The sequence below is a fragment of the Tyto alba genome, unplaced genomic scaffold (genome assembly GCF_018691265.1).
Source record: "Tyto alba isolate M040663 unplaced genomic scaffold, T.alba_DEE_v4.0 Super-Scaffold_8, whole genome shotgun sequence".
In the NCBI taxonomy this organism is placed as follows: Eukaryota; Metazoa; Chordata; class Aves; order Strigiformes; family Tytonidae; genus Tyto; species Tyto alba.
In genome coordinates this window covers 621616-693704 of record NW_024881329.1, presented here as the reverse complement: position 1 = coordinate 693704, position 72089 = coordinate 621616, and the positions used below count along the sequence as shown (strand labels likewise).

The 72089-nt window shown below is 43.0% G+C and overlaps 1 protein-coding gene across 1 annotated transcript; it reads right to left on the bottom strand.

The window, feature by feature from the left end:
• Positions 1 to 16048: 16048 nt before the first annotated feature.
• On the bottom strand, positions 16049 to 47255 carry KMT5B (lysine methyltransferase 5B). Its single transcript, XM_042784933.1, has 10 exons — positions 46594 to 47255; positions 38618 to 38860; positions 37645 to 37792; positions 27408 to 27573; positions 25957 to 26066; positions 23878 to 24044; positions 23197 to 23216; positions 22875 to 23011; positions 20243 to 20439; positions 16049 to 18938 (listed from the first exon to the last, which is right to left on the bottom strand). Exons 2-10 carry the CDS (start codon positions 38775 to 38777, stop codon positions 17470 to 17472), a joined length of 2574 nt encoding a protein of 857 aa, XP_042640867.1. The 5' UTR covers positions 38778 to 38860; positions 46594 to 47255; the 3' UTR covers positions 16049 to 17469.
• Positions 47256 to 72089: the final 24834 nt, after the last annotated feature.

Here is a 72089-nt window from a genome sequence, read left to right as displayed (position 1 = left end):
GCTCAGGCTAGTTGCCTTGCTTGCATGGATGGTGACATGAGCTTCAGGGGAGGGGTGACTTCGGCATGCCTTGACTTGAACAGAGAGAGGAATTTCCTTGACATCATTATTGCTCTACCAGCTGTAAAAAATCAGATTTCTATTTTTACAGAACACTTCTCCAAACAAAGGGATTATACTGACATGTGTAAATAAAATCCGCGTTCTGGGGAACTGCAAAGTTGACCATGCCTTCTGAAGAAGTAGCTTCTAGATGAAAAGTCAGCAGCTCTAGAGAAAGGGCAAACTTTTTAACAAAATTGGAGGAGGAAACAGAAAAATCCCTTACTCTTGGATTTCTGCTTTCTCCCACATGGTGCGTGTGTTTATCTCCTTCACTGCATGAGAAAATGATTGCACAGCTGCCTGGAAATCTCGCTGCAAGGCCCCTCCTTCTCAGTACAGTTTAGTCTGGTTAATCTTTCCAAGGTCGCCCCTTCCCACTGCCGATTGCACTTCCATCTGCCTGTTATTCTCTCCTGTCAAGGTCACTCTTACCGCTGTTCTTGTCCCATTCTTTCTACCTCCCCCCTTCTCCTCTTGCCATCTGTCATGCAAGTGCCATTCAGCCTCTCTGTTATCTCACTTGCTAACTCATCCAGTCTTGATCCATTTCCAGAGCATCTGAAAGAGAGGAAATGGGGTGGAAATTGGAGAAACCAAAGACCTCAAACCTGGCTACAGGACCAGTGTTTTTGCTGTCCCCCATAAGAGGAAAGAGATTCGTTCTGCTCTGGATGATGTTGTGTTCTCAGAGAGTCTCAGTTCATAACAAAAAGGCTTGTGCATGCTGAATCTCATGGCGGATGAGAAACAGCAGGCAGGCTTGAGAGGCTGTGTTCAGCTTGAACCGCAGCAAGGACTATTTCCAACCAAGAGTAAGGGTAGTCCATGGTGTCAGCTGCTGTGATTCTATCTCTGAATAACAGATGAAGAAACCTCCGTACACTACAGCCCCGTGTCCTGCAGCTGGAGCGGCAGCATGCGCTTCTGCAAATCCCAACACTGACAAGTGATGCTCCCCCACTGGCAGTGGTCTGGCCATTAATATTTCTCGGTTAAGTATTCAGCTCCTTCCCTGCACACTGAGTTTAGCAGCTTAAAGCACTATCACCACCCTTGCTGCATAGCTTGCTCTCAGAGCACGAGTGGCACAGGGTGTCCTCTTACTGCCCCAGAAGCAGGACAACAGCACAGGACTTACAGAGCCTGAGGGAATGATTTGATGGAACATACGCTGCCGGCCTAGTGCTGCTACTGTGGAGGTCAGGGCCAAATCTGCTGTTGGCTTATGTGGCAGCTGGTACTATCAAAAAATGCCACCCTTGGACTCTGTGAATTTAGGCTGCTTTCTCTATTCTGCAGGAGAATTGAAAACTTCTTCCATCCACAGCCCTGTGAAGAGGATGGGTGGCAGAGAAGAGCTACCCAGACAAAAGTCCTTTTCTTCCTAACAGCACCTTGAGATCTACCCTTTAACCAGACTCCTCCATAAAGGGACAAAATCACAACCCTTTAAATAGAAACTTTTTCTCTACATAGATTTGCATCCAAGTAAAAGTCAGAGAGCCCACTACTTGCCATCTAAGGGTCCCTCATCAGGAACTTCAGTTGAATTTAGCTTCTTGCAACAGCTTACCCTGTTTGGCAGTTTTTCTCCTTGTTTAAATAGGTGCCCAGATTGAAGCAAAAAGTCTTGAAATCAAAATCCTGGGAAACCTCCTATGCATGGCTATCACAGTTTAAAGCATTGCTGTTGTGCTTTCAGATGCAGTCATATCCAGGCAGTGTGGTGCCAGCACCTGAAAAGAATTTTTAAACTTAGGACACACAGTTGAAATAACGAAACATCCAAGAAAAGAGCTAAAAAGGCACTAAAATGAAGCCTAAAGAGGCTTGCCAGTGTCAACAGACAAAATCAGCTGCACACCCAGCCTTAAGAAGAAGCAGGAATTCCCTGCCTAGAGATGTCTTCTGAACAGAAAGTCCTGGAGATGACAAGCTCTGTAAGAGCATTGGCCTTTGGATGGTACCAGCCAGCAGCTCTACGGCGAGATGGCAAAACGGATTCCTCTGAAGTAACACGTGCTGTTATCTCAGAGCACATTACAAAGCCGAGGTGGACATGGCATTTATATCGAAGTTCAAGGCATCCTTGTTTCAGCGGACATGTAACTGCAGCCCTTTATGGGTCTTCAACTCTGGAGGTCCAGAGTCTAAGGTCAGGCCCTCGTAAATAGGAATTTACTCATGCTCAGCTGATTCTGATGTTGCCCTTTGAATGGACACATCAACAATATGAGTTAAACTGCCTCACCCACTTCCACTAACCCCCCTCCCTTTTGGATACCATTTAGTCAATGCAAACTGAAAGCAGAGATGGCAACTCAGAGCTGCTAGAGTGACCTTTGGCTGCAGCGTGAACTGTTTACCCTGGCCACTGGGCAGTATCATCCCCCGGGGCTCCAAAATCAACATGAACTACATGATCTGATGGGCTTAGATAACATTCACTAGCAGCAGACAGAGCAACACTAGAGAAGTAAACCGTCATACTCCAACTACTGCCTTGTGAATTGCAACACTGTTGAGGTGTAATATACTCTTCTGCCCAAAGAAAGGACACACAGAGCTTTAGAACTGAAATCTCACTTCACTCACGTATGGAAAAGGGGGCTTAAGCATGGGCGTAGATACTGTTAAGTTGGAATATTTGGGGCTGCTTGTAACAAGCTGTTTGCAAGCACTTAACCATGTCTGCTTGTACTAACTTAAAAGAAGCTACACACTTAAAAGTTCACCCCCATTCAGGCCATGTCCCTAGCACAGTAGTCTCCTAGCACTGCTGCTAGCACTGACACCTCACACTGTTCCCAGCCTGTCCTTCAGGAATCTGCCCGATGCTCCCTGGAAAATTTCCCAGAGTGGTTCGGCTGATAATAGCATTAAAAATCAGAGCGTGTGTGTGTGTGTGTGTGTGTGTGTAGACTTCTTTGTATCAAACACTCAGAGACAGCGCATGGCAGAGAGATAATCATCACAGCTGTGCTCTTGACTCTTTCTGTCTCAGGGCATGTCTTTACCGGAGATGACCATCTCCAAGCAGATCTCACTCCAGTGAAAATAGTTTTTTCCCCTAACAGCTGCATAACTTCAACTTTTTGCTGCAAAATCCACTACTGAAGTTTTGTCCTTAATTTGAGGGTCATCCACACACGAAACCTCTTAAATCTTCCCACTGGCACATCAAGATAAAGAGTAACAGTATTATTAATGCCAGTCACTGATACAACAGCCTCCCTGCCTCACTAGTTTCCCAGAACTGTTGTTGAGCAGATACCTTGTGCTGCCGCCCTCATCTTGCCCTTGAGAATTCTGCCCATTATTCCTTGGAAATTTTCCTAGAGTGGTTCAGCTTACAGCGGCACTAAGAATCACCTCACATGTCAGTAGATGTTTTTGTATCAGATGTACTGAGATACAATGCAGAAGAGGCTTGATTAAACACATGGTTAGCTCTGTTATATCCCCTCTTGGTCATTTAAAAAAATAAAAATAAAATAAAAAAGAAAGGAAGGAAGGACAGAATAAAGCAAGAAAGAAGTCATCAGCAAGAAACTGCAAACCCTTCCTTAAGCGGTAACCAGGCTACCGTTTTTTGGAACTTTTCCCAATATAACAAAAGACACCATGAAGACAGGAACTTTGGCAGCAGTGGTTTTGAACTCCACAGCCCCTAATTTTCCTCTGGTTTTCTATGCATGTGTGACTGGAAATCTAATGGACTGCTAGGGAAACAGTCAATCAATAGATATCTAAGCAGCAGCAAGCCTCTGGAAATTACTGTTGCTAGAATCAAAAGATTTTCACCAAAGCAGCCCCCAGTTCCCGAGTTGCCCGATGTCCTGTTTTGCCCGATCTCCATCACCACAGTGACGGCGGGAGCGGCGCTGAGCTGTTGCCCCCAGCTCGGGGCAGAGGTGAGCAGGACGCAGCACTGGGAAGGAGTAACCTGAACACGGGCCGTGGGCTGTGGGAGGGGGTGTTGGGAGCAGCCTTGAGGGGCACAGTGCTGGCAAAGGCAGTTTTAAAAAGGGAAGGGGTGCAGGCGTCTTCACTGAATGGCAGCCTCAAAGGGCTAAGCCCAGGGGAAGGTACCGCAGAGGTACTTCTGAAAGAGGAGCCAGAAGGTGAAGGAAGAGGAGTTGAAGATGAGGAGCGTGGAGGAAGAAGGTGTTCACAGCCACGCAGCAAGTGCAGTTTAGCTGGAGCTGGAACAAGCCAATTTATTCCTCTCGACTTCACTTGTGTGGACTGCTCCCTCTCCTGGGGAAAACTTCCACCACCTGCGTACCCTTAACTCCTTTAGGATTCCAAAGTCCCGTTAAAATGTCCACAATGAAGCTGGCTCAGAAGATCTTGCAATAAGATTAGAACCAATTGGTGACAAATGGCGGGTTACAGCAGCCAGTAAATACCCACATGAAGCATCCCTGGAGAGGTGAAAGGCTCTGCTGAATTTAACAGCTCATGAGCATATACCATACTGGCTGCTACGGGTGTACAGCTAATGCCCTTTTAGCCTCTTCCCTCTAATTCCTTGCCCAGTCGATGATCTCTGCTGTAGAAAAGTTCTGATTTAAAGACACACAATTAAAAATGAGAAAAGAATTCTTTTCATTTTACCAGGGGGGGGAAGGACGACAGGTTTGCCTGTAAGCAGGAAGCAGTGGCAGGGCTGTGAAAAACCTCAACACTTTCTAAATCCCTGGCGTTCGACCAAAGTCATCCACCTTGTCTAGTCGCACATGCGGTGCCAGCTTTGTGGGAGCTTTTACCCTCGTGAGGCGAGGATGAAAAAAAAAAGCCATGCTTGATTCTTACTAGTCTATGAGAGTCATCCTATGACAGCATGTCTGTCAGTCACAGGTCACAAGACATACAGCCGTTCCTCACGGCTCTACAGCGGCTTTCCAGAGCCAAGACTCCTCCGTCTTAAACCATTTGGCAGTCAAGTGCAGCAGCACTCATGCCTGCCAAGCACTGGGGAGCCCAACTGTAGCAGGCAGGTCCTGTAAGAGGCACACCATTTTTTTTTTGTCTACAGGCACTAACGAGAGAACCATAAGAGATTTGCAAAATCTAATTAGCCTAACTGCAGCAGCTTGGCAACATAAAAGGGGTGCAAGTCTCGCTTTTACAGATATGCTAGGTTTGTATGGGAGGGCAGGGGGGGAAAGACCTTTTCCAAAAGATGAAAAGGAATGGAGGGAAGTTACTGTTGCCCCATGTCTTCTATGAGCTAAGAGGAAGGTCTTCTAATTATTTTGCTGTTCTAACTATGGGAGTTAGGGCTGCCTAATTCAAGACTCCTAATACATACATAAAAGTTTGCATAACTAGGAAAAGTCCTTGTCCTGAGGAGCCTATAGCTTTATTAGACTTACAGGCACTATTAGGTGACAGGTAGAAGCCTCTCTGTCTTACGGACAGAACACAGATCAGGAGCCACACTTCAAATGCTTCGGTGATGTGTAAGGCAAGTCTAGCAAGGCAAATGTGAGAGGAGAAGAGGCAAAGTAATAAATACGAGGCAGAAGAGTTCCAGACTAAAAAAGAATATCCACTGCAGCCTTCCCTGAGCAAAACAACCAAGCAGTCTGATTCCCAGGCACTCAGGCAAACCGCTCCTCTCCCCGCCGAGGGTGCCAGCCCTGCGGCCGGGGCTGCGCCGTGGGACGGCAGCCGGTGCACACCTGAAAGAGGAGCCAGAAGGTGAAGGAAGAGGAGTTGAAGATGAGGAGCGTGGAGGAAGAAGGTGTTCACAGCCACGCAGCAAGTGCAGTTTAGCTGGAGCTGGAACAAGCCAATTTATTCCTCTCGACTTCACTTGTGTGGACTGCTCCCTCTCCTGGCACTGGCGCTGCCCCCTCTGCCAGACGCTCTGGGTGCAAACTGGGCAGCCGAGGTGGGAGGGTGGGTTCCCTTCTGCCCCCACCGGCCTGCTACTGCTGGCAGGGGCACTTCTCCCAGGAAGGGCTCAGCTCTCGGGGCCTCACCCCAGCGGTAGCTGCGACTACTTCTGCACTGATTAAAAGCATCTACGTATGCCTTAGGTGTGGCAGAGCTGCCTATCGCCTCCCCTCTGTTTCTGCGGGTCAGTTTGGCTTTCTGGAGCACCCAACCTTAGCCAGACTCTCAGAGCAGATCAGCGTTTGCATATTGCTCCGTTCTCTTTTCCTATAGAAGCAAAATACAGATTCTGGGGCCCAGTTTAAGGGCATGCAAACAGCTTTTAATAGCCGGTGGAGATTTTCTGCATCTCTGACCACTGTCAGCCCACCGGACTAGCCAGGCAGCGTCAGGGGATGCCTAAACCTGCACAGAAGGTGACACATCAGGTCTTTTCTCTGCACTTTAAGCAGTGTTTAGGAGACCAGTAACGTTTCAGAATATGTCACTTCTCTGCTTTGTTCCCTTAAGGAAGCCAGTTCATGTTTCTGTGCCTCAGTGCCTCCATCTCTTTGCCACCGTAACTCTGATCTCCTTCCTAGATCATTGTGATACGTGGTAGATTACTGCTGCGTTATTCTTGGTAATTCTTGATCCAAAAAAGGCATGGGCAAAAGAAAGAGTCCTGAGACTTAACCCCACGGTTTCTGTGAGAGCAGCAAGCCGGGGCTATAGAACAAAGAAAAAGTGCAATAGAGCCTGGGCTGAAGGGAGGCCAGGCAGAGTTTGGCTACATCTTTCACTACTTGTATTCCTACACAGTTTTCATTAAGACTTCATAAAAATGAATCTACTAGGTCAGTTTGATAATAAGTACCTTGCAGTGTGGCGGAGAATATCCAGTAAATCAAACATGTTCAGTATTCCAGAAAGAGACGTTGACTAGATGGCCAGGATTTCCCTACTGCACATAGCACGGAAGCTCAGCCTCTGAGCAAATACTGATTTAAAAGTGCTGCACAGCAACAGAACAAGCCGCATCCAACTTGCTCTGACTTGATTTTGGGAGCTGTAAGACCAGACAACAAGTTCTCCCTGCCCACCCCCCCCCCCCCCCCCCCCCCCCCAACACATACAGCATTCCTGAGGCAAGTGTTAATGCTGGATCTTGACCAAGGAAGAATTCCTATCGACTCAGCGGATGAGAGGAGGGTGTTACACTGCTTGCCTCTTTCTGCTCTTTTCCCCACTAACCCCGTTCCTCCCGCACTCGTACTCCCCCTTGTCTGAGGACCTCTAGCACGGTGACAAGTGGCTACCAGCAGGCTGTGAGGTGCAGCAGCACACAGAGCCTGCCTGCCCTTGGCAGCGGTTATTCTGACTAATGGAAACAGCAGAAACTCAAGAGACGGGCACGGATAAGGCTGGAAAGTGCTGGAGGGGAAACCTCCTCCTGAGGGGAATGCAAAAGGATTAAAACTAGCAAGAGCACAGCTGCATTCAGCATCAAGTTATTCCCCGGTTCCCCTTGCTGAGCATTGCTCTGAAACTCGGATCGTTCCCTCCCTCCAGATCACTGCCGGCTGGCTGTTTCCCTTCCCCAGGTATCGTTCAGATGCACTCCTGGGATATCACACAGTTAAAAGCCATAAATGACCAAACAGCTTGTAACTTAACGCGTTCTCCTTTCTCAAAGGGAGAGGGGCTGCAGGGCTGAGAAATCCCTCTCTTGGAATGCGAGTGCCACCTTGTGCTGTGAACAGCAACAGCCAGCGGATAAAAACCGACTTGTCCAGAAAGGCGAACGAGACAAGGGGGACAGGGAAACACCTTTGGAGCACTGCTGCATTAGGCGTTTTGGCTTTTGGAGAGATTTCCTCATGGTACCAACCAGCACCACTCTCAGTCTCCTGGCTGTAGGGCAGGCTCTGCTTTTTGAAGCGACCGATGAGCTCCACGGGGCAGGTAGTTGCAGACACGCTCTGACCCCAAACAGCAGCACGGAGTCTTACCCACCCACGTCCGACCTCGGGTGAGACCTCAGCACTGACAAGGCCGGTGAGAAACAAGGTGTCACCTCAGAGAGTAAAATTTTGCTGAGCGTTGAGGACACCCACGCTGGAGCCTGCTTTTGCAACAGATGAGCCTGTAAATAGTACAGGTGTGGAAGATGGAGCAGTAAAATGCAACAAGCGTTTTACAGAGCGGCTTCCACGTGCAAGATATCACTATCCTAAAACAAGGTGCAGGTAAGAGAAGCCAGCTGGCTTGCTAGGGGAAAAGAAAAGCAGGGTCGGTCTAAGTTTCTTATTTGTTTCTTTACATTCACTTTGAGGCTATTACCCTCAAGATTGGGTAAATTTCATCTGGTCAAATTATACTGAGGTGCCTCAAAGGAACTCCTTTACCTTCCTGCTTCTCTACAGTGATTTTTTAGGGGAGCTTTAACACCGTCAGACTCACCGAAATGGTTTTTGTTTGCTTGTTTGTTCAAAAATGGGAGGTTGTTACTGTGTGAAAATACATTTCAAAGCCAGCCTAAAAGATTTTGCACTGCTGTTGATCAATTTCAGTTTAATCTTTTTATAACTTGGAATATTTTTGCAAGCTTGCTATTGAGTTTTATTCCCTTCAGAGTTTCTTCACAAACAGAAGAATTAAAAAAAAAAAAAAAAAAAAAAGCAGCATCTGGAAAATATTTCTGTAGCAAGGTAGGAATTCCTCTGCAAACACCTTGGAAAGGAGCAGGGTGTGAGTATCCTGTTCATGAAAACTGCTCACAGTCAGAATCTAGCAACTTGAATTTTGAAGTTAAAACTACAGCTAGGCACTCTAATGATTTAAACACCGCAAGGACAATACTGTTCCCTCTCAGAGCGACAGTGATAAACCCTGGAAATTCAGAATTCCAGTTATGTTCAAAAGAAATCTGGCTGTGCCGCAGAACGGCAATTAGAGTGCACAGATCTCATCCCAAAGGGTCTTACACAAAGTGTCGTTCCAAAGCCGCACGTCTAAGCAGTGCCCCCGTCTCCAGCAAGACCAGGGACACGTCTAAGGGGAACCCTTTACGTGCAGCCTCTCAGGGCTGAGCCAAACGGACAGCTAGACGGATCGTTTTTCCCGTTGTGGGCAGGGGCAGCACGCCCCGGCTTTGCCAGAACGTGAGGGAAGGGGGGAGCCCCTCAACCGCAACTTGAGTGCTGAAGGCAGAGAGAACAACTTTAGAGCTCGATTTTATCTTCCCCCCTGCCTTTCCCAGCCCCCTGCCCCCTTTGGCACCTGCAGCGGACGAGCTCCGACGTACCAGGCCGGGGCGGACACCGTCAACGCTCAGCGGCCAAGGGGGGCCAAGAGCTGGGGGGTGGTGGTTCCCAGCAGCAGGGCCGCTGCTGCCCGGGCCAGCTCAGCAGGGAGGGGACGGGCTGGCATCGGCGGGGGCCACGGTCCCACGGGCTCTGCCCCACGCCAGCACCAGGACCACCGCTGGCGCTGGCCGGGGGGCACGGCTCGGGGCTCTCGCAGGCTGCTGGCGCTGCGGTCCCGCACGCCAGCTGGCTGCTGGGGTTTTGTTTTGTTTTTTTTTTTTTTTTTTCCAGCCTGCCGACACCTCTCCGCTCCCCCCGTCGATGTGCCAGCTCCAGGGCAGCGGCCGCACCTTGCGTGCAGGTCAGCTGCACGGGATGGAAACGCGATACTGGAAAAGCCCTTCAAGAAAATTGCTGAAGACGGGGTAAAACATTAAACTCCCAGACGGAAGCAGTAAGCAGGAGGACTGCCCGACCCAAATATTTCCCAGCAGGGAAGCATAGCATGCCCTTTAACTGGATGCTCGATCGACGTGGGAGCCACGTGCTCTGCCTCACAGAGCTGTGAGAAGGCCTACGTACATATGAACTAATTACCAATTAGCCTAACAACACTACCCATGATATTTGATTACAGTACTTTGACCAACAGCGTAACTACCGCCCAACCTAACAGAGAAGTGTTGCACACAAGCAGGCACCACACAGCGATGAGCTCGGCCCTTACCCCGCCGGCTGGCAGCACCCCCTGCCCCTCCCGGCCGAACACTCCTCGCGGCTCTTCCCGCGTGGGGTTCCCCCTCTTCGAGCCTCTCGGAGCCCCCCACGTCCCGTCCATCCCGACACACCCCGCATGAGCAAAGCTGCAATGGCTCAGCCCCACCAAGGTCCGTCTCTCCCAGCACGCGACCCCTGACTGGGAGCAGTAACGTCGCACTGGCACAGAGGGAACAGGCTCACACGCTGCTTTTTAAGAGTAACCCTGCCAGGGCTTCCCCTCCTGCTGAAGCTCAGCGGTGCCAACTCGCTCCACGTTGAGTGTCTGCACTCACAAGTCCTACCATCAGTGTTTCATAGGTACAGTTACAGCTTTAGGATTTGTGTATTACAAACCTAGGAAATATCAACATTTTGTGTATTTTTTTCTACAAAGAATGAGACTAAGGTTTTTTTGTTTGTTTGAGTTTTTTGCTTTTGTGTTTTTTTGTTGCTTGATTTTTTTTTTTTAAGATGCGATGCTGCATTCCTGAAACTTTTAAAAATGTTCAGAACAGTTTTAATGTCTCAATTTTTTAACCTTTGCTTAATTCTTCTCGTATTTCTTGCCTGCTATTTTTCCTCTACCTCGAGTTCACACTTAATCCTATTTGTGTCTACCGAAGTAACTGAAACACACACGTACAGTTAGTTTCACCAGGAATTACATTTGTCATCCTGTGCTGTAAATGAAAGTAGATATATCAACAGCTCTGGGCTTTTTGCTAGAAATCTAATAAACCTGAAAAGATTTTCATTTTATTACACAACATATTCCCCAAGCTGGACTCCTACCCCACTAGTCACTTACTCCAGGCAACTGGTTAATCTCAGTTACTCAATACCAGCCTCAGAATTCAGAGTTACCTTCTACAGAAGAGGACTTACTCTGGGCTTAAACCTTATGCGATGCACCAGGGAGCAGCATGGATTTTCTGGAGGGTTGAAACAATTTTTCCACTTGATTTTACAACGCTCAATTTCAATTTAAAAGTTAACAAGGCAGCTGAAGGAGGACAGGAAAAGATAAAAACCTATTCTGCCTCAAAACATATCCCTTCTCCACACCACACCAAAGAATACCAAAGTATTTTTAAATTTTGAAGTGGTTTGGAAAGAAAGACAGCACACCGAAAATGCTTGGGACAACTACAGATTTTTGACAACTCAGTATTTTTTAAAAACTCGCGTGCTCTATCAACAGGTACACAACCCTGAAAAATAAAGAAAACCCACTGAATTTCCAGGAGCGATTACCGTGACCTCAGAAGCTCTGTTCTGTGCCATATTTAAATAGGATGTAAGCTTCTGGATTTCACTCTAGATCTGAATTAGCTGGATCCTACGCGGCTGTTCTGCGCCACGCCAGGAGGAAAACTTTTAGAAGCGTTCAAGTCACTTAAAAGCCTAAACCTGGTGCTTGAAAGGATCTGTAAACCCTGTTTCAGTGGTAAACGCCGAGGGCGTCAGCCCAGCGTTTTCCTCTCCAGGCGTGTGAGTGTGCGCTGGGGCCGGGCCCGGGGCTGGCTCGGGGAGCTCCCTGCTCCCTCGGTTCCCTTCGGAGGGTGGAGGGGAGGCGGGCGGCGTTGGCGGAGGCTCCGGCAGCCGGGCGCTGCGGGCAGGCGATTCCCGCGGCTGCTGCCGGGGCCGTGGCTCCCACGGGCAGCTCTAACCCAAACCACGCGGGCGGGCCCGGCGCTGGGCTCCGGCCCTGGGTCTGGAAAGCCTTCCCTTCTGCCCAGGAGATGTTGGTAACCCTGACCGTGAATCACCCAGCAGTCCTGCCCTCCTGCTGTATACACACGGTTTATGCAAACGTTAATAAAATCACGTCCCGTCCAACACATTCCTACGAGCGTCATTCTCTACCAGCTTACAAGCGACTCTGTTGTGGAGTGCTGCAGCCAGACATAGTAATTGGAGCAGAAAAGACTATAAATCGAATCACAGAATCGACTTCTGATGAATGTCATGAAGCATCAGTGGAAAAATCTATGGTTTGTTGGACCCATTGGTTATCTCCACACTTGACTGAAACTCACTGCCAAAAGCAGGAACTGTTGCTTGTTGAGCTAAAATAACTCTCGAGCAACACCGTTTAACTGGCTCCGTACCTGTTTCGGCACTGACATACCTGTACTTAAACCAAGGGGTCCCTCCAACACCACCACCCGAGGGACTGTCTCTGTGGCAGGAACTGTTCTGATCCAATTTCACGCAAGGATGAATCCGAGTAAAATTACCGTTAAATCAAAATGTAGCTGCCTGGGAAGAAGTCACAGATTTCCTTTGCCTGCTGGGAGGGGGAGTAACACTGGAACAACCATGCATATATACCTTGCAATAATAAAAATATTTAATGGGATTAGTCTAAATAAGGTATGTGAACTCAAGCGTGATGAGCACAGCCCTCGGTGGGCAAAAAGCAGCAGCTACAACAGGCAAAAAAAGAGCAAATACATAGCTAGTGTTGCTGCCATGAAGCGATGCTGAAGACATTCAACCTACCCCGACCTTGGGGACTTGTGAAATCGAGAGTTTGGGAAGGGGCAGAGCTTACGCAAGGCCACGGGTTCACTTACGAGCCAGCCCAAAGAAGAGAATCCTCACTGGGGAAGTGGATTTAGGAAAACACAATCCTAGCCGGTGCAATGCAAACTTAAGTGACTTCACTTTGAATTTTCAGGAAGTCTTACCCTGCACAGCTCCCAAACCTTCACCCTTTCATTCTAAAAAGGGCAACCAACCAGACAAATACGGTGAGCAAAGGAATTCTGTTTCTGAGCTTACTTTGAAGAGCATGGACCGGCAGTGCTAGGCAGAACGGACAAAAAGAAACTAGAAAAAGAAAAAAAGAAAAAAAAAGAAAAAACACAAAACCCAGCCAAATGCAGACATGAAGACTTACTTTGGGGAGTACGTTGGGTGTGTTGAACACGTAGTGGCTGGCAGTGTAACGGAACACAGCCAATGCACTGGGAGCAAGAGAGTAACGCTCTGAGTGACAGGAGCTTCACAGAACCCAAAACCCGAGCGTTCAAAGCACAGACAGAGACAACACCTGATGCCCAACAAATACACCAGAGGGAAAACGAAGAAAAAGCATTTGAAAAAAAGGAAGGAAAAGAGACAGTAAGAGGAGATTCGTGTTGATCTGGCAGAGAATCCACAGCAATTTTATCAGATACAATTCTTTCCAGTCCACAAGCCGCTGCTGGTGTGTTAGAGCTGGAGTTACAGATGAGGCAGAAGGAGCAGGCTGGACTAGCCCAGAGCAGGACTGGTTTTAGACGATGTTACAGTAACAGCCCGCAATCACAAGCTTCTCCTGTTTGCAGAAACACGGCTGCTTCTTGGCACAACTGATTTTCCAGAAATCCCCCAATGTCGAGGGAAGCCTCCCCGTACACGCGAAGTAAGAAAGAGTTGATTATTTGGTTATTTATTTCCAATCAAATCACTCCTCGTCAAGTAAATGTAAAACACTTTTCTCTACCATTCCATAAAGAAATAGGAAAGGTTAGACTGCCCTGCACAAGGCAGGCAGAAACACACTGAGGAACCCTCTTTTCTGTCTCTCTGGGATCCACAGGAATGGTATCTAACAGGACTGAACTGCCTGCTCAGTATTTTGCAGTGATTTTACTGTACAGCAAGTCTATGCAAGCTTCTACTCGAGCAGAGTGCTTAGCAGTGCTCCCTCTCCCATACGCTCGCTGTGGCCTTATTTTTTTTCCAAAGAACGCTCACAGCTCTCTAACAGTTTTGCGAAGTGGTCATTTTTTTTTTTTTTTTTTTGTCTTACGAAGAATCGACACCTTTGCCCCATCTCTGTTAACTCACTACATCAAAAGTGCCAGCTGCTACCCAAACGTGCAAACACTCATCGTGCTAAACCTGTCCCCAACTGCACGGCAGCTCAGCACGCGCTGCCCGGGCCAGGCTGCCAGTTTCATGGTGGTTGTAACGTTTCCTTTTCAGCCTCACCACCTGTTAGAAGCCACACAAAACCAGCTGACAAAGCCCATCTGTAACACGCTTCCTTTCACTTCCTCAACCTACTAAAAAGTGACCTGTGGTCACCCCAAACCGACCCCATTTCCTACCAAGAACTTGGGAAACGAGCGTCATGAAGGCTGGACGGGGTCTGTGACAGTTAAATCACTATTAACCTCACAGCGCTTTGGGATCTGGACAGCAAGAAACGTCCCCAGGTTGGCAGGTTCTCCCAGACGTGACACAAACCTTCATCTTCCCCTACTACTAGTAAGGTTGGGGAAACGCCACCAGCTGCCAACTCCCACACCAGTGAGGAACCCCCCCCCCCCATTTTCTGCAGCAGAGGAAGGACAGAAGACACCGTGGTTGTGCAACCCCTGCCTCCCTGACCGACTCGAGGAAACGCATTTCGTTAATTTTCAAGGCATCTCTAACACCAAAAATCTGAGTGGCAGGACGCAGCTATGGGCCGGTCGACCTTGGAAATGACTAAAAAGCTTTTGAACAGCCTTCTTGCCTTGGAGAATCTGGCACAATGAACAAGAGCAATCCAGAGTTCCTGATGCCCAGAGAGCGGCTGTGCCCTTATTTCTGCGCCAGAGAAGCAGCAAAGCAGCTCGAATTGAAGGGTTGGCTGAACGAGGAGTTAGTAGGAACATCTACTCCAGGAAAACTGCTTCTACCACTATAAGCAGAATTCTCTTGCAACTTTACTACGTGTTGCTGCTTTCATTGCCTGCTGCTGGTTGAGCAAGCCCCAAACCTGCTCTTGAGCACGCTGCTCGGTACATACTCAGCGCAGCTGGCAATGTTTACTTGCTGCACCAACCCCCCCCGCCCCCCTCCAGATGCCCAGCTGAGCGACGCTGCTCCAAACCCACCAGCCCTCCCCAGAAGCCAGCCGGGCTGCCGGAGCAGCACGCAGCAGCAGCGAGCACGCAGGGGCAGCAGGCAGGCAGAGGAGCTGCGGGCAGTTCTGGAGCAAAGCAGGGGAAGGGGTGTCCCTGAGCAGCGGGGGTACCGCTCCCCGCGGCGGCCAAATGCTCCGCTCAGCTCGTCGCTGACACAGCCGCGAACCCGCAGGGCACATCACCCACTGAGGACGCCAGTGAGTTCTTGAGGGAAGAGCTGGATTGCTGTTGTCTGGCATTGACTGTTTGCTGGGAACTTCCTACTACAGAACAAGCCCTTAGTAACACGGCTATCTTCCCCGCAAGCCAACCTTTAATAGCCCATTTTTATGTGATACAGTGCAATTAAAAATCCCACAAGACCATCCACCAGAGCTGCCTCGGCGCTCAAAAACGTGAGCACACTTACCAAACCTTTTGTGTTCAGTCTTCCACCAACCAAAAGCCCAGGTCCGCCAGGAGAAACTGCCTCACGTACAGGCCTACCCCTTTTTAAAAAAAAATACAGATTTTGTACAGGAGGCACAGCTGGCCTTTCCCACGGGCTGGACGTGGTGAAAACAAAGGTACAAGCATTGTTTAATTCTACACGTAACTGTCTGCTAAGAATACAGGAGGGAAGCGAGATTCCACCGTCCGGTTTGCAATCTAACAAGTTACTGAAATGCATTTGGAAGGATTTACTTTGAAAAAAAATCCTCCCTTTCCGCGAGGGTCTGAGAAATGGGCCAAACTGTTCTGATCAGCTCGGGCGCAAACTCACCCACTAACGCTTTCACAGCTGGGGGACCCCCTGGCCACCTCAGCCAAGCTCTTGCTCTTCTGAGCGGAGGGGGCTGGACCTGACCTGAAAACAGCGCAGCCAGCAACGGCTCCCACTTAACCCAACAGCACGTCTCAGAACGAGACTTCTGTTCCTACGCCCCTAGAAACAAAACCGCTAAGCCTTACTCCATGGCTGGGCGCAAATTCCGCGGACCGAAGCGCCGTTCAGCTCTGTCAGCCGTGACGTCTCACACCCGCTTCAAGGAAATGGCTTATAAACGAGCCAACTGACACATACAAGCAACTCCACCGTGCCCACAGGTTTCCTAACATTCTTTTATTAAAAACAAAAGAGCCAAAGATCGCCCTGATGCTCTTCGTTGTTATAAAGCAGACTCCGAAGTATTAAGTGAACTACGTATGAGCAAAGAACTCCAACTGATGCAGAGTTTAAAACTAGGTTTACAATTTCCTATTTTATTGGCATGGATGTATTTCTAAACTTAAAAACCCTCCTGGCAAGTTATCTCAATTTCTTATGACAAAATTTCTCACAACACACAAATATTTACAACATATACATATTTTTTCAGTCTTTTACAACTGGTTCTTAAAAGACAAACAATTTATAGGTTACCACAGAACAAAAGCTGTGACTTAGTTGTTTTTAAATTTCATAAAACTATCATAAGTTAAAGTGAATAGATTTTCTTTAAACTCCTTGTAGCATTTTACAAGTGCAACAGAAAAATATGAAGAACCAATTTAGGATAGCTGCAGTTCATTGGATAAATGTTGCCCGTTGTAATCACATTTTTCACAGCAAATTCTTGAAAAAATAAGCACCAATCATTCTTGCAAAGAACAATTTTATCTAAAAGTATTGAAAAGTGTTAAATACAAGGTGTTTAATTTACATAACAAGCAATAAATACACCATATCCAAACTTTTATTCTGCATACTGCTACCCTTGTACATATAATGTACTAAAAAGTCAGCAAATTGTCAACACCTTTTCTTTATTTTTTTTTTTCCTCTTTTTTTTAAAGAAATCAATTTGACTTCCAACCAACGGTTTGCTACTATAACAAAGGCCACAAACAGTACGTCTGGGACAGCATACAGTGTTAAAACTGACAAACTCCAAGGGGGGAAAAAAAACATCTAGCAAATAAATTGAAAAGCTGTAGATCATTGCTGGTGATATTAACAAATACTAGAAAAACCTTAATATGCTGCTACTATGATTTTTTTTTTAAATTGTTTAGTCAAATATAGTAAGAGCAAACTAATGCTCTTACTGCTCAAAAATAATTATGTAGCCACACTGTATTCTCATTGTCCTGCATGGAAAGATTTGATGCAATTTCATAACTTTGCTTGAGCCTTTATTTTACAACAGAGCATTACCTCTAACTCAGAATTGCACATAAGAAGGCTATTAAAAAGTACAATAAAAATCTGCACAAATCAGACTTAAGAAGAGTCAGTATGCTGTACACTTTCTACAATATTATGTTGATAGGTGAATAAACAATAAAGAAGTGCTGCCATTAAGTTTTTCAGAAAGTTCTTCAGTTGGGGAATAATCAAATGGAATTGTTGCTGTTGTGTTTTGTTTTGTTTGTTTTTATTTTTTTTATTTTTTTTGTTTTGTTTTGTTTTTGTTGTTGTGTTTTTTTTGTTTTTTTTTTTTTTTTTTAAAAATGACATCCAGGTCAGTTTAAGACCTATAAGCTTATGCATTGAGCCTTAAAGACTGATCTTCTCTCCTCCTGGAAGAAATATCAATATCTATTGAATCCTTGCCAACAATAAGCCTTAATCTCTTCGCTGGAGGAAGAGGAATAAAGTCATCAAATTCATCATCGTAGTCATCTTCCTCTTCATCATCCTCTTCTGATGAAGATTCATCTGCTGTTTCCTCTTCATAGTGACCATAATCATCTACTTCCATTCTTGACTCCAAAAGGGAGAGAGTTTCACTACAACACATACCATTTTCATGAAGGTCCTCAGGGTACGTCCCTCTGTTTTCTTCCTCTCGTTTTAGCTGTATTTTTAATTTTGTTGAACTATTGCCTGATCCTGAGTTAAACCCATTATTTAGCTTTGCTACATATAAATTATTATCTTTTTCATGGTCTTTACTTAATTTGATGCTTATTTTTGAAGAATTCATCCCATCGCTTTCTTGGTCGTTTGCCTTGCTACTGCTATCGTGGCGTCTACGTAGAGTCAGTTTAGGGATCCCAGAGCTATTTTCAAGGATAAGTTGTGCATCGTATCTTGTGATTCGTCTTTTCTTTTTATTTTTTGCAGTTCTAAAGCTGTCTTTTGCTTTAAAATTGTCAGATGTTACAACAGAGCAGCCACCCGATCCAGGGATACAGTCTTTATAGCCAACTGGTGTGTCCACCACGTTATTCCTCTCCCCAAGTTCTGAATGAGAACGAATCAAATCCGGTACTTCATCTTTCACAGGTGTATTGTGCATAGTATCAGTTTCTTCTGTTTTTGCAGATGGTTTCACAAGCTTTCCTTGTCGAGATTTCTTTTTTGACATGCCCGCGTCATTTTTCTGGCACCTGATCTCCCCTTTATGTGATGGTCCATGAGCCACATCGTTTTCATTTATCACGTGAGGCTGCTGCTCTAAGATGTCCAACTGCGTTCTGGTCAAGTTATTTTTATAGCTATCCAACGTATTTGGTTCAAGCTTTACGTCAGAGGTCTCCTTCAAATTCATCCTTGTTCTCACCGACCTCCTTGTTATGTATGTGCAGGGTGGCATATCACCATGCTCATGAGCACCTTTCACAGAATTCAGTTTATGTTCTCTTGCTGCATGCCTTGTTAAGCATCCACTAGAGACTGCAACTTTGACTGGTCCCTCCAATTCTTTATCCTTTTTAATGGGCAAATTTTTATACAAAACTACTTTAGGCTCTTTGAGAACTAAATTTCCCATTTCGAGCTTTCTAGAAGCATTCTTTTGCTCTGGCCTTTTGCACTGATTTCTCAACTTTATCTTTGAAAGTAAAGGCTTTGCAGGCTTTTTCAGTCTCTTTGGTACCCTGGAATTATTTATATGAGTTAGTTTAGATGAGGTAGAATTTGATGATGCTGGAATTCTTGATATAGACTGTCTTGTTAATGTTCTATTTTTGCTGTTCTTTTTCACGCCAATTGAAGATTTTCTGTTAGCTGCAAAAGAAAAAAGTCGTTTTGTTATGACACTGCTTTATGCTGAGTTTTCCACTCCCAGATACTGTAGTCACTTATTTTAAACACTTCACCAAAATCTGTGAAACAGGCTAGATAGACCGTTTGACTTGCAGCTCAGAAATGAAGAGAATTGTCATATAAGTCAAAAGTACACCCAAATCCCAGGAACATTTCCCTCACTACCCCCTGTATGCCAAGTTTGATTTTTACTAATTTCTTATGTTTTAAATTTTTTAAAAAATATTTTAAATATTTTTCATATTTTTAAAAAAAATCCATCCCACATTATTCAGTTTTTACTGAGTATTAGTCCAGCAAAATCTGAGGATTAGCATACTCTAGCATTAACCCCAGAATTTCTTCCCATAGCGAGAGGAAAAATCCCCTAAAACCTTAACTACTGTAATGGTTTCAGTTTCAGGTATCCAGTTGTCTGTCACACCCTGTGGTAAACAAAGGAGTTTTGTCTGCCCAATCAGAGCTGCAACTCTAAAGCTTTGTAATTGAGGACGTAAGAGGGTTTTGGAAAGTGGGTTTTTTTCTTTTTTTTTTTTTTTAAATATCACAGCAGCAAATGGGAGCCAGATGGAAACGTAATATTTCACGTGGCTCCAAACCTGTTTGCTAGTTAAGTCAAAGTTACTTATATTTTGCCTATACTGAAAGGGGTGGGTGTGGAGAAGGGGGCAAAGTAAATAAATTATACTCTGCTCCACGAAGAGAAGTGCCTCAGGAGCACCGCAAACAAAACTCCCTTCCACTTTCTTCTGCGATTACTAACGGTGCACTTTCACATCATAATAGGTACCTGAAACATCAGTCTTGGATGTGAAGAGGGAATACCTGCCCAATTTGAAGGTTCTCTAAAGGAAATGCCTATTTGTTTAATAGTCTTGACTAAGAGTGTTTATTTAAAAACTGTTTTCCTATAGAATGTAGGTAACTCAAACTATTTTTCTTTCCTGAACCATACTACTGCATGTGATATTCACCGTATTTTGAAATACAGACATTACTGACAGGACTGACTGACGTAGTTAGAAATATGACAATATTTTCTTTTGATACAAATAAAAAGAAACAAGAACATAGCACCTACTGGTCTTGAAACAATTAAGGAAAACCGTGAATTTGCTATTTAAATTGCCTTCAGATTCCTGAATAAATTACAGTTCTAAAGACCAGTGTCTGAGATGCATCTCAACACTAACAAACAAATTTCATCACAGTGAAAGTTTTTAACGTTTTTACGAAACCTTTAATCTTGTCCTTCCCTTACTTACTTGCATGAGCTTTTTCCTGAGTGGTATCTGCATCAGTGTTAGAGCTGACAGACTGGCTGTCTGAATTTTTGCTGCTGTCACCCAACTTTTTAAGTCTGTTTAATCGTTTATCTGTTTCTCTCAGTCCATATTTACTATTAATCACAGGAGTAGGTGCTGGCAATCCCACTCTTGATTTAAAAGCACCAGTTCCACGCCTACAAAGAAAAAAGAGGACACAATATATTAATAACTTTTGATACAACCTTAGAGCTCTGTTTTATATGCAGTAGTTTGAATCCCAGGCATATTTGGATAAACAAGACCAATAACCTCTGAATTTATTAGCATTTTGTGGGCTGTTTTATTAAGATATCTATACACTTATTTTAGTAAGATGTGCAGAAAAGCCTTCCATTTTTTTCTTGCAAGAAGAAAACCTGCAAAAGTAGGTTTCCTTTGCTTTACCCCTATTTTAGTCTAATTTCATAGTCAAATTATACAGGTGAAAATGAACTACAGTAGCTCAAAATGCTCCTTGTATTAGCTTAGATAAAAACTTAAACTTTTCCTAAATCACATCAGACTAGTAAAAAAAATGTCAGCTTTGGTTACAATGCTTGTTACATCAGTGAGAGTTGAAGAGCACAGAAAATGGAATAAAATTATCACACAGTTCTGTGTTCCTTCGTAACCGAAAGACTCCAGTATGTTATTTACCACATAAATGAAATGGCTGAGCAAACCTGGAAGCAAATCTACAAAACTTAACCAAAAGCACATCAAAAAGATCAGACAGGATCTCAAGCTGCTCAGGAACAAGGTTAATTTATTACGCAGACACAATACTTGTTATCAAATTAACTGGTATTTGTCGTTTGATATGAAACATTCTTTCAGTAGTATTTTGAATTTTGAAAATTACAGGCAGCTTAGGATACGAGACTGAACTTAGCAGAAGCAACAGCCACCTCAGATCAGACAGTAATGGTGCTACAGACAACCACAACTGTATTCTGACATGTCATCTTTGGGGCCCCGTTGGCTCTGTCAGCCACCAGGAACAGCAGGCTCACCTAAAAAGAGTACGCATGTAAAGATATGCAAATTTTCTTCGTGATGACTTTTGGAGACTTGGAAAAAAAAAAATGCACGGTGCCAACCTTCCCACGTGTGCCCCACATATTCTTAAAAGTATAGAATTTTAACATTACAAATTAACACCCTTTAACAGCACAGTCAAAATTGGGTCACTCAAAGATAATTTTTTCACGGCGTACAAAGTGACAGTTGCCTCAGTGTTGGTAAGGAGTAATTTTTCCTTGCTCAGCAACCCTAAATTCAAATCTCTCATATTTGATGGCTGTAACACAGCTTTATGACTGAAAAGAAGACTCCTAAAGTCAGAATTACCAAAATGTTAGCTTTAAAATGCAACATTTTCATGTACCTAAAATACGAAGACACGTTAGTGAAAATGTTTGGACAAGTAAAATCGGTTTGTCCTGAAAGAGAACATATGTATATGTCACTATTACGTGAAAAACACCAATCAAAGGAGCCTGTGCAAGAAGGAACACATCACTCCAAGTAACAAGGAAAGAACAGTCACGGTGCCCATTTATTCAGTACTCAACAGCTCCCAGGACCGAAGCACATTTTTACCAGCAGCTCTCCAGATAATGTCTGGACTGCAGACTTCACTTGGAATGGTATACCAGCACTGTATGAGCTTGGAGGTCCATACCAGAAGGTTTTCCCTTGAATGGCAAGAACTGTTAGTGAGCAAACTAGCTAGTAAAAATGAAGGGAGGATTATTAAACTACTTATATGTAGGTACACTAAGCTATTTCTCAGTATGATTAATATTTTGTCCTTTATAGTTTTTTTCTCTCTACAGTTAGGTCCAACAGTAACAGAACTGTTACAGTTTCTGTGCAGTTCCTCTCGGAAGCAGGCAAAGCTCTCACAAATGGCGTTGAGCCTCCATGCTCACAGCAAGCACAAGTTTCAACACAGCAAAAAACAACTGTGGAATTCTTTGAACTGATTTTGTGAAGAAACTACGTTGGGACAGCAGAGGTGAAAAACAAATATAACAACCTTGCTGCTCTTGTGCGATGGACAGATACAGGCAAGTACTGTCCACACCTGCAGATCTTTACGAATACACAAATCCCCAAGTTCTGAAAACATGCAGCGAAAACTACTTTGCCCATTCCCAGCAGAAGAGAACTTCAGGTCAACATAGAAAACATTAATGAAATTTACTTTTTCTAGTGCAAAAAAGAGGAAAAGTTGGGGGTCAGTTGCTAATGGTCTCATAGAAGCTACAAATGCTTTGCCTTCCAATTCTAATTTATTAAGTACAATTATTTTTAAGAATCTACACTTCTTTGTTATTCTTGTTTTGGGCTATCTTCAGAACAGAGAATCAAAAGAAAAAACAGGACACAGTGCTTCTCAGGAAACATGACCATTCAGTAACAACATAAAAAGGAAAGAAAAAAAAAAATCATTACAACAAACAGCTAGTAAGCAATTATAATGTCTCCAAAAAATCTGAGTATTCATAATTAAGTACTCTTGATTTCACAAAAGAGATCATTAATATGCCCAATTCCATTTAAAACGTATTTACTCAATGTATACCTTTCACAGGTGTAACATTCGCAGTATTCATTATTTTCTCCAAAAAACCCATCTCCATAGTAACAAGAGATTTCTTCTCCAGGTTCAATATCTCTTAGAGCTTTCACACATGCTGTATCTCTGCCCGTTGATACAAACTGGGGAAGGAGATGACAGGAAGGGGAGAGGGGGGGAGGAAAAAAAAAAAAAAAAAAGGTTAATCATTAAAACGTTGAACAGTATCTGAGGAAGGAAAAAGAAAACAGCTGGGGAGGAAAAGGTGCAGGGACAAAGGGAAAAGATGTGGGATGCTTTATTTATTTACTTTTAATTTCTTGCTTACCTTACAGTTAGGTCTGCAATCTGAAAAAGGTCCAAAAGATAAAGTCAATTAACTGTTGATAAGACCTGAAACATGAATAGTTGTAGATATCTAAAGTAAGGATTCACTCTGACTTCAATAACTGTAGAATCTCAACTAAATACTGGGAGTTACGTTAGTACTGGGCAAAGCTATACATCAGAAGATACCTATTTTGATATGGTTTGGTTTCTGAGCTCTTCCCTATGCTATCACAAATGTTCAGTTTCCCTCTTCTTTAAGAGTTTTACCTTAAATCCTACCTGCTTTTCCTTCAGCATACAAATGCAACAGAATCGGTTAAGCTTCTGTGCAAAAGATTAAAGAAGGTATAAAGAAGCTCACCTAAGGAATACGTTGCTGTTGATTAAATTCACAAAGAATTCAAGGTAACCCACAATATGCTCCACTAATTTAGCTGACAGTTCCAAAGTCTCTGTGAAGGAAGAAGGTTTCACTTCCTAGAGCCTTCTGGGAGTTTCCCACTTCACAGCCAATCAGCCCTGGTCTGAGAAAATCCCAACAGGATTTTGTCCTACAGTAACCCAGTATGCCAGATACAGACATTTTCTCTAATGGCCTGTGTTGTTCAGCTCACGTACAACAGCACTTCTGAGCAGAATTGCTATGTCCTTCAACATGCTTCCTGTAGTTACTACTCACCATGATTGATAAATGCAGCAGGACCAAGCCACAGCTGTGCACAGTTCTTCCGTGTGGAATACATGACACTGAAGTCATTTTCCCCATGTCTCAGCAGCATGTTTTCTTCCATTTCTGACAGTTCAGCAATACAGCCCACAAGTAATTCTATTTTATCATTTCGTTTCCTTTAGTGTAAAAGGAGTAGTAGAAATAAGAATACATATGCCAAAATTGCGAAGTAACTTCATGAAAAGTTGTCAGTAACAGGAAGCATTTTGTAAACCATTACTCAACCCCAATAAACTTCATGTTTTAATTCAGTTAGAGACCGGATATTAGGCTAAATAGACTTTTTATCAGACATTAAATAAACGTTCCTATGCTACTATATAGAATCAATTACATCAATTCTGGCAGGCACTACCATCATCGTTTCTACAATTTCCTGAGACTGCAAGCAAGAACTTGCAAGAGTTGATTACTTCAGCTTCTACAGTTGTTAAAAACCAAAAGCAAGATTTTTTTAATTTGTGCACATTCCCTCCCCATCAGCACTTAAGATATTTTGACTTCCTCCAGCTGCTCTCGTTTGCATTTCCTACACTTTTTCCTTTGGCCATGAAAACACAGCATAGTAAAGGTGCTTAGAACTCCATGGCTTCTTAAAAAAGGCCCGGTATTAGCTCAAAAAAAGGCCAGAATACACACAGGATATTTTCCTCTCTCATGAGTAGTTCTTCAGCATCAAGCTGATCCTTGAAATAGACCATTTTCATGGTGGGGGTGCCAGGACAGATCAACAAACCCACGATGCCTTCACGCGTAGACAGCCAATCTGCCCTCAGAAATGTAGCAGATGAGAGGCACTGAATACTCAGCCTAGGCAGCGGCACGCAATTTCCATTATCTTGCAAGGGCATTGTTTCCCCTGCTATTTAGTGTGGCCATTCCAAATTTTGGCCAGATTACTCTGACACAGATGATTATGGAGATACTGAATATATGTGAAGGACACAAACTAGAAGCCAAGTGTAAAATTCTCCTTTTGTAGAGAGCGCTGAGAACTCCATCAGTTTTGAGCATCCTTAGTATTCCAGACACTGGCCAGGTTAGGAGCAGCCCTCCTGCCTCATAGGTCGCTCAAGATTTTGAGCATAAGAAGTTAATTCATTTTCAACACACCTAAGCACAGAGCATCCACCTCAATGAATCAGCAAAGGGGAGAAACCAACCCCAAAAATACTGATTATATTGCGGCAGTGGAACTTCCAGCTACGGTCACGAGGAGCTCGAAACTGGACTCAACCTTCTTAAAGCTCATTGTCCCACACGTGGAGGCCGTAGCCCCACAGTAACAGCACATTTACCTGGTATGCTGCCAGCATAATGATTAGCCACACAATCCTAGCCCGCGCACAGGAGCATATCCTCATCTAAGATGTGCTGTTATGAGCATGGATTGCCACAGAGCAAAGTAAGACAGATTATGGGGGGAGGGGGAAGGAAGGGGAAAATTTATTTTAGTGTCTGAATTAACCTAGGGATCTGCTGCTGCTGCCACGGACGTGCTTATAATGAAACTCAAGTGTGCCAAAATGAAATGGGGAAATACACAGGGGTTCCAGCTCTGTATTTCCAAGAGAGATTTATCTTGCACAGTCAAAATATGCAAATAACATCCCTCAGTTTCACAAAGGTGAAAAAACTAGTTCCCCCCCCCCCCCAATTATTTGTTGTATAACAAATGCAGCATAATGTGAGTCTTGACATGGTCATGTTTCTCACAGGAGGCCAACAAGTCATCATCAGGGGAAAATAATTATCTGGCTGAAAACAAGATTTAAAAAAAAAAAAAACTGTGTACTGAAGACTGTGTGGCTACATCCAAATATACAAAAGAACGTCTTACAGTTGCACGTATTATGTGTTAAGTACTTAGCAAAAACAAACACCAGATTTAATTTCTAAGTAAAAATACAAAATTTGGTACTTTACTCGTTACAGTTTTAATTCAAAATCATACCTGTTTAAACATATTTTTTTAGGATATTTCAAAATAATTGACAGAATTAGAATGCAACACTAAACTATATTTACCATTCTTTTGTTGCAACAATTTTGGCTCCATTTTGCTCAGAAGAATACCGATTACAAGGCAGTATCTCAAACCCACTGTCAGTTGCAAACATTCGTAAATAAATAAATACCTGCGATGAAAGAAAACAGTCCTTTGTTACAAGCAAAATAAAAGCAGTGAGGAACTTTATATAAAAATAACGAAAGTCAGTGAACTGCACAAAAAAAAAACACACAGAAACTGGATATTGCAATTGTTTGCTGAAATGCATTTCTGATTATAAATTTTAACTATACACACTATGTTAATCTTACTTCTTCAGAGTGATTTGCAGGAATCCTCACATTGGTAATGTGACTATACAAAGAGTTTAAAAAATTTAAAGATTCCTTGAACGGTACAAAATTGGCCCAACCAATGAAAATGGATAACTACTTCTTGAAGTCACTGAGTAGTTGCATTCAAGAATTCTTCTCAGATCTTTAAGAACACCTGAGACTTAACAATCTATGGGATCCAACTGTATTCTTTCCATCTCTGAAAAAGATATCACTTCCATGACAAATCCAGATACTGAACTTAGAGATGGCTGCATCGATTCGTTTTAGTTAAAGTGCTGCTGTATTACTCAAAAAACACTTTGGGAAAGCAGAATTTGCTGCCTACCTTTTTTCTATACTAGTAGATTTGATGCACTTTGAAGTAGGCTAAATTCCTTTTAGTTGTATCTGAAAACAATGCACTCATTCATGAAGGCTGCTTTTGGTTTTTGGGGGTTTTCTGATTTTTTTTTTTTTTTAAGTAAAAAAATACTATGATTTCCTTGCAACTTTGAGAGTCAACAACCTTTATGCTACATACAAAATGGATCCGGGGTGTGGAAAGTGGAGGAAGAAGAATAACACTCCCACATAAAGCCCCTATACCAAAAACTTTTGAGGTATTTTGAGGTAGCAAGGCTTTTCCATTGTCTTTACTGTTCTTTGTCACACATTTTGATTTATAATAGCTGTAAGTAAAAAAACACAACACCCCCCTCCCCCCCCAAAGATACAACCAACCAACACAAAACAAACAAAAGAGTTAAAAAAAAAAAAAAAAAAAAACCACCAAACCAACAACCAAGACACAAAAACCCACAAAACCCTGTCAAAGAATGAAGGAAGTCCTTGAAATTCTTGTCTCCAGGAAGTAATTCTCTCTTCTGCTGATGACTTAAGCCAACAGCAAAAGAGGCAAATGTATTGTCCTTTCTACATGTCTATTAAATAAAAGGCAATGGTAAGTCAACTCAAAAAAAGAGGGTGGGGAGCTAGCTGGGTTTTAAAAAACAAAGGAAATTTCTGTTAAAAAGCAATCAAACAGATAAGAGCAGTGGATTACTTTACTACTGCTACATTCCTAAGAAATGTTTACATTTTCTTAGCCTTTCAACCATCTGAAAAAGCACATTAATTACAAATACACCTACATGTTCCTTGAACAACCTTTCCTGCATTTTGTTCTTGTTAAGAAAATAGTGCCGGGCCCAGTCACCTGACGTCAAGGACTTGAAGGCTTTTTCTAAGTGCTCATCTTTCTTAAAACGTTCAATCACCTCTTTTAGTTCTTCTTGCCTTCCTTTAATAGGTCGAAATCTGAAATAAAGAATAAAGCTATTCCAGTCCACGGTTATTCATTCTCCGCTCTTCCTCACAGTTACTTGCAGCACAGAGATCTTTTGCTAACCATATAAATATTGAACTCCTAGCATAAAGAAACTGACCATTACATACTCAAATCACAGGCCCGCATTTCCTGAGGTGATGGTAGAGGTAAGGTAAAGCCAAGTGTACTACTTGAAATGTTAAAACCCTCCATTCTGCCAAGAAGCACAATTTATTTATAAAACAAATTTCTGCTAAGATTAACCAACACAGAATAGTATTTCATTGTTTTCAACACCTATCATTTGGAACAAAGCTGCTAAAGAGCTAGTATAATAGAAGTGTTACTGTCATTGCTTTTCTAATAAATTTGCTATCACTGAAAGTGCACATGCAAAAAAATCCAGCAAATAAACCTGATGCTGTTCAGTTTCCTAGTTAACACTGATATCTAGGGATCTATGTACAGTTCTGGTGTTTGTAGCAGGGCTGGGGGTGCGTGTATGTGATTTTAAATTTAAGCCCTCTACAGCCTCACATACTGCACAGAATTTTTAAAATAGGGAACAAACAATTAGTGCAACAGAAAAGACTAACAAATCTCAAAACAGAAAAAACGTGCAACTATCTTGAAGCGTGATTTCACATCAACATTTGTCCAACCCGAAGTCTTAGTATATTGACAAATCCACTACACGGGTTTATGTAGATTGCAAACTTAACATTTGCATTCATGTAAAACACACCTTTTAATGACTACACAACAAGCATCCTGTAAATACTAATACACAGCATATATACAACATCTGTGGAAGACTGAAGTCCCACAAGCTAGTGTGATCATAAGAATTTTTCCCCAAAATACTGGCTACAGGAAACAAGTAGATGAAAATCACAGGGAGATAAAGTATGAAAACAAAGCCCTGACATTAGCAGAGAATTCTGCCTTTTTCCCAAAGCTTGAAATTTAAGAAAAACTATTCTTCAATCCTTATCAGGAAAAACCTGGTTACAGATAAAACTTGTATGACTGCAAGAAGCAGGAGCTCTGTTTTTGAGTTGCAAAGCCATCAAGAGAAAGCAGAATTTACAGATTATGTCGAATCTCTAATCATTGCCTTTCACTGAGCACATACCCATACACGGTCCACTTAGGGGTGGAAGTGGGGTGTTGTGTGTACCCTGGGGGATTCTACACAAAGATAACAATTTTTTGTTCATGAAAAACAGTTTTCTGCAGCTCCTTTTACAACTCATACCTTTTGCTTACACAGCATATGACAAAAGTGTTAAACAAGCTAACAGATTTTAATTGAATTCGTAAGACGAGGTCCCATTACTCATTGCTTGAAATGTGTTATCATGCTGATTTTATTTCCTCTTACTTATCAAATGAAGTCTGTATTTGATGACAAAAGTAAACAAGGGGAAATAAATTCTTCAAGTTGGTGGAAGGAAGTCTCATCAACTCCCTCACTGATACCCTGGTTTTTAAATTACCCTATCATTTGGCTTATCCTCATCTTAGAATGCTGAATGTTGTAACTTCTTTTCAGATGACCAAAATAAGATTTGCTGCTTCTATGCAACTTGTATGAAGGAAACAAAATACCTTAAGTGCTGCACATCCCAACTTTATTTCACCTTGTAAGATAGTAAGAGTTTAATCAGAAATAACTAATAATGATGAGGATTCAATCTCCTTCATCAGAAGTAAAATGCTGCATTTATGCTTCTGATACAATAAAGAAAGACCTCCTAACAGCAGTATCACTTCCAGCAGCAGTGCAGGTTCTCAGCCTTCCATGCTACTGCTTTTACACATCATCTCTGCATTCTCCATCTGAAAAACTTCCTTGTAATATAATGACTCGACAATCTTTTAGAGCTTTTTGAATACGGCAAAAAATGATCAGCATAAACCTGTGAGCTTTCAGAGAAGATAAAGTAAGTAGTTCTGAGAAAACATTAGATAAGTTTTCTTCTGGCTGGGATAACATCTAACAAGATAGCAGGAGTCAGTCAAGAAATAGATACCCACTTAGAACTGTAGTACCTACCATGCCAACAAGTTTCAAATCTAGTTCTTTATTAAAGAATATACTTATCGCATCTCCCCAAAAATCTAACTGCCTAACAAGATGCTGAGACCTCATCGTGGAATAAAACTCCCTTCAACCTACAGACGACATGATAGTTATTATTTTTCTTTTGTAGCACAGCAAAGTCTCCCTCAACTTGCCAATTAGATAGAAGAAGAGTATCTCCCAAACCAGAAAGACTTCTCCCAGATTTGACAGTTGTAACGCACAGAGCTTCCTCAGACATTAAGGGAATTTAAAATGACATAGTCTGAACTGAACCTGACTAGTTTCAGAATAGGACTTGCTCTCATTTTTAGTTTCAGTCAGAAATAGTTTTCTGTTACTTACTGTATATCCATCATGAGAAGTACAAAGCACACCGGTATGCACAAACATGACAGATCCAACATTTTGTTTACATCTTTATCTGCAAATGTTATGTAAGGAAAAGCCACAGGATTTACAGCTAAAATTGGTAAATTGGTCTTCAGCTATGTCTATTCTTGCTGGCCTAAATGAATGATTGCCCTCTCCCTTTCATTTTATGTTATATGTTGAAATGCACCATTTTTTTTTAGCTAAGTGACCTGCAGCAGCAAAGATAGGTGGAAAAACCATCACATTCATGATTGCATTAGCACCTGAGACAGGCAATGCATGTGCTGATAGACACTATTATACTTGTTTATCATCAAGAAGCAACTTGGTCTAGGCTAGCTAAAGAAAGCAGTATCCCAACTCAACCACCAGCAAGACAAAAAAAAAAAAAAAAAAAAGAAAAAACAAACAGCAGAGCAGATGCTAAGCTTAAACAGTGGCTCTTAAGACCTACAGAAAAATAATGAACACCCTACATTTTCCAGCAACTAGAAGCACATCTTGTAGCCCCAAAGTGATGCTCATATTTCAGGTCTTTCAAAACACCCCTCTCGGAGGCTGACTAGATGTCTACCTGACTAGCTACCTTAGGCAGCTCAGAACCTGGCCTGAACCCTTTAAAAGCCACCCGCATACCTCCATGGATGACATTCAGCAGGTATTTCTACAGGTTATTGTCTCTGGTATTCCACACTGTTGGTGGAACTCCTTTAAACACCTAGCAGAAACTCATGTCCATCATTCCTGGGATGTAGAATAGTTAGGGTATGCCCAAGTCTTGAAAAGTCCAAAAAGAAGGCTGGAGATAGGGAGGGGGTAAAGAGATTGTAAAAACCCCAAAACATTAAAAGGTCAGATGAACGTTAAGACTGTACGCCAGGCATTTGAAACATGAAATAGGAACTGGGTTCTTCAAAGAACGAGACTCTTGGCACCCAAGGGTTCAAAAATTAATAGCACGGACCTCCTGCAGTACCTCTGTCAAAACATCGTCCTATTTTTTTCATGGTGACAAGACAGAGATGAGAAAATATAAACAGGAATCCAAACAAGCAAGAAGCATCCACAAGTACATGGAAAGATGCTGGAAACCAACATCATGATGTACAGCATTTCATTTCAAGGGTTCCCAAATCAATGAAACAGAATGCCACTTTGCACCCTGAGCCGGAGTTAGTGAGCTGTTCACAGCTCAACAGCACATGTAACCTGCACTGAGAGCATATAAAGTTTATGAGCCAATCCAGAATACTACAACCCAGACTCCTCGTGAAAGCTTCAGTATTTTCACAGGTGTATCTCCATAGATACTTTAAAAAGGTACCTTCTGATTTGAGACACTGAAGAAGCCAATATGCCAAGAAAGCCTAGAAATCAAATGTTCTTTAAGAATTCGAGGGTCTGCTTATAGACACTTTACTTCTCCCAGAAGTAAAATGACATGGCAGTTCATTCATTAGTCTTTCCCTGCACTATTTACCAAAAAGCCAATTGGTTTTGAGAAGCAACCTTAAATACTATACTCTAGTGTATTACAGGGCTTCCTTATTTTACACAGGCCATTAAAAAAATCTACGCATCTGCTAGAAGAGTCTACATGACTGTTTCTGAGCACCACCATGAAGAGAGCCTGAAAAAACCCCAATGTATAACATAAAAACTGAGCCAAAGAAACTGGCTTTTAAGTGCCAGTAAAATAGGAGACAAGTTCAAAGAAGAGAAACAGAGAGATAGAAAGAGCACAAGAACTGACAAAACAAACCAGCCAACCCAGTCTCTAAACAGAGTCAGTTAAAATCAGAATTGTTTATTCAGACTTCTGGTTTGTTCCAGTGAACAGTACCTTTAATAGATTCCACCATGGAAGCTGAACAAGACACTCTGGTGTTTGAATCTGCTCAAAGGCACAGACTCCTTGAGCCACCCTACAAACAGCTTCAGGGGGTCAGGTCTCACAAAACATGGAGTCTGCTGCAAAACAGTCTGTTGTTAAAAGTAAACCAAGAATGAAAAGCTATCACAGTATCTTTAAAGAAATAATAATAGCCTTTCTTCCTGACAAGCTGCAGAATAGAAACTTTTCACACTTCCCTAAGAAATATTTATTTTTCTCTAGTCAACAAGATCCAAAAAAAGCTACAGCTATTGCAGTTTCAGAATCAGCTAAAAGATGATCTTATCTCAGTTACGGGCAAACTGTGGTGGTCTCAATAAGGAAGACGTAGGAAAATGGCTTGGGGAAGGCAAAGCTCTTTCTCTCTCTCAAGTTTCTCTTACCTCGGGAATACTTAAAGAATCTTGAAACTCCAAGGTATAAAGCCAAAGGTCAGTGAGATGCTTGCCTATAAAGGAAGTTAAAGGAGAGTTTCTGGTAAGTTCAGAAGCACAGTACCTTGCTCAGTCTCAGTCACTGAGAGCAGTGAGTTTGAACAAAAAGGATACATTGATCCTGCAAGAGATCCAGTATGGAACTCCACACAGTGTACCAGTGCATGATAAAGAGTCATACTTCTAAACCTATTTCTTAACGTCTGACTAGAGAACATCAAGAAGAGTGAATTTATCAAAACATAGCATCCCATTATCTTCTTAACAGGCACTCTGTCTGGATGGTATTTTTATTTAAGTGGTTATGGAAAGACAGCAAGTTACTGTTCATCTAATACCAGAGATTCAGCACAAAAGCCAAAACTGCAAGGCTGTTAAGCATTCAAGACAGCACAATAAGACTTGAAAAGAATCCACTTAAAGTAAGTGGAAACAATTTATTTAGTTAACATACATTTTGACTTCCCCGCTGCCCAACCCTGTCATATGAGCATCTTAATTAAAAGCTACTTATATCAAAATCATCTTGTTTTGTGATTAATCTCCAGTGTTGTTATCTGGAAAAAAAAACTCACGTTCTTTAAATGTCAAAGTTCAGAATGACTTTTTTAATGAAGAAAGTAATCCATATTACTTGAATTTCTTGAACAGAAACTATACATGCACCAGTGTGGTCAAAACTCCAATACAGCCTTGACTAGAAGAAAAATTCTAACAGCCACATAATTGCATTCTCCTTAGTACAGTTATCAACTAGATACTTTTTAAAAATAAAGATGGGACACAAAAAACCCAACACTTTCTTTCATTCCTACTTTGACACTCCACATAGTAAACTTCATTTAGCAGTTACCATGACTACTGGATGCAAGCCACTTCAACCTTTGCATGTAACAAGTTAAAGGTGCAACTAGAAAAACTGTGTAAGAGAAAGGTGGTGGGTGCTGTTTTGTGTGTGTGTGTGGGGTGGTTTGGTTGTTTGAGGGGGTTTTTGGTTGTAGTTTTTTAAAAAAAAAAAAAAAACAAAACAAAACAACAACAACAAAAAAAAAAAACCCAAAAAAAAACCAAAACATTCAGCAGCAGCAAAACACTTAGTTCCAATGTAATCACTGTGTGTGATTATACACAGTGAAGGAAGTCAACCAGGAGCAAGCTAAAGGACTTCACTGAATTAAGTTATCAGCAAAAATTTAGAAACAAAAAACATGGAAAAAGCAGATTTTACAAAAAAGCCAAAATCATTTTGGAAAGTAAAGAGACACTGAGGTCTGAAGAATGTAAAAACTTTATCTTGAAACAGGGTGTCACTACATAAGAGCTGCATACCTCTGATCCGGTATCTCCGCAGTGCCACAACACTGAAGTTGAACTATATGGCCACGTAACCTTATTTAGCAGAAGCCAGATAACTTGCTCTACCTCCAAACCCTGTTCAAGATGAATACTGAGCCCTTTAATTATTATATTGAAATGAGCTAAGGAGTGCAGAATTGACTCAGCACAGACCCATGAATGTGATCGATCTGGAACGGCTTTGGGTTTGGTTTTTTTTTTTTTTAATTGCTCAGCAGTGACTCTAAGGGACAAAGAGTGACATACCCCGTCAAGTTCAGGAATGACTGACAGTTTACACCAAGGCCAGCAATTGCTCTTGGTGTAGTGTTGAGAGAAAGCAGCTTCTGTATGTCATCCCCAAACACTTCATGTTTGCTATGGAAAACATGGCAATTCTTAAAGCTCGGTCATTTAGTCTCCCATTATCAGAAAAAACCACCCACACCACATACCAGTTTGCAACCTCACTGAAAGCATCGATACAGATTTAGGAAACACCCCTAGAGTCTCCTAAACCAGACGACGATGCGTTCGACTTCCCAAATCACTTGCTAACTTAGAAAGACACTGGAACTGCTCTCAGTATTCCCTAGCATGATACTTGTGCTTTAGGGAACCAGGAAACAACAGCAGTATGATCAGGAGTCTTGCTTAAGATTTAAATATTGATGCATTTGTACGCAAGACAGTAAAGAGTAGATTAGCCATTAAGGCATGCAACTTCAAGATTCAGCACTCATCCCAGGGAAAAGCATATGAAGATAAGAGATGGTAAGATAAGCAAGAATTCACTTGACTTCTTAAAGGGTCAGTTTTAATCTCTAGTGTTGGATAACCTTCAACCCAGGAAGTAATAGCTTGAAAAATCAGTTTTGTTTTTACAAAAAGGACAGACATAGAAGACTAAGTATATCTTACAGCCAGGATAGCCTTTGTCACAAAAAAAAAAGGTCTGATATAAAAGGATTTGTACAAGAAGCAACAAAACCTCTTGGCGTAGCTATACTTGACAAGATTATTCTTCCTAACATATGGATGGGTTTTTTTTTAATTAACTGCTAATCTGCAGTTTTGTCAAGGTAAGAGCTACCAGCTTGATGAAAGAATGACCACAGGGCCTATAAAGAAGGCCAGAAGCTCTGAAAACAACTTGTTTTCTCTTGGAAATCAAAGAGGTTGAAAAAATGTTACTTTTGGGTAAAGCCACTGAAGACATTTCCAGAGCTACATTTTATGCTGTCTACCAAATCCCTGGCAAAAAGATATTTCACAGGAACACTGGACAAAGTCATTGGGGGATCCAATTGCAACCTTTTGAGAACTAGTCTTCAGCTCTTTCAGACATTACTGATGTAACAGCTTGCAAAGATAATAGCGCAATTCCCAAGATGGAGTGCATTCAGGAATTGCAGGACTTTATTTTTATAGCCCCCGGAAAAAAAAAAAATAGAAAAATAACAATCGTGTTCTTTTTGCCACTCTACCATAAGATCAGTATATTCAGTATAAAGAAGACAGAAAACAAAGACTTTCCAACAATAATCTAGATATTTCACTAGAACGTGACAAGTTTTTTTTTTCCTCCAATCAATATACTCCGGGCAAAACAAAAGGTCTTTACAAGCTCTTCAACTAAAGGAATGAATGAAGTACATGAAGTGCTTCTATATAAACACTTTATACATACAAAAATACAGACTTTGCTTCCAGAGGTAAAGTACAACTTCAGTAAGTGGTTATCAACTTACATGGGGCTGCTAGTTGCAAAAATACAAACCTCTTATATGTTTCCAACAGCAAAGCAGAATGCTGGCACAGTCACTTCCACAGTAGGTCTTCAGGCAAATCAGAACAAGGGAACAGGAAATATGTGCTTGCCATCATTAACAGCTGTTTTAAGCACACCTCAATCCATAAACTATGTAACTAATATGACTTTATCACACTGAAGCAAAAGATGCCCAAACATAAGCTGTAAATCTTAATTTCTACTACAATCATGTATTTGGGTACTGGCATCTGGTATTTTGAAAATGGTCTAGTCTCTTCATATTGGCTTTCCTGCCACCCTGTCTTCCCTCAAAGCCATACAACACTCTCAGGAGCTCTGGAAAGACTACAGCTTGCTAGATGGAAGGAAGATGATCTAAGTGTCATGGCTGCAACAACAAGCAGATTTCACCACTGTACTAAAAAGGTAAACAAGAACTATGCCGATGCCTTTATTTTAATTCATTGCAATAGAAACTTTCTCAATAGGATATTATGAAAGAGGCAATAAGATGTTTTTCTGGTAGAAGTTGTAAGCCTCACCTAAGTATTTCCCATAGTGCTCCAAGATTATTAACTACTGTCCTTGAAGACTGCCTGTAACTGTTCTCCAAGTCTGAGAAAGGAAGAAATACATGATGATAGCCTTTGTGTAGTCTTTTGATTCAAATTAGTAAATAAAAAAGTATTTCAGGTGTTGAAAACATACCAGCAGAAAACAACATTTATGAAAGCAGCTTCCTCAACTATTAAACAATGAATACATAATTTCCTTAGCAAAAAACTTAAGAATTAACTACCTGTGCATAACCTGTAGGCTACCATTCGTGTAACAGAAAAGTCTTTTGAGCATATGTATTTAGCTCAGTTAATTGCTGGAAATACAAAGACACTCCAAACTGAACTGTAAGAGCATCTACCTAGACACTGTTTTGGGCACAATGTGCTATTGTAACCAGTATCACGGAGGGAACAGGAAGAACTCAAGCATTCCTCTTAAAGATGGATGTTGCACTCTCCAGCGAAAAAGAAAAATCTCTTTGGAGCAAGTCCTTCCAGTTACTAGGACCACACTGATGCAATTTCACGTGCAACTCATGCTGTCAGGCTATACCAGCAACCATTTATGTTACATGACAACACCGATTAATCTAACAGTCATGTTTGAAGCAATCAGCTTGTTACATACGTACAAAAATCTACTTAACTGATACTCTGGTTATGAGACTGTGCTGCACAGGTAAACTGTTCCTCTTTAAAAATAGCCACAGCAGCAGTTTGAAGGGTTGAGCAGCCTGTTTCCCATGATGTGCTGCCTGGAAACCCCAGCTCTTATCATTGTACAAAATTAAGCATACAATTCCTGTCCTTAGAAGTCTATCAATTATATATAGCTTCTCCATTAAACTAGCAATGCAGATCTTGTTTGCAAACAAAAGCTTAAAACGAGCTCTATACAATATATTTATAATCAGTGGCATGTCTGTAAAACAGGAAGAAACATGTAACAACTACACCCTAAGACCACAGTGAATTTAGACCAGGAGTACTCAGACAGGTGCATAACAGTGCAAAAGTATGTGCAATTCTGGTAAGGAAGTTCCCAGCGTGCACATTAATTTATCTTCTACAGACAGACATGTCCGAGTAGCATTCCTTCAGCACGGGTCTGCAAGAATTTAAGAGCAAGTGGCACAAACACTGAAATGCTCAGGAACTATGTCTTTGAGATATCATAAGTGGGAAAAAGAGGGAAAAAAAAAAAAAAAAAAAAAAAAAAATAGAAAAAGCACCCAGGCACGTGAAATAAACAGAAAAGTCCCAAAATACCCTGAATGCTAACTTCTGTCTTTGAAATATTTCAAATGACTAATGGTTTAAAATTTATGATTAGTTAACTGTTTAAGCTAGGAATCACTATTAACCACCTGTTCTACAACATAAACATGCATGAGGGCTGACAGAAAGACCTGGTAGCACTACAAATGACGCTGCCACAGATCTCCAAGTTCCAGTCTCACATGCAACATTGTTTTAAAGGCAGAAGCCACTCAAATTGCCATTTTTTCAGACTTTCATAAACATGCAAGAAATTCCACAGTTTTGCTCCGATTACATCAACTAAGAAGAGCAATTCTTTTCTAGAAAAATAAAGACAAGTTACCTAGTATTCATTTTGTGTGTCTGAAAACCTAAATAGGGATCAAGAACCAAACTAGTTGCTAGGTCATCGTTTTCACACAGTTCCTTGGCAGACATTCCAGAGGAAGGCACGTAACGACTTTGACCCTCAAATCCTGAAGCACTGCTACCTGCAAATAAGAGAGTATAAATTAGGTATCATTTAAAGAATGTTATAAAGCCCAGCTATGCTCAGGGACAGACAGCCACAGGTTGGAGACAAAAAATATAGATCAATCAAGGAAGATAAAATATCTGAAGAAGCAGGAGCACAGTTATTTTTTCACTCTTGCTTTCGTTCATTTATGTAGCAGCCAATGGAGAAAGTATTTTAGAACATATTTTGAGGGTGTCTTTAACCAATTTTGTTTTTCTTCTTTCTTCTCCCCAACTACAAGCATCTTTCCAGACTACACAGTTCAGTCATGCCTGCCTCTAAAATTTCTGACCCATAAACATGATGAAGTTCTGAAAATTTAAAACCTGATTTCCCCAAAACTTGAATGAAGGACTTAGTCTGAATTTATATTTAGTCCTTCATCCCAGACCAATAGCAAAAATAAAAGTTGATGTTCCTTCAAACTGTTACATAATGACTATTGATATATGTGACATCCTTCTACATGTGCATTCACTAAAAGTTGGGCTAGTAATTCAAGTTATATATTATCCACTTCCGATCACACTAGTTCTTACTTAGTACCAATCGTGTATTTTATACATATACCAGTTCAAACTTAACTTACATCTAGTTATTCTCACTTGGCTTTTAAACTGAAGAGATCTATATTCCTGAAGTGAGTTAACACATCCAACAAATACAAACATCATTAATACTTCTGATAGCTACATGCTGACTGCAGACCTCCTTCATGAATTAAGACAAGACAGAAGCCTGACTTGCAAATTGCTAGATGAATCACATACAGCACTAAGCCACATAAACATGTACATACATCTGCTTGATCTTCTCTCAACTCCATTTTTGCCTGTCTTCGGATTCTCCTTTCCTGCATGCTGCAATTTGTTCTGATTCTGTGTGTGGTCATTAGACGACTTGCTTCCACTTCTCCTGCCATTCACCACCATGTTCTTGGATTCTCCCAGCCACTTCATTCCCACAGACAATCTGACTCAGTTGCATTTAGTCACTTTTCAGAAGGCTCGGAGAAGTGGATGAATAATTTCAGTTCCAATTCCTACCGGAAGCAAAACATAAGCATGATTAGAACTTACTGGGAAACTGTTTCCAAGACTCAAATTTTAACAAAAAGGGGAAGAAAAAAAAAAAAGGGGTGGTGGGGTGGGGAATATGGTGATCTGCATTTGCATTAGGAAGGAAGAAAACTAGTTCATTAGCACTAGTACAGGGAACTTTTGCAAGTACAGATATCCACAGGTGAAGTTCTGTCCTACAACTTACAACCACAGCCGAAGAAAAGACAGAATTCTAAAGCTGATAAATTGCTAAGGACTATGCAATTTTAAGAGCTGGATTATGCACACATATATACACCTATGTATTCATACAGGCATACATACACATGTATAAATACACACACAGATATGTGACTCCAGAAGTGGAGTATTCTCAAATACACACCCAATTAAGACTTTATTTCCTAATAAATAAAAACTGTAACTGATTTGGAACTATACAGCAAAGAATATTATACAAACATCCTCCAAGAACTGAAGATGAGCACAGTTAAAAAAAAACAGGAAAAAAACTCACCCAGCCAGAAAACTGACAACATTTTTTGAATGGAGGCAGGGGAAAGATGTTAAATCTTTATTTAAAAATCAGAGTTCAAAAACCCCTGAATGTTGTTCTAGAGGACCCAGGCTGCTATTTCTATGTTCCATGTAACAAAAAAATAGTCAAAACGCATTTGACTCAATGGACCAGTAGTGAGTGGGGTCACAAGTAGAGCTGAAATTTTACAGTACCTAAATGGATAGCAAAACACATGCTAGTTTTTGTCTGCAATCTCAATGCCTTTTACATAAATAATTATAAGAAAGCTACGAATGTAGTTTTTGTACACAGTTGTGTCTCACTCTGTGTAACTTGCAGGGAAGAATTCAACACTGATTTACACAATCATTTTACAATTGCATTTATGCAGCAGTAATTTATTTACTTGGTTTTAAATTATCCTCCTCCCTGCTGATTCCTTATAAAGAAATAAATAGTGCTTTTTCTTTTTACTGTAATTTAAAAAAGAGTGTTAATGCTCTGCCCACAGCATATACCAGGCATCATGTAACAGGCATTTAAATCCGGTGGAAGAAAGTCACAACAAACACGTTTTGAAATACTGTCTTTTGTAAAAGTACTGTTTTTAATCAGTTCAGAGTAGCAAAATACGGGATTTGTGTTAGACACCTATGTGATTCAGCTACTTAAAGCTACAGCAGTATTTGTGGCCAGCTTAGTAACTAAATTACTTACAAAGATTCAGAAGATTGAGGTTGTAGAGAAAAAGAGTAGAGATAAGTGTCTTAACAGATGTATTGGCTCAGACTTCTTACTAGAACTATCATCCAGAAATCTACAGGTTTTAGAACCTTTTACAAATTGTCACAGAAGGATAGTAAGATTATTGACAAACTGTAACAGAATCATACTGAGGAAAAGCTGGCTGAACTACTGTTTCAATATAAGTAAAAAAAATGAGATAAGCTCAGTAGACAAGGCATTTTCTTGCTGCCAGTGATAGGAGGGATTGGCTTTGACTTCAAGATTAAAAAGGTCTACATGTCTCTCTTACTGGACCAGCAAGCTTTAACATAGCTCTTTAACAGAGTTGGAACTGAGCAGTTTGACGACCAGAATACAAAAGTCACTCTGCATACTGACAACATTCTTTAGGAAGTTACCAGATACAGCCTTCAGAAAAAAACCAAAACAGACACTTAAAATTTGTGAGGAAAAACCCTATTAATTGCATTTAGCTGTAAGTAGAACCAGACATTTTTACATAGTACCTCCAAAAAAACCCTTGGAAATCTTGCAGCTAAACCTGTACTAGAGGACATTAGGCCTTTTTTTTTTTAACTCTCTTCATGGAGCTTACCTGATAACATACATTTAAAAAGTAAAAAAACCAACCACAACAAAACCCCAAAACTTTCTTGTTAGGCATCCCACCGAACTTCTTTCAGAAAGCAGCTACCCTGTGAAGATCTGCACTATCAGATGAACACTTAATGACAAACTCACTCTTTAAACTTCCCTCTTTCTGCTTCTCAACCATTTTACAGCTCTAGATGCTCTAATTAAACTCTGTTCTTCATTTCTGTACAAGTGGTAATAAAATGCATTAAAACAAAAACTACATTAAAGTCCTCCACTAAATTCTATCTTGGTCTCTTTGTAATCCAGAACTGAACTATACTCTGGTGTGCTACAGTTCAAGAGCAGTACAGGTAAATGAAGTTTACCACGAAGTCCAATTTTAGCTGAATGCTGGTATGCAACAATTGGGAGAAAAAACATTCAATATGGTAGTGTTTCCGAAAACTAACAGGTACAGTAGCTACACTTTCAGCCAGAAAAGGCATACTCTGAACAACAAAGAAAACTGATCTTTCCTAAGTCCAGTTTGGAGAAAGTCAGTACTATCTGTGCTAACATACTTCTGCCTAGCGAATACAGTAATGACTAAGAAAGTGTAAAGGTAAGAAGGAACACGGCCACAGAATACTCAAACCATACTAAGCCTAAGGAAGAATACTTGCTTTTGCTGCAAAATATATTGATATATATGACAACAGAAGTCTTCCCCAAGCAAAATCAGAAGTCATTTAGTGAAGCCTAGCAAACGTTCTTGAGAAAAATCATTATTTATTTGAGCCTAGCAGCCTAATGAGCAAGAAAACCTTTGTCTCCACCTACTGCTGCCTTTCATTTTCTAATACCAGCGAAATGACAAACGTGAAGACTGCAAGTGTGCTTCTTCAGCCTCTGGTCCTTCTCCCAATACGCAAACACTGCTATCAAAAGCCAGAACCAACTGACAGGATTCCTTTTCCAGGGAGTATCACTGCTTGTAATGCCACCAGATAACCTAAAAAACAGCAAGAGATGCCCCCACCCATCACCACCATGTGATCTTCAGATGTGATCTGCTCTCAGTACTTCCTACATCAGACTCATGCTGACAAGTTCTTCAGGAAGAAGGAGAAAAGGAAGAGATGAAAGTGATCTTCCTAGTCCAGAAAAAACTGGAACATACTTACACCTCCACATGCTTACAGATTCCTGCTAAAGGGCTCCACCATAAAATAATGTAACACCATGCATGCATCACTTATGACTTCAGGTTTATCTATACCATTAACTTTACCAGCACAATTACAGTTTCCAACAGACCTTTTTTTATTTCAATGTAAATGTCCACATTGCTGTTTTAACCCTTTATTCATTATATCACTACTCTTTATAATTATACTGCCTTTTATAATTCTCTCACAGTAGTTTTACAGGCACATTTCCTCAAATGTCAAAACAGCTCAATTGAATTCAGCACCTCCCTTCGAGGAATTCAGCATTTCATTGCAACAGCACTCTCAAAAATGAAACCTCAAGTTTCATTCACCTGGTTCTACATTTATTAAGCCTACTACTACACTTTGAGCATTATTTGCATTTCAGTAACATTCGGAACCACCAATCAACAGCTGAAACACAGACACGATTAATGCTGTATCGCATAAGATACTCACAAAGCCAGATTTATCCAGAAGTGTTTACCAGACTGATTAAACAGTACCATTCAGATTTATATCACATATGAAAGGCCTCAGTCCTTTTATATTGGGAAGTGTAGCAAATCCCTATGACTTTGAGTGAAGAAATTCTATGGCTGTTAAAATGGATCTCAAAAGCTGTCTGAGCCTCCCAGATTTTGGGCTCTCATCTGCGAAATCTATCAGTTCAGAAAAGTGCTGTTGTGAGGGGGAGAAAAAAGAAGGTGCACAAAACCAAATCAATAAAACTCTTAACCATACAAACATATACATCAGTAATCATAAATTTAAGTATGATTTATTTTAGTCTTCTGTTATACAGTTTTTGCATATAAATATTTTTTACTTAAAGGACAGGGATAGCTTCTAAACAGAGGCAGTGGATTTTGTTCATCCCTCTCCAGGACACAGGCAAAGACAATAGGGTCAGAAGGTTTTCTAACAGGCAGGGTCATCCTCCCCTTTCCCATGGCCTCCAGTACACAGACAGTCAAAGGATGGCCTTCAAAAATACAGTTTCTTAATTTTATTAAGAATCCAAACATATAAACCAGTTTTAGGTGTGTTGTTTTTTTAGTTTTGTTTTGTATGTTTTTGTTTAAATTAGCTGTAGATGCAAAGAAGTCTTCCTCAGCAAGACAGCAGCCTAAAGCAAATATAGGACACAAAAACAAAACAAAAGACCCAATGACCACCACCTCAGCTTTTCTGGACAAATCAATGGTACCAAGAGAAAATATATGTTTCACTACTGATAGCTCTAAAAAAAAGGCAACAGACCATTAAATTTGGGAAGCAGAGCAAAACTACACAACCAGTTTTTCTACAGGATCACCAGTCTGTAGATAATTTAACTACAGCCACCCCATCTGGGTAACAAAACAACCCACCCACTCCTAAAAAGCATTCAAGCTTCTAAGAATATGAAAGACTGTGCAAAATCAAAACTGAATGAAAACTTGCACAGCTTTAGGGAGTTATTCAAAACAGTCTCAAATCTTATTTCAGTTACTGTTTTTGATAGCTCAGACAAGTTCCAATACGCCAGAGAGGAAAGGGAGGTAGGTACGGAGTGCTTCTGGATCACAAATAGTGTGAAGCCAATGCAGCGTCACTTTAAACAGGAACCTAATGTTCTATGTTACACTACAAATTATTGTGGATGATACTAAAACACAGTAAAACCAGGTACGGAAACAGAGGTCTTTGCAACCACAGAATGTGACAAAAAAAAATAAGGTATTTTGGAGTTTACTCTCCTATAAGCTCTGTAGCCAAAGTTGTATCTTAAAAGAAAGGTCAGGCAGTCCCACAGTGCGCCAAAGATTCTGGAGTTGAGGCTGCAGTTCCTCAACAGGATGAAACCTACCTAGGAAGGGCTACTTCAGTCCCAACCTGCAGATTCTCCTTTTAGCCACCTCATTTTACACCCACTTTTGACTTTCTTTGGCCCTGGGATGAACTAGTTCATTAAATTAAACCACCAGAAAAAAATATTATTTTTTCTGAGTGTTTCTTTCCAGATAGTTAGTTCTCTGAATAAGCTCAGTGCAGAATTGAACATGGACTAGCAGCAGCATGTGAGAGACTGTAAGACTGGGTCAAAACTGACTCATGTCAGTTCAAACTACTGTAGAACTGCAGCTCCAGAATGCAAGGGTGTGAAAGCACACACGGATCCAAAACTAACCCAAACCCAGGCTTCAATCCCCCATCAACAGCTCAGTGTCTACACTCTCACTTTCTCTTGTGCCAGTTCTTTTGCAGCCATGTGGTTTTTGTGTGTCAATATAGATACTAATCCAAGTACAGTGCAGGTGCAGAAGCAATAGCAAACCAGCACAAATGTGTGGCAGAGGGAAAATGCACATACAGAAATGCTTCAGCAGTTCCTGCCCCTTTTCCTCTTCCCCCCTGTCCTGCCTTCCTCCCCTCTCCGGGTGAGGCTGAATAACCGGCTGAACAAAGCACCCTAAAGCCTGCAAAATCCACCCAACTCACTTGCAGCAGCTCCAGTGTTCAGCAGACTTTCAGAGACACTCCAAAAGCTCACTGCTTCCAGGAGAGGGAGAAAGAACCTCCTCCCACCCCCCCCCCCCCCCCCCCCCTTGCCAATTCACACAAGAATTTCCACCAATTCTGGAGCTCAGCAGACCTCTACATAACTCAATTTAACCTCATTAACCCAACAGGGAGGGGGGAGCAGGTAATTTTCTGCTGGTTTAATGTGCTGAGCAGGTTTAGTGAAGAATCCAATGGGCGCTAGAGCAAGAGAGAACGTACTGGAGGAGCAGCAGCAGGAGCAATGCAAGGGGAGGGAAATGTGTCAGCTGCTCTACGAGCTCAGCTCTGGGACTTGCACCGGCTCAGCTGAACCCAGCGGCTCAGGGCAGCCCCACCACGGCCGGCACAAACAGCACTACAGTCCAAGGAAGACTTCAAGGCCAGAATCAGCTCTGCTGCCCCCTCGCCCGCTTGTGCCCGCTGCCATGCCATCCTCCCTCCGTGCCACCAAAACAACTGCAGAGCCAAGCAGTGACCAAATCAGGGAAGTCACCAAAGAAGTTTGAGCTTTGCCGGCTTGAAGCACGGTGTACAAGAGGATGTTACAGGAGGGTGGGGGGACAAGGTCAGGGAAGGGGTCTGGAGCTTTTAACCTGGGACTGCTCCCAAACGCTTTGCATTCTCAAACCACAGCTCTAGCTGTTCACTGTTTAGCGCAGAAGTATCATACCTTACACTTACTATGTTAATTTGGGCAACCGGCTGTTGCATTAAAGCACAACACTGTTTGAAGTGAAAAGAATACTGGGAACTGTAGTCCTGCAATAGGATAGTCCTAAGAGCAAAACAAGTATTAAGAGCGCCGTTCAGTCCTGTTACCGACTGTACAAGGATACATCACCCCACTTACTCATTTACTATGCAGTGTGCTAACTAATTGCTTTAAATAAATCTTATTTTCCAGTTTGCGAACTCAAATGGGTATAAAGCAGAAATGTCAGTATGCACCTATCTGGCTCTAATAACAAAACAGCACAATAAAACAAACAAACAAAAAAATCCCATTTTTCAATCAAGTAAGTCTGGATTTTTTCACCCAAGTGCTACTTGCAAGAAAGAAGGCTTAAAGAACTCGACAAAAGTTTGTTTTAAATGAAAACAGAAGATGCATCCATACAGTGATCAGATTATGGACACGGGACATGACTGCGTGAACTTATTCTATAATACATTTCAACCTCATTGATTAAAACCTCCCACTATATATTTATAGGTAGACTATTAAACACTGATCAGATTGCCACCTCCTGTGTGTCGCCCTGTGCTGAATTCAACTCACCAAGATATAGACGTCAGATTCTCATACTGCCTGTGATACAACTCAAGAGAACACCACGTGCTCTCTCTCCAAACCCTCCATCTCTACTTTTCAAGAGTAACATGTTGAAGATAACCTGACTTTGAAGTTTCATGTACAGATGCCAGACAAACATGTGCTCTACCCCTTCATTAAAAACATATACTCCCCAGTGAGGGATAAATAAAAAAAAAAAAAATAAAGTATCACAACCCCCCCGAAGATGTCAGGCGTTTCGCCCTAACTGCAGCGCGCTCGGAACCCGGCAGGGTCACCCAAACCAGCCCTCGCTAAAAGCCAAGCAGCGCAGCCAGGGGTTACAACTCCGAGCGGGGCTCTCCCAAAGGCGCGCCGTGCCGCCGGCACCGCTACCCGGTCCCCCCGCACAGCGGCCCCGACACCCACCAGCTCCCTCCCCACCTTCCCCCGCCGCCTCCCGTGGCTGGAGCGAACCCCGGGCGGGGAGCGAGGGGCGGCCCCGCCCCGGCCCCCGCCGCGGCTCCCCGGGACCCCCCCCGCTCCCCCCCTTTCCCTGCGACCGCGGGGGCCGTTTGTCAGCGCCGCCGAACGCCGCCCTCGCCCTGCCCGCGGCGGGGGGGGGGACGGGCGGGAGGACGGACACACGGACGCGCACTCCCGCACCGGGCCCGCCGCCCCCCCCCCCCCCCTCCCCCGGGGCGCAGCCCCCTCGCAGCTCCCGGCGCTGACAGGCGGCCCCTGGCGCCTCCCACGCGCGGGGGCCCCCTGCTCGCAGCGCCCACGGCAGTCGCGACACCCCCCCCCCCCCCCCCCCCCCCCGCAAAGACACACACTCACCTGCCCACTACCTGCCGCGCTGGGTCCCTGGCCGCCGCCGGCGCTGCCCCAGCCGCCACTGGGGGAAAATGAATCATCAAAGGGAAGGGAGCGAGAGGGGGAAAAAAAAAAAAAATGGAGGAAGGTGCAAGGGGGTAGGGGAGAAGTGAAGACGGAGCGAGGGGAGGGGTGGGGGAAAAACTAAGGAAGGGGGGGGCGAAAAAAAGGAGCGGTAGTGATAAAAAATAATTCCGAGTGGGGGGAGGAAAAAAAATGGCGGATTAAAATTCAAGATGGCGGCGCCGAGGAACGAGCGGTGCAGGGGGGAGGCGACGGGGGAAGCCGCCTGGAGATCCCTCCGCCGGGCCCCGCGAGAAAGAGTCCCTCGGGCTCCCCCCCAGAGACCCCGCGGGGGCGGCGGCGGGGACCGGCCGCCGTCGCCGCCACTTCCTCCTCCTCCTTTTCCTCCTTCTCTGCGGGGAGCCCTCTCTCCGCCGGCCTGCCGAACCGCCGCGCCGGCCACCGCGCTCCGAAGTTTCTTCTTCTTCCTCCCAGCGGAGTCCGCGACCTCCTCGCCCCGTCCGGGGAGACGCTGCCCGCCCCTGCGCTCCCGGCGGCGGAGGGACACCGCGGACACGTACCGATTCACGCCCGCCGCCGCGGAAGGATACGCCGCTAGCGAGGCACCGCGGCCGACTCCCTCCCGCCCCCCCCCCCCCCCCCCCCCCCCTAACCTGCGGCGCTCTCTGCCCGCCCGCCCGCCGCTCCGCTCAGGCCGCCGAGCGCGCGGCCAGCCCTCCGGCCCGCCGGCCCCCGCGCCTCGCCCGCGGAGGAGGGACAGCGCGCCCCGCAGCGCCCATCGCCGCGCCGCCGCGGCGGAAGGATTTCTCTGAGAGGAAACAAGGCCCGGGCCACCCCGCGGCTCGACCGTCCGGCGGTGCGTGCGGGAAGAAGTTCCGGCCGGCTCACGCGGCGGAGGGATCCCTCCTCCTCCCGGTGCTGCCCTTTAAACGCGAGGGGCTCCCCGCCGCGGGGGCGCGCGGCCGCCGTCACCCCGCGCGCGGGCCCGCCGCGCCTGAGGGAGCGGCGGCGGCGGCGGCGGTTGGCAGCTCCGCGCCTCAGCCGGCTCCCGGGGCCCGCCGCCCGCTTGCCCCGCTGCCAGCGCCCGGCTAGAGACATTTAAAAATGGCCCCCGCGGCCTGGAGGGGCCGGGACGGCGCCTCCTTTGCCGGGACGCGGAGCGGGGGGGCGGCGCACGCACAGCCCCTCCCCACACCCCCACGCGTGTCCGTGGCCGGGCGTGGGGGCAGCTCCGGGATGCCCCCTCGGAACAAAAGGCGGCTGGCGGGGCCCGTGGAGCCCGCGGGGCGGGGAGGGGGGAGCGCGGTACCGCCCATGGGCAGGAACGGGCTGAGCTGAACGCGCGTGTGGAAATAAAACCCTGCTAAGGCGAGAGCGGCTGAGCCGCTCCACATCCGCGGGAGTCGGGAAACTCTGAGGCAAACGTCTTTCTGCTGGAAGTTCAGAAGTTTTATTACGTACTTAATATTTCGTGTTGCCCTTTATGCTTCTTGTCGTGTGATATCCTGATTACGGACTGTTCTCAAACACAGGTTTTATAAGTTTACTAGAACCTTTTAGATTCTTTGCATTCATCTTAAGGTAGCGGTAAATTTTTGTGGAGGAGGGAAAGATTTGTCATGGTTTGCCATGTAACATCTTTCCTCTCCACAGCCACTCACCAGGAATACCAAATCCTCATTTTCAATAGTAGTAGGATGCTAAAGGTTTTTTTTTTAGTAAAATATAATTTTATGTGGAACTGAGCTTAATTTTGCTTTAATTATACAAGTGACACAATATCTAGAAAGCGGCATGTGTCCCAAAAAAACCCAATAGCTAGCTAAATTGATTTTACTATAATTTGATAACAAGAAATTGCTTCTGAAGCTGAGATTTTGCATGCCCTGTTGCTAAACCATCTTAGCACAGATTTTTACTGTTAAATCATGAACACCTGAAAGATTTGCTTCAAAACAGAATGGCCTATCAAAAGCACTGCAAGCAGCAACACTGTGATAATATAATACGAGTAACAACACTTGTGTATTGTTTTATAGATGCACCAGGTTGCCCTGTGTATTTATGGGAAAGGCTACAGTCATCTCAGAAATGTAGATATTGCTAGAATGGAAGATGCTGGCTTCAGTGGGAATGGGAACAAGTTTTCCACAGCTCCAACAATGGGTGGTGAGTCCTTAATGTGGTCAAAGCAGTGTGCACAGGAACCCCTTATTTACATCCCTGTCATAGACTCCAGCAGGTGACCTGGTGACAAAGCACTGGCAACATCTGAAAGGATGTTTTGGGTTTTTTTTCAGAATACATTCATCTACAATTTATTTCCTCTGCTCTTCTGGCAACAATTATAAAAGTGGAAGAAAAAATAAGCACTGTTTCCCGTTTGTTTACAGTTGGGTTTGCTATTTCTTCTACATTACAGCATTTTCCCATTGTACGTCTTTCATTCAATAAAAGAAAATACTGTCTTTGAAAATAAGAAAGTAGGGTGGTCAAATCATGATGAGATGCTTCAGGAATAAATTTACCGTGTTGAACAATGTTGAGTGCCCGTGTTTTTTCTGGAAACCAGCAGATACATGGCAACTAGCTTCAGCTAGATGTAATTTCAGAAATTTATTATAGTTTGTATTGTGAAAGACCAATAGATAGTTTCAACATCAGTTTCACTAACTAAATTAATACTACTGTATCAAGCTTAACCTTCGCCAGAACATGAAAGGTCTCAAATAATAAAATTTTACTGTTTTCTAATTAGTTATCGAAGGATGCTGATGATAGCATTATTTTTAAAGACATAAAAATTTAATTCACTCATATGTTACTCAACATGTCTATGGTGATTTTGTGACTTCTGCCAGAGAATTTTTTTTCTGACACTAGAAGACTAAAAGATTTTGAGCGTATGCCAGGCAAGCGCATGAGTTTATTTCAGTGTGCATTGGCAAGAATCAGTAGTCCTTAATTCTCAAAGTAGTATTCCTCAATTGTTGCAATTACAAAAATTTCACTTTCACTGCTTCTGTAGATGTTCCCACTTTGGGAACGGTAGCTTTTACATTTTCAGCATCCTATATATGCTATGACAGTACAGTCCTAATATTGCAAATGTTTTTGGTCATCCAGATTTCACTGAAAAATTGTAGCTATTATAATATTTACGGGATGAGTGGTTTTGTCAAAACCGTATCTTTTAAGAAGCACAACTTTAAATTTCGACTTGAGTTATGTGTAGAAGCTGCTGCTGCGTTGCAATCTCTGGGGCTTTGCCTTGGTCCAGGCTTCTGCCCACAACTGCAGTCTCAGAATGCAGCCCTCACCCCTAAGCCTCCCTATTCAAAACCACCCCTGCAACAAAACCTTGCCATTGATATGAAGCCAAATCCAGCTTAAGCTGAAAAAGATACAGCTCTGGCTGAGCAAATGGTGTTTTGTCCCTGTATGCCTGTACGTCCATTCTTACTTTATTTGCAAAGCTGACTTAAATACTGTGGCAATGGGTAATTTGGAGGACTGCACACATATAACTGCAGTTGAAAAGTCCATCACCCGCTTGACGGTTTTACTCAGCCACGCAGGCATTTGGGGGGTTTTTGCTTACTTTTATTCTGTAGTACTTTTACACAGACCCAGTGTAAGCATTTCTGAAACGGACATCTGGGAGTGTTTATGTGCCAATGACAAAGCCGAGTTGTTACATATGTTCTGGCTCTTTAGCAGGCCTGCTGGGCTGTAATGCACCTTGGTGCCATTGAAGTTTTAAAGCGCACCGTGTCTTGTGCTATAGTTTATGTATAGTTTATGCTGGAATTTTAAGCTGGAAATACTGTGCCCAAATCTCTACCCTCAGTTCTGCCCATTTTTAAGAGCCCAGCAATACCACCGAGTGAAGTAGAAGCATGAAGAAACAGAAAGAAATACAAGGAAGGGGCTGAAGTAAATCGTCAGGTGTAATGAGCCTGAGCTTTCATTTGTGGTAATGTTTTATCTTCTGTTTACAGCTAGCAGATGCTCTGTAGCCATTATTTTTACTATTGGGAAGAAATGATGTTGTGCGAAGGGGTAACAGGTTTCTCACTGGAAATGACACTTTTCCATTGGCATGGGCACACAGAGAATTCGTTTCCTTTGTATACTGAGCAAGTAAATATCTTCCTGTGGCATCTTTGAGAGGAAAAATCCATTCCATCTGTGCAGGAGCGTGGCCTTAAGCACTAGCCAGGGTGCCTCACTAACTTGCTGTGAGGTATACCGTTGCAGCCAACATGTAGTCACCTCTGGCTGCTGTCACAAGTCAGTTTTCCCTGACAATTACAAACCCAGAGCTGAACATCACGAATGTATATAGGAATAAAAGTAAAGAAGTTTTCTATCAAAATCTTATTAATTTATCCAAAATGTATATATTCTTAGTAACAGATGGTCAATAATAGATGATAGATGGCCTCCTCTGTGTAAATTAATGGCTGTAATTCACTTGAGGGGATCTGTGGATGTCATAAGCCGCCAGAGTGCAGCTTGAGTGATTTATTAACAGCTGCAGAAATCCTGAAGTGAATTACACCCTCGTATTCACTTAGGCTCTGCAGATTGTTGTTTATAAAATGCAGAGGTTTGTATTGCTTCATTATTATAGGGATCTTTTCTGTGACTCTAATACAGGAGCGTGGTGCAGAAGTGATGAGTATAAAAGCTCAGCTCCCTGCCTGCAGTAAAGGAAGGTTTTCTCCACTAATGCGTATCAACAGCAACCTTTCATTTTATTTTTAAAATAAGCTAATCAGTATCTGCAGAGGTTTATATAAGTCCTGTTTTGTGTTCCCCCCCCACCCCCAATCAAACACAAATAATGTCAGTATCTTCTGATTCCGGAACCTCTGTCACTCAGTGTTGTAGTCTCTGCCTCTGTGCATGTTAGGTTATGTCCAAAAAAAAAAAAAAAGAGAAGAGGGATGGGTGCTAAACAGGAATAAGTGCTGTCTCTAATAATAACTGGGTTTTTCTGTTTAGGAAGAAGGCAACAGATCCAAAAGGCTAGAAGAGGTGCCTAGAAACCAAAATTCTTTGTGAACAGGGAAGAGACTGTCCCGTCTCCTAACAGTATCCCTGTTCACAGAGAAAACCCTTCCTTTCCTCCATAAAATTCCTGCAAGTTGAAAGGGAAGATCACACCCTTCCAACATATGCAAGCAAATGAAATAATATTAATTTCCATTTCTTTTTCCCCCTTCCCCCAAAATAGGAGGCGATTAGGATGATAATAAATCCTGTTTCTCAAACAAGTAATGCAAGTTGTAGAGGGAGAGGAAAAGGGAGATGAGAATGAATCGGTGAAGAGTTGCAGGAAGGAACAGTCAGAATTCATTTGCAAATAACTCTGCATATTATTTTTGCTAAAGGGATGGAATTTCTTGACAGAACTCACAGTGAGTGTTTGGACACCAGCTAGATTCCAGTGAAAACCCTTCCAGCCTTTTCTCTTCTTGAGATTAGTTTTGTTTGTTGATAGTTTTTACTAGTTTGTTTGTTGATATATTTTACCAGTCCTTGGAAGAGTGCTGCAATTATTGTCCTCAGCAAGGAATACTGCTTTGGTACCAAACAAATACTGCTTTACTCCTGCTTTCCTTCACCAGCGTCTGTCTGTCTGAGTGACCTGTCTCTACATAAGAGTGCGAATAGAAGGAAGGCAATATTTGTACAGAAAACAAAGGTTGGAATCTGAAGCAAAACACGCTCCAGAAATTGTTCGCTGCCTTGAAGCAAAGCCCTTTGAAGTCATGAGTTTACTAATTTCAGTAAACCTGTTATTGCTCTTACAGTGTCATGGACAAAGTCCAATCACATTAGGATCCCACTATGCTAGATATTATACAAATGCACAGAAAGGTATCAAAAATCAGGAAGAAAAATAGCCATTTATTTCCTCCTTTTTTTTTTTTTTTTTTTTTTCTCTCCGCTTTCTGGAATGAAATGCTGTCCTTTGGATGCTTTTAAAATTGCTTATGGATCTGTAGTAACATATATCAAAAAGCTTGACTCTCCTTGCTTACCTTTAACTGTGTAGGAACTACACATAGAGCAGATGACCAGCTGGACCACGGTCTGCCCATGATTTGCAACTTCCAGGTCAGTTCTGAAACAGGCTCCTTCATTTCCTCTCAAATTGTATCTGAATCGATCTCTTTCCTTTCCAAACTGAAATTAGGTTGGCCGGGTTTCTTTTCTTGTTTCTATATGTCTACTTGCTGACTTCAGACCCAGTTTATATGAAGGATGCTGCGCAAAAAAATTGAGAGCTTGGTACGTATTACCCTTAATTTGTATTGATCTCTGTTGTTTCCATGCTTTGGAGTGAGGAGTTGTTACCGTCTTCTCAAAACACCATTGTTGTTCAGTGATTCGTTATATTGGCAGGGATTTTAAATTTTCTTTTGTTGTACCAACAAGGAAGCTACTAGTTCTATGCGAGTGCTATGCTTCTACACCTTTCACTTGTGTCCCTTTTGTAGCCAGGCTTTTTCTCCCTGTACAGACTGGCAAATCAGTGGGAGACCGGGGGGTCCCAAGGAGTTATTATGTGCAGTATTTCTCCCTGTTCCTGCATTATTTCTGCAAGTTTTGAAACGATTTCCTCCATAAACAACAGTGAGCTGCTCCCACTTCCTCTAAATGGCAAAAAAGAGGTAGCTGTTACAGCTGATCTAATCCTGAATGGCTACTGAAAGAAACAACGTAGTATGTATTATCTGTAGATCCACAGTAAATAGCAGTGGACCAGGTTCTGCTATGCAGTCCCTCTGGGTTGCCTAGACTGCACCTGCTATAAGGAAGGAAGGAATTTCATTCATCCACTACAGATTGCAAAAGCCAAAATGTTGTGGTTTGAGCTCAGAGGGTGACTGAGCACCACACAGCTGCTCACTCCTCCCTCCCCTCCCAGCAGTGAGAAGGGACAAATAAGCCAGGCTTCGGATTCGAGATAGGACTGGGAGGGGCAAATCATCCGTTATGGGCCTGGGCAAAGGCAGACTCGTTAGGGGAAGGAAAAAAAGGAACATACGTTTATTACAGACACTAACACCAACACTTAACAGAGTAGGACAGTGAGAAGCATTGCCACATTTTGAGAACACCTTCCCCCCACCCCTCCCTTCTTCCCGGGCTCAGCTCTGCTCCCGATATCTCTACCTCCTCCCCCAGGGGCGCAGGGGCAGGGAATGGGGGGTGCAGGCAGTGCTGCCGCTTCTGCCATCTTCAGTGGGGGGAGCTCTGGAACTTGTTCTCCTTGCTCCATCGTGGTCCCCTTCTCACCCGAGACAGTCCTCCACAAACTTTCTCCAATGTGAGTCTCTCCCATGGGCTTCAGCATTTCCCCACGTTGCCCTGGTGTGGGACACCAGCTTCCTCCGACTGGATTCCCTCCCACGGCTGCAGCCCTTCCCGAGCTGCTCCGGCGTGGGACACCCCCGCATGCTGCAATCCTCCCAGCGCTGAATTACAGCAGCGGGGGCTGCTTCTTCCCACAGGGTCCCAGCTGCCTTCAGGCACAGCCACCTTAATTTCCCATGTGGGGCCCCCTATAGATCATAAATCAGTGTCTGCTCCACCGTAGATCTCCATGGGTGGCAGGGGGGGGCCGCCCTGCCATCTCACCACAGGATACAGGGGGGTCTCTGCTCCGGCACACCTCCCCCCTCCTTTCTTCCTCCGTTCCTCCACTGACCTTGGTGTTCACTCAGCTGCAGCAACTCCTCCTCACCAGCCCCACTGCTCCTCACCACGTCCCTTCTTAAATACGTTATCGCAGAGGTGCAGCTGATGGGCTCAGTTTTGGTGCAGAGTTGGGGCTGACTTGGAGCTGGGGGAGCTTCAGGAAGCTTCTCACAGGGGCCACTGCTGTAGCCCCCTCCCCTGCTACCAAAAACCCCACCACTCACTCAAAGCCAGGACACAAAATGATGGTGTAGTTCTGTTACTGAACAGAGTCTGTAGCCATGTGGGTGGCAATGGGATGCTTTGTTTCAAATGGTAGAACAAAAACAAACACATTTTTTCACCTTGCAGCCTTTGTTACTGTAAAAGTTTTTGGTTCTGTTTTTGTTTTTAAAGTATTGGATCATGGAAAATTTCTCATGGCTATTGATCTGATTCCAACAGAGCATGCTGATCGAGGCATTATTTATCCATATATATTACTCATATTAATTATCTCACACCTGGAAAAAATAGTGTCTGTTTCTAAAATGATCCAAAGAGCAAAAAAGGACCCAAAAAATATACTTATTTCATATTTCTGTTTGCATATTTTCATGCAATGACACTGTTCTTCTCATTAGCTGATTGTAAAACCTAATAGTAATTTCTTCACATCACTGCTTTTGGTTATATTGGAGAGATACGTGGATTTTCATCTTTCTCCCTCTCCTACCAGAGACTGGCAGGCCTTTGCTTTTCTCCTGACAGAGGGTAGTTCTCAGGTGCATTTTTTTTTTAATTCATGGGATGCTCACTCTTTCATGCTCCATCAGTACTAAAGAGTTACCTCACAGTGAGCATTGGATCCACATGTGAATCATGTATCCCTTCTGACATAAACCACACAGGCACTTTGCCAAGAGTAAATCCCTTGAGAAGGCCATTAAATCAAGCACAATGTTCTGTTTTCCCTGTGGATACCTCAAGCTCCAGCTATTGTTTCCAGAGAGGCTGCTTTACCCAGCAGTGCTGCAGTGAGGAGAATAATTTGTGTGCCTGTAATTTTAACTTCATGTCCAGGGCTGGCATAAGAATTTTTTCTTCTGGAAAAAAAAAAAAAATTAGAAAAATGGAGCATTTCTGTCAAGTGACAAAAAAGAAATTGGTTGCATCTCTGCAGTATTCCCGTCAAGCAAAACGGAGTTTATTGTGTTCATGACTTGATCAGAAAGGGAAAGGTTGTCTTCCACCATGTCATCACACATTTCAGAAACATGCAAGAGGTTAATTTAGAGAAAGGGAGGGAAGGATGAGTAATTAAACAAATTCTGTCCTTGTCTACTTCATTCATCTGGTTTTGAGTAGAATAAAAAGTATGAGCTGAAGTAAGTTTGGACTAGGTAATATATCAACACTTGCAACAAAGGAAAAGCACCTCCCATATGGGGACAGGCTGAGAGAGTTGGGGGGGTTCAGCCTGGAGAAGAGAAGGCTCCGGGGAGACCTTCGAGCGGCCTCCCAGGGCTTAAAGGGGGGGCAGGAGAGGGGGGGAGGGACTCTGGATTGGGGGGTGTAGGTATAAGTCAAGGGTTAATGGTTTTAAACTGAAAGAGGATAGATTTAGATTGGATATATGGAAGAAATTCTTCCCTGTGCGGGGGGTGAGGCGCTGGCCCAGGGTGCCCAGAGCAGCTGTGGCTGCCCCCTCCCTGGAAGGGTTCAAGGCCAGGTTGGACGGGGCTGGGAGCACCCTGGGCTGTGGCAGGGAGGTTGGAACTCGATGATCTTTAAGGTCCCTTCCAACCCAAACAATTCTTTCTATGATTCTATGAAGATGGCTCGGGGTTTAATATGTGCTGCTATTGAGCATCTTTTTTTCTCTTGCATCTCTTATGATGGAGGCTAGCATCTTACAAAGGTAGCTTTGAGACCAGGTTGGAAGGAAGCCAGAAAAATTCTCTTTAAAAGACGGCAAAATTCCATTAGGCATTTGGATACAGTACGAGCTATCAGTTATGTGGGCAAAACCACGCTGGGTTTATTTGAGGTAGAAAGACAGACCAATCTTGATGTTTCTCTGGTGATACAACTCTACGAGTGGAATGCATCTGCTTTGTTGTACCACCCTTATGATTCTGCAGATGGGAGTGTCACGCTATTTTACAGGACATTGACCCTTAAACAGTACTTTCTCAGCCTCACGAGAGGCTACTGTAGCTACAAGGCAAATTCATTCTTTAGAGATGGAATTCTCTGTGACTTCTTTGGCTTTACCAGTTACCAGCCATTTAAGGTGCCAAGGTTAGGTTGATTGAGAGAGGTGGTTGCTCTGCTCTGTCTGTAATTAGAGATTGCTGTAAAATGTCACAAAGGGGGCACCGTCTCTGGCTGCTTTTGAAAAATTTGGTTGTAATACCCAGTTGGCTATTTTGTTTGTGCAATGGTGGGTTCTGCTGGACTCTCTGGGATAGATAATGAGTTACTTTGGTTACTCAGAGTGAAAAGAAAAATAGATCATTTGTCTATGCTTACTTTTGAGGCTTTCACTCAGTGCGCCTGTGATAAGAATGTATATCTCAGTGCAATAGAATTACAGCTTTGATAACGTCCCTTCCTTAAATATGATAGAAAGTCTCTCTGGACTCCAAAGAGCAATGTAATAAATCTGCCTCGGTTATTATTACTTCAGGAGCTGTCATAATTGACCTGCTTCCTGATGACTGTAAAACACATTAAAATATGTCACTGGAAATGGCCTTTCCACTCTCATTTCAGTTCTGTCTAGAACTGAACTTTGTAAAAAACATCTGGCTACTGTCATGGATGTATACGAAAGGGGCTTGCTATCTCTGTTGGAAGTGTTGGAAAGACTGTGTTATTCATCAAGGCTGAATGGAAGTCAAGAGATGGAAATTTTGGCTGTATGCATTTTTTCATACAGACAAGTGAGAAATCACCAACACATCTGGATTGGGCTTTGCCTTGGCAACAAGGGGCTTTGGGCTTGAAAGGGGCTTTTTGCTCCTGTATGGGTTCCATCCTGATGACTTTGGCCTTTGTGAGAAACTGCAGAACAGCAGATGTAAGAGGCAGGATTGCAAGCTCTGAACGTGGTGAATGGGGCTAATACTTTTCATGACAGAAGGATGGGATGAGACAAACTCAAAAAAATTGGGATATCATGTGTTATAAGTGTGCCTGTCTATTCTTCTGACTTCTTTTTTCCTGCACCTTCCTCTTAGACAATCTCATAAACTCTTTGTCTGCCTTTTCACTTAGTTGTGACACTTTGCTAGCAGTTTACAGAGGAAGCATTACAAAAAGGCAAACTCCTGTTGAAAATGGAAGAGGTTAGGGAAGGACTGGGATGACAGATTCCTCAATGCATTCTAGATTTGCATGTGAAACATTTCACTAAGCTCCTGTCTCCCTCTGAGAGTTCATTGTCTTTCTAATTCTCTTTTTCATACCTATCAGTAAATTAGTGAAATCTACCCCAAAAGTTTGCTATGTGACTTAAGAGTGTTTTAAAAGTGCATTGCAATTAAATAAAGGGTCCTTCTGAAATTCAGCCTTTCGTATTCCTTTTCGTATTCCTCCTCCCCCTTTATTTAGAGGAAGAATGAACTTGCATCCAGCTTTCTATCTGAGCTGGGAAAGAAAGTTTTTTGGTATTATTAGGAGACAAAAATTGTCATTCTTGTTCAGACCATCCAGAAGGAAAAGTATCCAAGCTATAGTCTGGAGACTATTGCTCCTCAGTTGCAAATGCAGATTGTATCCACGTAATGTTGTCTGATTTGCTGTGACTTTCTGACATTCCTTCTCAGTCTTCTGACAGAAGCAAACATGGTGGTAGTAGTGCAGATGATAGGTCTTGCAAGATGAAGGCTGATTTGGCAATGTCATCTTTGTTGAAATCTCCAGGTTTTTAAGACCTGGATCGGGTTTATAGGAGGGTATAGTTTTACCAGGAGGAGAAAGGAGGCCCCAATGTGCAGATACTGCGTTAGTGAAGTGTTGACAAAGAAGCAGCCTGTGCTCCAAGACTGAGGGCAGGTCTGGCTCAGATGATTCAGGGCTCTGAGTCTGTAGCTGAAGGCCAGTCACTTAAATGTCAAACCCATTTACTTCTTTGAAGAACTCCAAGATGCCTCTGAGGGGAGGTGGAGAGGAACAGAGAAACTTCTTTAGTGATGCACTGGGATAAACAAGGAGTTTCCATGTTCAGGATTACTGAGAACATGAATGGAGTGATCAGAGTAGATGCTTGCACACATGTCTACATACAGAAAGCAAATGACTCTTGCTTCCCCTTCCTATGATTTGTTGTCCTTCCCCATTCCTGATACCTGAATGGAAGAGAACATCTGATGATAGGGGAAACTTTCCTTGAAACTTCTGAATGTTGATGGGAAGCCCCTTTTTCTTTTAAGGAGACCCTGGCTTTTCTAGTCAGTGGTTTTTCATATGAAGAGGAACTTCGTAGTTCTGCTTTCAGAAGTGCATTGTACCATCCTGTCAGAAAGCTGCTTCTCCAGCAGAAGTCTGCCAACATGAAAGGTCATATCAGTCTGCCCTGCCATGAGCAGAGAGTGACTGTTCTCTCTCAGGGAGCCAGACCCCAGTTCATCAATACAGCCTTCTTCACATCCCAGTTACCCTGGAAAAAATAACTACTTGCTGGCTGCCAGGCAGCTAATAAATGCTTATTCCCAAGAAAAGGCTACTAGGTTCAGATCTGTAGACAACATGGCAGGGGAGTTGGCAGGGAAGAGCCATCTAGATGATTACAGGATGCATAGAGCTTGTGATTTTTTAGGGAAAGTTGAAGGCGGTGGGAAGGCCCTGATTTCACTGAGGGTAAAGAGCGATGCCTTATTAAATGTCTAATTAGGCTGATAGATTCTGCCTTATGTACCCACAACAGAATTCCAGGCTTGAGATCGAGCAGTAAAGACTGCCTTGTGTTGCTGTGCATAAAGGGCACTGTGTGTAAGTCCCAGCTGCCAAAGATGTTGCTGCATGTGCAGTGTTGGGCTGAATGCAGAGGGATTAGTGTACCTTGACAGCAAACCGTGAAGGTTTTCCTCAGCTGCCTTAGGAAATACAGCAAGTTTATTCTTCACTTTGAAACAGCTTCTATGCTGAGACTGGGAAGCATAGAATAATCACCCATTTTCCAGTTCAGCTTTGCTTTTGGTAGTGTGTTTATCTCCCCAAGAAGGCAGAAGAACTGGTATGGAAGAACAACCCCTTTAAAGAACTGCATTACCGAAGCCAGAACTTGTTCTTTACTATAGCTCCCCGATAGGTCTGGACCTTATTTCCATTATGGTCAAATAATATGAACCTGCTTTAATTTATTCATAGTCACACCTAATATCTGATATAGCTCTTGGATTCTGCCATCCTTTTTTTCCAGAAAGTATAGATACACAGAACAGATCAATGATTTCGGTTAAAATACAGATGTTGTTTTGTTTTGTTTTGTTTTGTTTTGTTTTGTTTTTTTAGAAAAAAAAAAATGGGTCTAGAACCTGCTTAAAGTGATATCTGGGCTGGAAATGAAACTTAATGCTAAACTCCAGAATTCTAGCTCACAAGATCATATCCTGCATCAGCTTCTTTGTGAGGCTACAGTCTGTATATGGTTCCCAGTCTGCCAGGCCTATTGCACCCCATAATAACTGCTAAGCCATTCTCTAGGCTTTTTGCCTTTTTATCCAGTATCCATTAGGTGTAGCTGGCAGGGCTAGAAGGACAGGGTTGGCCAGTCTCACTCATCCTTGCCCCAAAGAAGTCACTTCACACTGATGCTTTCTCCCTCCAATCTCTGTCTTGTCAGAGCTGCTCTGACCATCTGGTGCTCCTCAGGTTGGGCAATACCTCAAGGCTGTTGCATCTTTAAAGCTAAGCTCTGTATGTGGTTTTCAGGTGATACATTAAAGAGGAAAACAAAAAAACGAACAAACAACCCCCCCCTCCTCTCTTACCTCCTCATTTTTTCCTCTTCCATTTGTTTACTCAAGACAGAAAAATGGTTTAAAGCACAAGTAAGTGGTATTTGCAGGACTAGCAGGGGTAGTTCTACTTTTGGTGTATTTTTCAGCAGCATTTTGTAGCTAGTGTCTAAGTGCCATACTACTGAGTTGTTCTGCTAAAGCATGTCCTAGCCCATATTCCTCTCTGCTGTGTAAAGAAATGGAAGCTCCACAGGTCATAAGCCAGTAATTTAGTGATTCATGATAGCAGACCAATACTATATAGCAGACATTTTGCAAAATCCTGCTGCTTTTGCCTAGTTGTTCATATATCTGTTGCAAAGTTTTGTTGTATCTTGTGGGTAAGATGATTTGATATAAAAATTTCAGTTTCTTTGGAAGCAAAAAGTTTTCTGAAGTGGAGTTTTGCAGAGAGAATCTATTAATGGACTGCATGTGTCTTCGTAACATCTTGTGGTGAGACAGTAGGTACACAGGACAGACTGACAGTGCTGTTTGCAAACTTATTTATGGTTCTACTCTTAATCCTCCTATTTCAGGAGACTCTCTGGAGCCTGTATAGTTTGTGGGTGACTGCACTAGTTTTGTGGCTCCCTGTTGTCAACACTGGTCCTTTTGGGTCATCTCTCTCTGATTCTCTTGACCATGGAAGTAGTGACATGCTTAGACATCATGGCAGAGACATACATGTTCTTTGATGGCCTTACTCTTTTTTTTTTTTCTTGGTTTGGCTTGTTTGGTCAGTTATGCGGTATCCTGCTGGCAGCAGGGCCTGGGCACACAGAAGGTGGCCACAGCTGTCAGCAATGAAATTAGGTTAGGAGTTTGGAGAAGACGATAGAGCAGCCATCCATACTTGTGCCACCTGAAGGACGTCACATGAACTGTGTCTTCTTCATATGGCTATGCCTTGGGACTAGACATGAACTTCAACTGATAATGTTGACTGCAGCCCGTTGACTGCAGAGTTTTCCTCAGGAAACAACTATTTGTGCTGTGCAATCTCTGCTGGCTTCTGAATTATCAGATGGAATGTGATATACGATGTCTGGAAAGGGGTTGACTCCTGGTTACCTGAAGGAGAGAGGCTGATACTGCTGCTTACACGAGTGACTATCTGGGCTAACGGACTCTTCAGTCACAAGATGGTTGCCAGAGAAAGATCTAGGATTTCTCTTGAAAATGAATTTCTGATTTAATATGTTTCCCCCATCAGGTTGGTACAACCCTAATTTATTGACTTTCCGTTCATATTTTGAGTCTATACTTGTTTTCCTGAACCCTGAAAAATGGGGATGCCTTTCTGCATGCATTTGCCCAGTTTCCTAATGCTCTGAACACTGGGGACTTGGACATGCTGCCTGCTGTGGAAAGCTGGGTCCTTGTAATATGTTCAAAAATGTATTCTGCAACTGCTTAATGTTCACCAATATTTAATAGGAACATCCTGTTATCCACCACAAGCTATGAACTGAGAACTAAATAGAGACCAGGGACTGTCCCAGTATTGACCTTCTGAATACCCCTTTCTTCTTGCTCACTGCCCCAAATTCTCTCTTTCTGATAGCAGAGCCAAATGACCATGTTACTTGCCCTCTGCATTTTTATAAATACAAAAAATTAACAGGATATTTTTAATTAGGTGTTAATAAAACCCTCTTTCTGATTTCTTGCAAGCTCCTTTGGAAAGCTAAGCTTCCCATAAAACCCTGTAGCAGGGTTTGGAAATGTAATGTTTTTGCTTCAGAGGTTATGAAAAAAAAAATTCTTTGTGAGGGAGGGAGAAGGGGAAGGAAAGCTGAACTTCTGAAATCAGTCTCCTGCACTGAGGAAGGCCAGCGAGAGCGAGGTTCATGAATAAAACTTGTTTTTAAGGAGCAAAGTTTCTAAGTAAAGGAAAAGACAAACTGTAATTGAGAGCTACCATTCAAGGAAGCTCTTGAGGCCAACGTCAGCAAAACTTTTGGTTCACTACCACAGCCCAGACACAGTTGCACAGTTGTAAAATAACTGAGGCAGAGGAACATTACCTCCTTTATGAAGTATGAACGTACACAATTGCCCATTCTGCATGACTGACAGTTTTTTGGGGATGACGATGCACAGAGAGGACATTACCCTCAGCTTTATTCAAACCCATGAAAATCCCTCACCACAGAGTATTCACCTGGAGGAGCTGCTGATACTGCTTTCAGAAGGAAGGATAAGTATTAGGGCTTTTATCTGACAGCTTTAAGAGAAGATCTTTGCACTTTTTACCCCTTCTATGCCATTCAGTTAGTGTCTTTTAAAAGCTTTATGCTATCCTTACATATTTACTTACAGACACACATCAAAATCAATACCTTCTCTTCCAAATTCATTTGATGCATTACAGTACTGGAGAGAGTTTCCAGTGGGAACACTGGAAAATTGGAGATTAGTTCACAAATAAATATGCGAGGTCTGGTGCCAGAAGACTATTTTAGTTTCATAAGGACAACTTCTTAATTCTTGCTTTTTATGTATGTCAAAATCATAACTGAATGATTCTTCCTTGTGGTTATAAAGAAATCTGATGGAGATCCTTTTCTGTTCTTTCTTTCAGTGGCAACTTCTGGACCATTAACACAGTTGGGAAAAAAACTAGTCTAATCAGGCTACACAAAACCAAATGCATCCTTTGTCTTGGTCCCCTGAGTCATACAGAGCTCTTCTCTGCATTGTTCCTCCTGATGCTTAATCTAACCTGCTGTGCAAAAGAGGCTGCTCTAATTGTGTTTGCTTGCTACACAAATTTGTGTGGCAAACAAAGATTTTGCCATACTTTTCTTTATTCTAGAAATCTTAACAAAACACTTTTTCACCCAATGGGTTTTTCTCCCTCAACTGTTTGGGTCCAGCTGTTCATTTAACAAATAACGGTGTTGCTCTTTTCTTTTAGCAACCTCTAATAAACCAAGAGTAAATTACTGGCTGACCTACTTACTGGAATTGCTTAAATAATCCTCAATATGGCAGTATAATTTGATGCCTTAAAATACAGGGCATACAAGTTGAAAGTTAAAAGAAGAAATAGTGAATGTTAATGAAAACACAATTGGGTAACATAATAGACTGAGGGATATTATGTTTCATATCTAACATTCTCCTCCCTTTATTTTCCCCTTCATCTGCAGCATTTTGTTCTCTCCTCTCATAGATGAACTAATTCCTGAATCTCTGAATCAACTTGGTGAAATACTAATAATCTGAAGATAAAATAAGAAGTTTACAAAAAAGGTAGATACGTTTTCTATCTTTAATAGGTAGTATGTTTTAGAGGGAGGATAAAATGCATGTTTGCATCACGCCATTTCTTGCTTTGTGCATTCCTTGTGCATCTCTGCAATTCCCAGTGACAGCCCCATTTAAAGAAGAAGAAACGTATTTGAGGATTACGGGGAAATTATAAGATGCTCATTTTTATTTTTTTAAAGGCAGTGGAAATGGTTCAAAGTCAGTCTGGGCAATCATATTCCAGATTTAGCAAAGCAGTTTAATAAATTCTACCTAACCATTTTGTGTTACAGATTCAATTTATAGCACTGAATCTAAATTTCTCTAGATCAGGAATGACACGAGTCTATAATTCATATTTGTCTGTTTGAGACAGTGTCTTTCAGTAATAAGAAAGATATGAGAGAGAGATGCTATCCTGTCAAAATTCTCTCCTAATTTTTCTTTCTAGTTGCTACCTTCTTCCTATTATGTTGATTTGAGTCCCCATACTAATATTAACATATAGTGCACACTACTGCTTAACTACATAAATAATTATCAACTAACTTTAAGCTTCATATATAACAGACTTGCAGTTCAAATCTCAATAAGAATGAATCCACCTTTCATTATTTCTGTGTAGGCATGCCAAGCTCCCAGTGGTCTGTAACTGAGGGACCTTCATGACTCACCCAGTTTTATAATAGAGTTTGACCTGAAGTTCCTGAGCATGGCTGAATTTCAGAGATGCTAAATGCATGTCTGGTCATCACTTTGAATATGTTACTTCATCACAGATCAATGAGTAATGAGATTTCTAATTTCCACTTAGTTGCTTAAGCAACCCCTTAGGATTTGGGCCACTGAAGACTTCCAGAGAATGTGTGGTTACTGGCAAACTAAACGACGTTGCAACTTCAGCTCTGTAGAAGCCTTCGCTCATACCTACAGTCTTGTCTTAAACAAGGACCATTTATTACACAGCTAGGAATTTTCTCTACCTGGGTTTTTTGGATTTCTGATTTAAGAAGAACAAGTGCCAGTCATCTTAAAAAAAAGATGAATGTCTGATCCAACAAGCTTCACTCTGTCAGAAGGGCTCTATTGAATGAGAAAGCCCTAGACAGGAAACAGAGAAAATATGAGAGCAACTTAGAGTGATTAGAAAAATGTCTCAAATCTGCCTTAGCATCTTGCAACAAAGAACTGGGAGCATCTAGATTAAATTGAAATGCTTGGTGACTTTAGTGGCTGTGGAACAGGACTGGAAATTACCTCGTGACAGTACTGTGAACTCTCAGCTTCTGATTCTAACCAGGAGTCACATATACATTCACACAAGACAATGAGAAAAAAGGACTAGATAAAGAAGAGCTTGGCTATACTACAGAGGTTTGATAACTATCTGGTTGTAGCTGAAAAATGCAAAAAGTTGTGGAGCCAGGTTCATTCACAGGATGTCTTTACAGAGGAATTAGAATACAGCTTCTCTTGCTTAATTTTAGGACCTATGTGCTGCTGTCATGTTGTCTAGGAGACTGTTGAATTATCTCATGAAGAAAGTGATGAAAGCTTTTTTATGAGTCACGTAAGACTGGACTGATAAAGCACTAGAAAATGTTACAGAAGCAATTGGGTATTGGCCCTAGATGGTGAAGGACTCAGTGGGTTCAGCAATCTTTATTTTGATAGTGGAGACTAGGAGAGAAGAGGAAAGGAGAAATGAGTAAAATGCATATGATGCCACTCAGCTGCATTTCTCCATCTGCTCAGGACCACCAAGTGTTTAGTTAGATTATTGACATAGGCTTACTCTAACACCTAGCTCCTTCTTCAGCGAGAGGCACTAGAATAATGTTGTTAAATTTAAGTGCCAAAACTATGCAAAAATCAGAGGGAAGATTAAAATCCAAACCTCCTTTGCCTTAACACTTCTTGCCAGCTCTTTCCAATCAGTTTATTGTGGAATAATGGTTATAGAAAGATCTTGGTTACTATTAGGATTATAGTAAACACTATGAAGTCTGTTAAGTTTCTGGCATTTTCCTCTTAGTGTTTGTTTTCAGTAAAACTCCACAGAGATACTTCAACTAACTGCAGAGTAGAAGTTATAAATTAGCCTTTGAATCTTTTTGCTGCTTATGCTTTATGGCTTTCAGGATCTGAGTTAACTATTTTAAAACTCCATGCTATGATGACATTGGAAGCCCACAAGTCTTCAATCTTCATTTTGCTGTAAATGAGGTTTTCCCTGTGTCATAGCCAGTTTGAGCTGGGTTCTTCCTGTTTTTTCCATGCTTTGTGGAGAATGTTTTAGCACCACAAAGTTCTGGAAAGAGGCAGCAGAAATCTTTCATTGTATCACCCTTTCCTATGCAGCAGGGTGTCTGTAAATGTAATACACATGCCAAATGACAAGTGTTTCTCCAATTTGGGAGGAAGAGTTGAAGGAAAAGAGGGGGAGGAGAGGATTTTCTCAGCAGTAGCAGAAGCAGAGTTTCTCACAACACTTGCATGGTCTACTGAGACAGGTTCATGCTTAATTTCCATGCCAGAGGTCAACAGGTGGAAGATCACATCTCTCAGCAGGAAAACCTGTCCTGAGACACTCCTTCTTCCAAGTGGTTTGCAAGGGTGTGGTTGTATGTGCAAGTCCCAGCAAGTGCAAGCTGTACTTCTTTACTTGACTGGGCACCTTCCTGAAGTCTTCAGGTGCAAGGCAATGCCCTACCTGAGAGGAAGCAGGCAGAGAATACAGTATTTAGAGCTTCTTCAGGTCTGTGGACAGGAGAAATGAATGTACTGGGAACCAGAGAAGGAATGCAAGGGAAAAAGAAATACAAATTAAGTAGTCAAGAGACTACGGCTCCATGTTTAGTCTGGAAACTAGCTAGGATGTCGTATGGGCTCACTATGGCTAGGGACTCCAGTGGTGTTTCCCACCATATCACACTAGAGTCTATCCAAATGGATAGTGTATTTAATCCTCAGGACACTTTAAGGGACCTAAACCTGTACTTTATCCACCTGTTATTCCTTAGAGCAGCTGTGTCCTATGCTTTGTGAATAAAATGTGAGAAGAGACATCTCCTGAGACACTTGTTTTGTGAGGCAAGGTAGCCTCCTTTGCTACTTCACAAAGGACTGTTCTGCAGTGAAATGTATGTCTTGACAAAGAAGAAATAAAACATTCTCTGACAAGGAATTCCTCCTGTGAGACAGGTTTCGTGGCCCTTAAAAAATACGTGTATTGCAAAGAAATTCCCATCGCGCCATGGACCTAGGGCATAATTGCAGCTGAAGTCAATGGCTACATAAGGCAGGGTGTTTGAATGAGCAACATCTCCCAGGTGAACACAGGGATTGGACTCAAGAAAGCTGGAGCTGTGCAAAGTAGACATCATTTTGTCCAACAGGTGAAGCCTTAAAATCTTATTGGATCATCTGGAAAAGGATGATGGTTTCTAAAATCAGGAGAGAGAAAAGATCTTTTCCAACTCACGGTGAAGCAAAAGGTTTTTTCTAACCCATGCTTGTCTTCCTAAAGTAGCCAGCTGGAGACCTTGTGCATATAGCTTCTAAAAGCCCTGGAAACTCAGTGTCTGCTTGTTTGAGGAGATGAATCAGAGCACTGATTTGTTGGCCCTTAAGAGTCTGGCATGGTGTAAAAGATGATCCTCAGTGTGTCATGAGGGAAGACATGTATTTGCTGTGATCTAATCTCTTTGTGCTCAACAGTCCAGTGATTTCATTTAACAGTTGAGAGGAAATGTGTATTTGATCTTAGATCCAAGAAGATATTGACCACAAGAATAGGGAGGGCAAGCCACAGGGGCCAGAGATGTTGTGTATGGTTTTTTTTCTATTCTAGTTTTCAAAAGGTCATCATTTTATATCTTGACAGTTGAGATTTTGTAATCCCCTCCAAAAATCCTTGCTACAGTATCGCATCTATTTGTACCTTTTGAATGTTTCCCGTTGCCATTTCAAATGAGCTGAAAAATGGTCTGTGGAGAAAGTAGAAGCATCTGGACACGGAACACTATTAGATACACAGTGCAGCAGAAATTGGGCACTCTCTACTTATTTTCAGTGCTGCTGCTGTTCATTTGAGACCATGTACTTAGCTGAACCTGGAAATCTGTTTGGTGTGGGCTGCACAAGCACCGGGCTCCTGTTCCGAATGGCTAGCAGTCTTTCTGTCTAAACAAAAAGTTGGAGAGAAACAGGGAGTGAAGGGACTAGTTCCAGAGAGCTGCAGAGCTGGGCGGGTCTAATCCTTACTCCACTGCTTTGCTGACTTGGCCGTGCTGCTTACTCAGACTATCCAGGGAGCTGGGCAGTACCAGCCTCTGCCAGGGTATGATGCAGCTGCACGCAGAAGTGCAACAAGTCAGGCAGCAGGCAGGATGCAGTGTGAAAACAGCATTGCTTAATTTGAACTGACAGCATTTGATGCAACACATCAGAAGCTGTAAGGGCTGGGAGGCATTTCTTTTTAGCCAGACTGCTGACGTCAATTTGGATAGCAGATGCTCCAGCTAGATTACAGAGGCAGGATAGAAAAGGTCTTGCTCTCTCACGATATCTACTTGCTAATTTTACTGTTTTTCCCTAGTCTTCTCAGCTTTCTGTTATGTTACACTCAGACCTCTGTGATTTTCATATGGGAAAAGTGAAAATCCGTGCAATCCTAGTTCTGCATCACTTTTCTTACAGAGAGGCAGGATTGGCAGGAAAATGGAGGTTAAGTATTTGCACTTTCTCGCTTTCCATTTATTTCAGGAGCCAGCGTACACTTGCGCACATGCACATGTTGAAATCCAAAGCTGGATGTCCAGTACTCAAGATTCATACCATACTTTAATTGTGCCTTGTGCAAGCAGATTGTATTCAACGATATGATGCATGAAATGGCAGACAGAAGCATTCTGAGGGGACTGTCACTTAGCAGTGGCAATCTATCAAATCACTGTCAGGAATGCACAGTTTGCAGCCCTGCGTAAACACTGGGTCTCACTTGAATATAAATCTGACCTGCACTGGGTGAGGAGTTGCTGCACTTTAAATAAACTGAGGTAACTGGAGAAAGCTCAAGTGCTGACCTTCCTCTGCTTTGGAGCCTTGCTGCCCCAACTCAAGGAAGTCTATTCTGAGCTTGCCAGTTAATACATATTCATACTGCTTATTGAATGAGACAATGCCCTGGCTATTAAGTCTTCTACTCACTGATGGGTTTGATGATGTTGCTGTGGCTGTAAGCAAAATATGTAATTTTTACTTTTCTTTTACTTTGCTCTCTTGGAAGTTGTTTTAGCATGTTCAAGTTGCTTTTGGTATCGCGGCTTGGCTAATGTCTGTATGTTACTATCTTTACAGTACAACCTGAAGAAAAATTTGGGGTTAGGGTGCCATAGTAGGAGGAAGTATATGAATATATTAACTGCTTCTCTGCAGCACTTTGTTCTTGCAAATTTGCTCTTGCAAGACACAACACCAAGAATGACAGAAGAAAATGAGACTGAGAAACCACTTGCCCTAATGGTCCAGACAACTATCAGCAGAGCCAGGCCCAGGGTCCAGCTCCCAGACCCACATTAGCTCATTGGACTGGGAGGCCACTGGATGCCAACAAATCACATGTGGTCATCCCACGGGTGTGTCTGAGCTTCTGGATTTGGATTAGCTGCCAGTTATGGTGTAGGAGATAGATAAGGGGAATGTTTGGTGGTGATGTGATTCAGCAGCAGAGGGAAATTCCTTGTGTCCTCTCCCAAATACCTAGGGAATCCCAACAAAGAGAGGAGACAGACTTTTCCCTTGTCCCATCCTAGCCAAAAAAAAAAAACAAAAAAACCAAACCCTTGCTGAGTCACTTTCAGCCTATGGTTTTGTTGTGAATAAACAAAGTGAGGTGTGGAAAGTAGTTACTGATCAACTGGGGGTCTGTTCCTGTTCTTGGTGTCCTGGATGGCTGTTGCTTTTTTAATCTGGGAAGACTGTAGTAAAGGAATAAGAGGCAGTTCCTTTGTTTGTGCACCATTTGCATGGGTATGCGACTACTGGTATGAAAAGCAGCCATTCTCTGAACATCCGGACTAAACAAAAACCTTTAGAGCAAAGTGCTTGGAAAGAGCAAACAAGAAGGGCAGACTTGGGGTGGGGGGGAGAGGTGGGGGGTGGGAGGATGAACACTGGTTTTTAATTTACACATATTTCTTCGACCACCTAGGAAAGCATTAACTGTGAGAATCTCCTGATCCTCTTTTCACCTCCCAAGGTTGTGCCTTACAATAATAAAGGCTTTCCTGTCCCCTTTTGAAGGAAATAGGTTTAAAGCCATGGTGGCTAGGGACGGCCCCAGACTTCAGGGCTGGGGATGGCACCATTGTCAGCACAGCCCTGATTCAGCAGGACTGAAATGCAGCCAACATCAGCAAGACAAAGGCAGAGATAATGAAAATGGGAATGAACCTGAAGAATTAAGGGAACTGAGCACCATCTGATGAGAGCTGAAAGGAAAACCCGGCCTCCATTCGAGTGATTTGCTCCACAAATGATCACAGGATGCTGGCAGGTGAGGCTGGGGCAGGCAGGTCCCACCTCGGAGGGGTCCAGTCTCAGGCACAGCAGAACATGCTCCTGGCCAGCTCCAGGGGGGGAAGTGATTTTAATAGAGTTTCCTCTTCCCACCCTGGCAGAGTTTTGCAGAGATGGGAAATGGAGGGAAGGAATTAATCTCCGTGCAGTCAGACTGTGCCTCCTCCCTGCTATTTTCTCTCTGACTGGACTCTTATGTTGTTGCTTTACTGTAGTGTTGGGTCTGAGCTGCCTCATTGGGAGCAGCTCCCTCATTGGGAGCAGCTCCCTCATTGCACACTGCCTAGGTGCAAACACCTTCTCCTCCAAAACTCAAAAGGTTTACTTTTTTTTTAAAAAAAAAAAAAAAAATCACAAATGAGCTTATTTAGCACATGCTCAGGAATATGTGATAGTGCCTCTGCTTAGTGATCACAATGCTTTTTGTTTAACCTTAGTGAGAAGAGGGGACTCCGAAGCAAGATTTTTCTGGAAACTTAATGGTTAGAACCCTCCTCTTCCCAGATTTCACCCTTTTTCTCACTGCCTGTCCCCTCAGGATCAAGAAAAGTTTTAATAGTGCTAGCTGGGGAGGCACCATGTGGAGAAGACCAGCTAATGCTGTCTTAGCCAAGGAAGAATAAGGGAGTCAGTGGACATCCCTGTCCAGTGTCCCACAGAAATTAGGTCAAATAGATGCAGCTCCAGCATTATAGTGAGCCCTCTCCTTCATCAAAGTTTGTGAACAAATGATTTTGAAAATTAGAGCCTTTCATATACCTGCACCAGCATCTATTGAGATTTTATTTTGGTCAAGAGTGGCATCCTGAAATGGTTGGGGTTGGAAGGGACCTTAAGGATCATCTAGTTCCAACCTGCCCCGGGCAGGGCCCCCTTCCCCCAGCCCAGGGGGCTCCCAGCCCCGTCCAACCTGGCCTTGAACCCTTCCAGGGAGGGGGCACCCACAGCTGCTCTGGGCACCCTGGGCCAGCGCCTCACCCCCCGCACAGGGAAGAATTTCTTCTCCGTATCCAATCTAAATGTCCCCTCTTTCAGCTTAAACCCCTCACCCCTCATCCTACCCCCACCCCCTGATCCAGAGTCCCTCCCCCCCTTTCCTGCCCCCCCTTTAAGCCCTGGGAGGCCGCTCGAAGGTCCCCCCGGAGCCTTCTCTTCTCCAGGCTGAACCCCCCCAACTCTCTCAGCCCGGCCCCCCAGGGGAGCTGCTCCAGCCCCCCCAGCATCTCCGTGGCCTCCTCTGGCCCCGCTCGAGCAGCTCCGTGTCCTTCTGCTGTTGGGGGCCCCCGAGCTGGCCCCAGCACTGCAGGGGGGTCTCCCCAGAGCGGAGCAGAGGGGGACAATCCCCTCCCTGGCCCTGCTGCCCCCCCTGCTCTGGCTGCAGCCCAGGGCACGGGTGGGTTCTGGGCTGCGAGCGCACGGGGCTGCCTCACGGGCAGTTTTCCCCCCACCGACCCCCCCAGCCCCTCTCCTTGGGGCTGCTCTCCAGCCACTCCTCGAGGGCCCAGCCTGGGTTTGTGCTGGGGATTGCCCCGACCCACGGGCAGGCCCTTGCCCTTGGCCTTGTTGAACCCCATGAGGTTTGCCCGGGCCCCCCTCTCCAGCCTGCCCAGGTCCCTCTGGATGCCACCCCTGCCCTCAGCGTGTCCCCCACCACCCAGCTCGGTGCTGCCGGGGAACTCGCTGAGGGTGCATCGATCCCACTGTCCCTGTCACCACAAAGATGTTGAGCAGCGCCGGGGCCAGCCCCGACCTTGAGGAACGCCACTCGTCACCGCTCTGCACTTGGACATGGAGCCACTGACCACAGATCTCTGAGTGTGAGCACCCAGCTAATTCCTCATCCACAGAGTGCTCCATCCACCAGATCCATGTCTCTCCAATTTAGAGACAAGG

Bases quoted from the DNA above. Each gene is read 5' to 3' on its own strand.
- KMT5B (XM_042784933.1), bottom strand. From the start codon at position 38,777: ATGAAGTGGCTGGGAGAATCCAAGAACATGGTGGTGAATGGCAGGAGA. The intron at 27,574-37,644 runs GTAACTTGTCTT...TCTTTATTTCAG, and splicing joins ACACACAAAATGAATACTAG to ATTTCGACCTATTAAAGGAA. The intron at 20,440-22,874 runs GTATACATTGAG...TTTTCTTTGTAG, and splicing joins GAATGTTACACCTGTGAAAG to GCGTGGAACTGGTGCTTTTA.